This window comes from Mus caroli, unplaced genomic scaffold, assembly GCF_978045245.1.
Source record: "Mus caroli unplaced genomic scaffold, Mus_caroli_1 scaffold_16, whole genome shotgun sequence".
Classification (NCBI taxonomy): domain Eukaryota; kingdom Metazoa; phylum Chordata; class Mammalia; order Rodentia; family Muridae; genus Mus; species Mus caroli.
In genome coordinates, this window is record NW_028227271.1 from 40,219,136 (window position 1) to 40,291,224 (window position 72,089).

The following is a 72,089-nucleotide window of genomic DNA, read 5'->3' on the forward strand; positions in this document are numbered from 1 at the left end:
CATGGGATATCTGTGTCTCTGAGTTTAGTCTATTTCATTTGACTTGATGACCCTGAATTCCATCCATTTTCCTGTACTTGGTATAATTTCACAGTTTATGAATGAATAAAATGCAATCACGTATATATACCATACGTTCTTTCTCCATTCATCTTTTAACAAATCATTTATTTTTATGTGTATGGATGTCTTACCTGCAATTACGTCTGTATAGCACATATGTGCCTGGTGCCTGATGAGATCCCCTGGAAATGGAATTACAGAGGGTTGTGAGCCACCATGTAAGAGCTCGATCCTATGGAAGAACAGTCAGTACTGTTAACCTCTGAGACACCTCTCGGGCCCCTGCCCCCATTCATCTTCTGGTGGGCACTACTAGGTCCAGTCTGTCTTCTGGCTTTTTGGAATAGTCCTGGGCTAACTTGGATGTGTATATTTCTGCTGTGTGCTGACTTGGGAGTTCTCTCACACATCGGTGGCTTATGACAAAAACATCAGGAATCACTGAGAATCAGTTACACTCTCTCTTTTTTCAACTGAACTTTGTGCTTCCTTCTATCCTAGCAACATGTCCTACAGTTTTGACCAGGCTAGCAAGGATGTGGTTAAAAAGCTTCAAGGCAGAGATCTGAGGCCTGTGGAATGCCTGTCAGATGCAACCAAATTTCGTCTATTTCACATACTTCAGGAGACTCCTCGATCAGGTTGGGAAACTGAAGATATTCCAGTTGGATTTACCCTTCTGGATCTCTTGGAGCCCAATTTTCCTGTTCCAGGTATTGTCTGTCAAGGGGCAGAGAAATGTGAAAATCAGTATTTTCAATGGTGCGGCTTCCCAGGGTCCTTGAGGTGCTCAGACAGGTTGCTAGTGAACCATTCTGCCTAAAGGCAAAGGACAAGGAAGGCCCTTTGGGAATCTACTCATCCATGCATTTGGCCTTATAATACTTCCAAGAGCCTCTTTAAATAGAGCTATGATACCCATCTTCCTAAAACTTGTTCAAAGTTACATAGTTCAAACTGGTAAGTCTGGCTATGATCCAGACTGAGGTCAGTCTATCTTCAAGTCCCAGGTGTTTTTCTATTTGAACAACATACCCTGGACTGGATTCTCTGCTCAGAATGGTGTTCCCCAGGGACTGCTAGACACTGCACTAATGATGCTTTTCTTTCTTAGGATGAAGACCATGCTTGCATGGGTTCCAGAGTTTGCCCTCTGTGATAATTTACATTTCAGATATTATTAACTAGCTTCTTGATAAGATTTAAATAAGGAGAGGAACTAGCCTTATTTTTCCCATTCTCCAGAATAGCTGTTCCACAGTGAACTCTGAGCTGAACTTGTGTGCCTTTTCTTCTTCAGAGCCTGAAGTGTCTGCTCCCATGCCCTTCATACATGTCCAATCAATGCAACTGGAGGCTAACTTGGATGTCCAACGCATTGTAGGAGGAGGTGTAGGGTATGATGGGTACGGTGGATACTACATTGAGGTTCAGAGAACAAGCATCCCAAATCCAAAACTGGAAAGTCTTCAAAACAGGCAAGACCACTGGGGGTAAAAGGATGGCTCAGCCAAGTTTCAGGCTGTGTTCTCATAGGCAGTCAGGCAGCAAGCAGGTTCTGTTGCTGGGGTGGATGACAATTTAGTTTATCTACTTTAAAAAATCATTGAGCTGGGAGTGGTGGCACATGTCGTTAATCCCAGTACTTGAGAGGAAGAGGCAGGTGGATTTCTGAGTTCGAGGCCAGCCTGGTCTACAAAGTAAGTTCCAGGACAGCCAGGGCTATACAGAGAAACCCTGTCTTGAAAAACCAAAAAAAAAAAAAAAAAAAATCTCTGAAATAATGACATATCGTCCACTAATAATACTCATTAAGGTAGAATTACTCATTACTGTTCTAGTAATGTGATGGGAACAGAAAGACAAGAGAGACAGACAAAGGTTCTGATATACTAGAACTTTCTGTTCATTGTATGGAGAATGAGCATGCAATGAGAAACAAATCAGTAGAATTGAAGGTTAGAATATTGATTAAAATATGCTAAAGACTGTAACAATCACTTTAAGCAATCAATGTCCCAATGCTTAGGAATTTAGATTGACTTCTCGTCACATCTCCTGATAGATAATTTAGAGGGAGAAATGCATGTTTCATGTGCAGCATTTTGGTGTGATATATGCATATAAGTCAGTAACATATCATCACTGCTTCTGGTAACCATTGTTTAAAAAGTTTTATTATGCCAACCATTGGGCTGACCATAGGGTCTCCAATGAAGGACCTAGAGAAAGGACCTAAGGAGCTGAAGGGGTTTGCAGTCTCATAGGAGGAACAACAATATGAACTAGCCAGTTCCCCCAGAGCTCCTTGAGAATAAACCATCAACTAAAGAACATGCATGGTGGGACTCATGGCTCCAGCTGCATATGTAGCAGAGGATGGCCTAGTTGTACATCAATGGGAGGAGAGGCCCTTTGTCCTATGAAGGCTCAATGCCCCAGTGTAGGGTAATGCCAGGGCCAGGAAGTGGGAGTGGGTGGTTTGGTGACCAGGGGAGGGGATAGGGTATAGGAAAAAAGTTTTTTTCAGAGGGAAAACCAGGAAAGGGGACAAAGAAATGTAAATAAAGAAAATATCCAATAAAAATAAAGGAAAAAAAAAGAAACTGGAAAAAAGTTTTATTAAATTTATTATTTACTCTGTGTGTGTTTGTATGTATCTGTGTGTGTACATGCCATGGCTCACATGTGGAAGTCAGAGGACAACTTGGAGGAGTCAGATCTCTCCTTCTGCTGTGTGTGTCTGAGAATCAGACTCAGGTCCTCAGGGTCTGCAGCAACCACCCGTACCTGCTCAGCCATTTTGCCAGCTCAGTAACTGCTATTTTTATGACAAGAACATTTATAGCCTACAGTCTTAGCAGATTTCAAGCATGTGTACCATGTTATCAACTTCAACCATGTGTTTTTCTGGGAATATAAATTCATGTCCTCACACTCCCATGGCCAGCACTTTATTGACTGAGGAAAGTCCCCAGCCTGAAACTGACTCAATCTCTTTAGTTTTTAAAGGCTGGCTCACGCTCTTCCGGTCAGAAAAGCACCTGAGCAGCTGGGGCGCAGGGTCTGCTGACACTCGCCAACTGCCCACAACACCCGCCACAGGATCTTAAGACTTCTGGTGAGGGGAGCACAGCTTCTGCTCCAATCCAATTGCGCGGGACCTGAGACTGCATTAGTTAGGGAAGCAGAAACCGGCCTGAGTAGGACCACAGGCCTCATCCGGCTGGATCAGCGCCGGGGTAGCGGGAGCGCAGGGTTGCCTGACACCCGCCAGCTACCCACGACCCCCGCCGCAGGATTTTGGGACTGCTGGTGAGTGGAACACAGCTTCTGCTCCAATCCAATTGCGCGGGACCTGAGACTGCATTAGTTAGGGAAGCAGAAACCGGCCTGAGTAGGGCCACAGGCCTCACCCGGCCGGATCAGCGCCAGGGTAGCGGGAGCGCAGGGTTGCCTGACACCCGCCAGCTACCCACGACCCTTCGCCGCAGGATTTTGGGACTGCTGGTGAGTGGAACACAGCTTCTGCTCCAGTCCAATCACGCGGGACCTGAGACTGCTCTGGTTGGGGAGAGAGAAATCCGGCCCACACAGGGCCACAACCCTCTTCCGGTCAGAAAAGCACCTGAGCAGCTGGGGCGCAGGGTCTGCTGACACTCGCCAACTGCCCACAACACCCGCCACAGGATCTTAAGACTTCTGGTGAGGGGAGCACAGCTTCTGCTCCAATCCAATTGCGCGGGACCTGAGACTGCATTAGTTAGGGAAGCAGAAACCGGCCTGAGTAGGACCACAGGCCTCATCCGGCTGGATCAGCGCCGGGGTAGCGGGAGCGCAGGGTTGCCTGACACCCGCCAGCTACCCACGACCCCCGCCGCAGGATTTTGGGACTGCTGGTGAGTGGAACACAGCTTCTGCTCCAATCCAATTGCGCGGGACCTGAGACTGCATTAGTTAGGGAAGCAGAAACCGGCCTGAGTAGGGCCACAGGCCTCACCCGGCCGGATCAGCGCCAGGGTAGCGGGAGTGCAGGGTTGCCTGACACCCGCCAGCTACCCACGACCCCCGCCGCAGGATTTTGGGACTGCTGGTGAGTGGAACACAGCTTCTGCTCCAGTCCAATCACGCGGGACCTGAGACTGCTCTGGTTGGGGAGAGAGAAATCCGGCCCACACAGGGCCACAACCCTCTTCCGGTCAGAAAAGCACCTGAGCAGCTGGGGCGCAGGGTCTGCTGACACTCGCCAACTGCCCACAACACCCGCCACAGGATCTTAAGACTTCTGGTGAGGGGAGCACAGCTTCTGCTCCAATCCAATTGCGCGGGACCTGAGACTGCATTAGTTAGGGAAGCAGAAACCAGCCTGAGTAGGGCCACAGGCCTCACCCGGCCGGATCAGCGCCAGGGTAGCGGGAGCGCAGGGTTGCCTGACACCCGCCAGCTACCCACGACCCCCGCCGCAGGATTTTGGGACTGCTGGTGAGTGGAACACAGCTTCTGCTCCAATCTTTAAATAGTGACAACGATAACAACTAACCCCAGAGATTACCAGATGGCGAAAGGTAAACGTAATAATCTTACTAACAGAAACCAAGACCACTCACCATCATCAGAACCCAGCACCCCCACTTCACCCAGTCCAGGGCACCCCAACACACCGGAAAAGCTAGACACGGATTTAAAAGCATATCTCCTGATGATGATAGAGGACTTCAAGAAGGACGTTAATAACACACTTAAAGAAATGCAGGAGAACACTGCTAAAAAGGAAGAAGACAATAAAGAGGAAGCACAAAAATCCCTTAAAGAATTGCAGGAGAACACTGCTAAAGAGTTACAAATCCTTAAAGAAAAACAGGATAACATAATCAAACAGGTAGAAGTCCTTAATGAAAAACAGGAAAACACATCCAAACAGATGATGGAAATGAACAAAACCATACTAGACCTAAAAAGGGAAGTAGACACAATAAAGAAAACCCAAAATGAGGCAACACTGGAGATAGAAACCCTAGGAAAGAAATCTGGAACCATAGATGCAAGCATCAGCAACAGAATACAAGAGATGGAAGAGAGAATCTCAGGTGCAGAAGATTCCATAGAGAACATCGGCACAACAATCAAGGAAAATGGAAAATGCAAAAAGATCCTAACTCAAAACATCCAAGAAATACAGGACATAATGAGAAGACCAAACCTACGGATAATAGGAGTGGATGAGAATGAAGATTTTCAACTCAAAGGACCAGCAAACATCTTCAACAAAATTATAGAAGAAAACTTCCCAAATCTAAAGAAAGAGATGCCCATGAACATACAAGAAGCCTACAGAACTCCAAATAGACTGGATCAGAAAAGAAATACCTCCCGACACATAATAATCAGAGCAACAAATGCTCTAAATAAAGATAGACTACTAAAAGCAGTAAGAGAAAAAGGCCAAGTAACATATAAAGGCAAGCCTATCAGAATTACACCAGATTTTTCACCAGAGACTATGAAAGCCAGAAGATCCTGGACAGATGTTATACAGACACTAAAAGAACACAAATTCCAGCCCAGGCTACTATACCCAGCCAAACTCTCAATTAACATAGATGGAGAAACCAAAGTATTCCACGACAAAACCAAATTCACACATTATCTCTCTACGAATCCAGCCCTTCAAAGGATAATAACAGAAAAAAACCAATACAAGGACAGGAACCACGCCCTAGAAACAACAAGAAGGTAATCCCTCAACAAACCTAAAAGAAGACAGCCACAAGAACAAAATGCCAACTTTAACATCAAAAATAACAGGAAACACCAATTTCTTTTCCTTAATATCTCTTAATATCAATGGACTCAACTCCCCGATAAAAAGACATAGACTAACAAACTGGCTACACAAACAAGACCCAACATTTTGCTGCTTACAGGAAACTCATCTCAGAGAAAAGGATAGACACTACCTCAGAATGAAAGGCTGGAAAACAATTCTCCAAGCAAATGGCGTGAAGAAACAAGCTGGAGTAGCCATTCTAATATCTGATAAGATTGACTTCCAACCCAAAGTCATTAAAAAAGACAGGGAGGGACACTTCATACTCATCAAAGGTAAAATCCTCCAAGAGGAACTATCAATCCTGAATATCTATGCTCCAAATACAAAGGCAGCCACATTCATTAAAGAAACTTTAGTAAATCTCAAAGCACACATTGCACCTCATACAATAATAGTGGGAGACTTCAACACACCACTTTCACCAATGGACAGATCATGGAAACAGAAACTAAACAGGGACACAGTGAAACTAAGAGAAATTATGAATCAAATGGATCTGGCAGATATCTACAGAACATTCTATCCTAAAACAAAAGGATATACCTTCTTCTCAGCACCTCATGGTACCTTCTCCAAAATTGACCACATAATTGGTCACAAAACAGGCCTCAACAGATATAAAAATATTGAAATTGTCCCATGCATCCTATCAGATCACCATGGACTAAGGCTGATCTTCAATAACAAAATAAATAATAGAAAGCCAACCTTCACGTGGAAACTGAACAACACTCTTCTCAATGATACCTTGGTCAAGGAAGGAATAAAGAAAGAAATTAAGGACTTGTTAGAGTTCAATGAAAATGAAGCCACAACATACCCAAACTTATGGGACGCAATGAAAGCATTTTTAAGAGGAAAACTCATAGCTCTGAGTGCCTCCAAAAGGAAACTAGAGAGAGCACACATTAGCAGCTTGACAACACACCTAAAAGCACTAGAACAAAAGGAAGCAAATTCACCCAAGAGGAGTAGACGGCAGGAAATAATCAAACTCAGGGGTGAAATCAACCAAGTAGAAACAAGAAAAACTATTCAAAGAATCAACCAATCAAGGAGCTGGTTCTTTGAGAAAATCAACAAGATAGATAAACCCTTAGCCAGACTCACTAGAGGGCACAGGGAAAGCATCCTAATTAACAAAATCAGAAATGAAAAAGGAGACATAACAACAGATCCTGAAGACATCCAAAACACCATCAGATCCTTCTACCAAAGGCTATACTCAACAAAACTGGAGAACCTGGATGAAATGGAGAAGTTCCTAGACAGATACCAGGTACCAAAGTTGAATCAAGATCAGGTTAATGATCTAAACAGCCCTATATCCCCCAAAGAAATAGAAGCAGTCATTAATAGTCTCCCAACTAAAAAAAGCCCAGGACCAGATGGGTTTAGTGCAGAGTTCTATCAGACCTTCAAAGAAGATCTAATCCCAGTTCTTCACAAACTATTCCACAAAATAGAAACAGAAGGTACTCTACCCAACTCATTCTATGAAGCCACAATTACTCTGATACCTAAACCACAAAAAGACCCAACAAAGATAGAAAACTTCAGACCAATATCCCTTATGAATATTGATGCAAAAATCCTCAATAAAGTTCTTGCTAACCGAATCCAAGAACACATCAAAACAATCATCCATCCTGACCAAGTAGGTTTCATCCCAGGGATGCAGGGATGGTTCAATATACGGAAATCCATCAACGTAATCCAGTATATAAACAAACTCAAAGATAAAAACCACATGGTCATCTCCTTAGATGCGGAAAAAGCATTTGACAAGATCCAACACCCATTCATGATAAAAGTCTTGGAAAGATCAGGAATTCAAGGCCCATACCTAAACATGATAAAAGCAATCTACAGCAAACCAGTAGCCAACATCAAAGTAAATGGTGAGAAGCTTGAAGCAATCCCTCTAAAATCAGGGACTAGACAAGGCTGTCCACTTTCTCCATACCTATTCAACATTGTACTTGAAGTCCTAGCCAGAGCAATTCGACAACAAAAGGAGATCAAAGGGATACAAATTGGAAAAGATGAAGTCAAAATATCACTTTTTGCAGATGATATGATAGTATATATAAGTGACCCTAAAAATTCCACCAGAGAACTCCTAAGCCTGATAAACAGCTTCGGTGAAGTAGCTGGATATAAAATTAACTCAAACAAATCAATGGCCTTTCTCTACACAAAGAATAAACAGGCTGAGAAAGAAATTAGGGAAACAACACCCTTCTCAATAGTCACAAATAATATAAAATATCTTGGCGTGACTCTAACTAAGGAAGTGAAAGATCTGTATAATAAAAACTTCAAGTCTCTGAAGAAAGAAATTATAGAAGATCTCAGAAGATGGAAAGATCTCCCATGCTCATGGATTGGCAGGATCAACATTGTAAAAATGGCTATCTTGCCAAAAGCAATCTACAGATTCAATGCAATCCCCATCAAAATTCCAAATCAATTCTTCAACGAATTAGAAAGTGCAATCTGCAAATTCATCTGGAATAACAAAAAACCTAGGATAGCAAAAACTCTTCTCAAGGATAAAAGAACCTCTGGTGGAATCACCATGCCGGACCTAAAGCTCTACTACAGAGCAATTGTGATAAAAACTGCATGGTACTGGTATAGTGACAGACAAATAGACCAATGGAATAGAATTGAAGACCCAGAAATGAACCCACACACCTATGGTCACTTGATCTTCGACAAGGGAGCTAAAAACATCCAGTGGAAGAAAGACAGCATTTTCAACAAATGGTGCTGGCACAACTGGTTGTTAACATGTAGAAGAATGCGAATCGATCCATTCCTATCTCCTTGTACTAAGGTCAAGTCTAAGTGGATCAAGGAACTTCACATAAAACCAGAGACACTGAAACTTATAGAGGAGAAAGTGGGGAAAAGCCTTGAAGATATGGGCACAGGGGAAAAATTCCTGAATAGAACAGTAATGGCTTGTGCTGTAAGATCGAGAATTGACAAGTGGGACCTCATGAAACTACAAAGCTTCTGCAAGGCTAAAGACACCATCAATAAGACAAAAAAACCACCAACAGATTGGGAAAGGATCTTCACCTATCCTAAATCAGATAAGGGACTAATATCCAATATATATAAAGAACTCAAGAAGGTGGACTCCAGAAAGTCAAATAACCCCATTAAAAAATGGGGCTCAGAACTGAACAAAGAATTCTCACCTGAGGAATACCGAATGGCAGAGAAGCACCTGAAAAAATGTTCAACATCCTTAATCATCAGGGAAATGCAAATCAAAACAACCCTGAGATTCCAGCTCACACCAGTCAGAATGGCTAAGATCAAAAATTCAGGTGACAGCAGATGCTGGCGAGGATGTGGAGAAAGAGGAACACTCCTCCATTGTTGGTGGGATTGCAAGCTTGTACAACCACTCTGGAAATCAGTCTGGCGGTTCCTCAGAAAATTGGACATAGTACTACCGGAGGATCCAGCAATACCTCTCCTGGGCATATATCCAGAAGATGTCCCAACCGGTAAAAAGGACACATGCTCCACTATGTTCATAGCAGCCCTATTTATAATAGCCAGAAGCTGGAAAGAACCCAGATGTCCCTCAACAGAGGAATGGATACAGAAATTATGGTACATTTACACAATGGAGTACTACTCAGCTATTAAAAAGAATGAATTTATGAAATTCCTAGCCAAATGGATGGACCTGGAGGGCATCATCTTGAGTGAAGTAACACAATCACAAAAGAACTCACACAATATGTATTCATTGATAAGTGGATATTAGCCCAAAACTTAGGATACCCAAGATATAAGATACAATTTGCTAAACGCATGAAACTCAAGAAGAATGAAGACCAAAGTGTGGACACTGTGCACCTTCTTAGAATTGGGAACAAAACACCCAGGGAAGGAGCTACAGAGACAAAGTTCGTAGCTGTGATGAAAGGATGGTCCATTTAGAGACTGCTGTATCCAGGGATCCGTCCCATAATCAGCTTCTAAACGCTGACACCATTGCATACACTAGCAAGATCTTGCTGAAAGGACCCAAATATAGCTGTCTCTTGTGAGACGATGCCGGGGCCTAGCAAACACAGGAGTGGATGTTCACAGTCAGCTATTGGATGTATCACAGGGCTCCCAATGGAGAAGCTAGAGAAAGTACCCAAGGAGCTAAAGGGATCTGCAACCCTATTGTTGGAACAACATGATGTACTAACCGGAACCCTGGAGCTCTTGTCTCTAGCTGCATATGTATCGAAAGATGGCCTAGTCGGCCATCAATGGAAAGAGAGGCCCATTGGACTTGCAAACTTTATATGCCCCAATATAGGGGAATGCCAGGGCCAAAAGAATGGGAATGGGTGGGTAGGGAAGTGGGGGGCGCTATGGGGGACTTTTGGGATAGTATTGGAAATGTAATTGAGGAAATTATGTAATAAAAATATTAAATAAAAAAAAAAAAAAAAAGGCTGGCTCACAATTTTCTGTTTGTTCATGATTTGTTCTCTGTTTCTATGAAATTAGTCATTTGGATCTTTTCTGATTCTCCTTTACATCTTCAGGAAACTGTTGGATCAGTTGCCCACATTTATGAAGACTTGTCGGATGGAAAGGAAGAATCTGTATGTGGTGACAGAGGCCTATGAAGTGATCAAGGATACTATGCTGACAGGCTTAAGCAGTGTCAATCTTTCATTTAAAGGGTTCATCAAACAGCTTGTCAAGGTACAACAAGATGGGGAGAAGGAAGCTAGTCTAGCTAGTGTACTCTTGCTTCTTAGGGGATTCTGGGGATCACTTTCAAGGGGTGACAAGGATGGGGTCATTATTTTCCACTGCTCATTTGTAGTCTATGCTTAATGTTAGTCCTGGTCTTGCATTATATTCTCATGCCCTTGTTTATAATGCTTTAATACATAGGATCAGTAAATATTGATAAATTCTATACTAGATGTTATTATTTGGTACCATGTTTTGTTTTGAGTAAACAGTAAATACTGTAGAAACTGAAATATAAGGATTCTGCATTATTTACACACACCAGTTTCATTGCTAGAAAAACACAGGAACATCTTTACTAAACTGTGTCTGTTAATCTATGTTCTATGATCATCTGATAACACATATTTTTTGAGATGTGGTCTTATATAGCCTAGATTGCCTTCAACTGACTATGGAGCTAAGATTGGCTTTGAACTCCTAGTCCTCCTGCTTCCACTTTCCAAATGCTGGGATTGCAGATATATCTCACATGCCTTGCTGTGGTAATAAATGTTTGAAGGGGCAAGATTTAAATACCTTGATTTACATGATCTATGACAAAGTCCCATATAAAGGCAAGCTTGTCAAAATAATAGCCGTTTTCTCTATGGTGACTGTAAAACCAAGAAGAGCACAAATGAATATACTTCAAGCCCTAAAAGAAAACAAATGCCAGCCTGGACTATTATACCCAGCAGAACTGTCAGTCATAATCAAAGGGGAAAGTAAACCTTTCTATGGTAAAGCTTGTGAAAGAACTTATGACCACCAGGCTAGCCATACCAAGGAGTCTACAAAGAATAATTCTTCATGAAGAAAGGGGTAAAAATGTATAAGCAGTGATAGCAAAAACTAACATTAAGTCAGTGATTAAACAAAAGATCACAAACACCATAAAAGTAAACAAAATGACAGAAATCAGTACACTTTGAACATTAGTGATTTAAACTCCCTAATCAAAAGACACACATTAGCAGTCTAAATTAAAAAAAAAAAAAAGACCAATTTTCTCTCTCCAAGGAACATATCTCAACCACCAAAATTAGAAACCTTTCTTAGGGTATAAGTCAGTCAAAGATATTCAAAGCAAAAGAGAAGTAGACAGACATGAGTTGCCATAGTAAAACCTAATGAAATAGACTTTAATCCAAAAATAATCAAAAGAACGAATGTCAGCTCACATAGATCAAGAGAACAGGCCAACACAAAGACATTATAATCCTAAATATATGTGGTGGGTTGAATATGCTAGTCCCAGGGAGTGGTACTATTAGGAAGCATGACCTTGTTGTAGTAGGTGTCGCCTTGTTTTGAGGAAGTGGGTCACTATGTGGGTAGGCTTTGAGACTCTCCTCCTAGCTGCCTGGAAGATAAGTCTTCTCTTGGCTGCCTTTGGTGAAGATATAGTACTTTAGGCTCCTTCAACTCCATGTCTGCCTGGTTGCTGCCATCTGTCCTGCTATTATGTTAGTGGACTAAACCTTTGAGTCTGTAAGCCAGCACTAACTAAATATTTGCCTTTATAAGAGTTGCCTTGTGTATGGTGTCTCTTCACAGCAATGGGAACCCTAACCAAGACATCATATTTTAACCAAGGATGTGTACACTCAGCTTCATAAAACAAACATTTGTATATGTAAAGGAATATAGATGGTTGTCTTAATGAATGGAGAGTGACAATGTGGCAATAACACAATGGAATTTTATTCACCTGCAAAGATGTGTGAAACTATGAAACTATCAGGAAAATGTGTGTACTGGAAATATTAATCCTGAATGAGGCAACCCAGACTCAGAAAGACAGATGCTTCATGTCCTGTCTCAGACTCTGTGAGGCTGCTGAGTTCAGTAGATGGTACCTCTAGGGTCCCAAGGAGATGATGAGTATAACAAGACAGAAGATACAGAAGACATCACATGGACTGATAGAGACAAGCTCTGGAATGAGGAGAAGCAGCCTCCCCCAACAGCTAGCTGAGAATACAGGCCTATGTAGAAACCCAGATGTGAATATGGGTAAATCAGAGTGAAACCTCAACATTGGAGGAGGCAATAAATCATATTAGTTTGGAAAACTCAAGACATTGCAATAGAGCTGTGGCTATAGCTCAGTGGTAAATACTAGGCTGGTACCCATGGTGCTCTGAATTCAATGTCTAGGCCTCTCTAGGCACACCTCCCACATTTCAATGTAGGCAAATATTGTCATACAAGGGAGAGGAACAGTAACTGGACATGGGGCTCAGGAGGGGAGGTGAAGGAAGGGACTGCTAGTATTTTCTCTTGAGCTTTCTACATTTATTTGACTTTTAAATTACATGCATACATTTTTTTTTGATTTAGAGTAAACATTTTTAATGGTTTTATGAGTCAAAGAACTACAAGTCCCTAGGAATGTTTTGTCTCCCCAGGGTCGAGCCAAGGCAGGAAGGGTGGAAATGTATTCAATACCTATCTCAAAGGGTTCGGTGTTGGCCTATAAGAAGCAGCAACTTGTCATTGAGAATAACACTTGTGGTGAGCAGCAGTGGGGGCCTGGTGGGGATGGGGTGTCCAAAGATGTGGACCTCTTCTGACTACAGTCCAGGAGCACTCCTCACTGTCCCAGGCACATGCCCTACCTTCAGTCACCTCTAAGCATGGCCATCCTCATATACTTCTAGCTGTAGTTGCAGAGGTAGCTTCCTGCATAGGAAGGGATCTGACTTGGAGTGTTCAAATGGAGGTATTTTTAGCTGGGTGAAGTCCAGGCTAATCCCAGTCATCTCTGGGCATTCATCTCTAGACATTCAAGGTCTTGCTCTTCTCAGAAGCCCAATAGGGAGCTGCCAAGTTCACCAGGTGACCCATAACTCCACATTAAAGCTCCTTAAAATAACAGAAGTACGACAGAACCGAAGCTGTAGACTGAATACCTTAATGTAGTACAGAATTTTCTCCAAGAGATGTACCACTGCCCAATATACACACCACACACAACATACACACCTCACTCTCACCCATACCCATACATTCAGACTTTGCCATGGGGCATAAGTGTTTGTCTTAATCATGGATGGACATGTTTGTGAGCGAGTGCCAGAACATGAGTAGGTCTTAGAGCCCCAAGTTATTCCTCAGTGTGGCAGGCAGCTCCTCAGAGAGGAGGGAACACACACACACACACACACACACACACACACACACAAACTCATCCCCATCCCACTCCTGCAGTATCTACCTTGTAGCTTAATCCTCTGGTTATCAGCAACAGTCAAGGAAGTTGGGCTCTCTAATTTAGTAAGCACAGTTAGTGGCTGATAGCTTCTAGAGAATTTGTCCATATCCTTATAGCACCTATGACTGAATCATAGGATGGGAAATGGGAACAGGGTTGGAGATGCCTATTAAATGCCTTACTGTTGCAGATCATGGTAAGTGAAAAATGCTTTCTTTTACAGAGGGGAAAGAAAATGAACACTTTACTCAAAATATTAATAACAAAACAAAATAAACTGTGATTAGATCAGATGTTATACCCAGAAACGCAAGGCCATGCTTGTGGAGGCTGAATGTAGGGTGGGTTGGGGGAGGGAATTAGGGTGTGGGTAGGTGTATGGGTGCGAATTGGGGTTGGGGTGGAGTGTTTCCTGGAGGATAAAGTCTAAAGTTTGATGTGTGCATGGAAGAGAGGAAGTGAGAACACTCAGGAGAACTGCCTAGGTATGTGAGAGGAGGCAATAATGGGAGGGGGCTCTGGGATCTGACGGTGCAGAGCCCAGTTCTTGTCAGGTCAGGCAAAGTGTTGGTGAACCTAAGCTATGAAGACAGATTTGAGCTGGATGTATTACAGGTCACTTCCTCTACCTCCTTTCTTCATGTCAGCTTGGGAGAGAAAAGACACTGTGGTTTCCCCTTCCACAGGAGAAGGCCAGTTTTCTCAGAAGCTTCTGGGCAGCGATATGGCAACTATTAAGTCCTTTTTGGACTGTTATGAGGACTAACTTTGTGCTTGCCAGTCAACACATTGTCCCTGGTTGTTCCCTTCCATGTCTGATTGTATAAACAAAATGCCGTGCGCGCCCCCTAGCGCGCAGAATGTGACTTGTAGACACTTTGAAGGTTTTTTTTTTTTTTTTTTTTTTTTTGGTCTTAACTTCGTTTAGTTCACACTTTAAATGTTGTCATCTTTGTTTCCTCCACAGGCTCATTTCATGGGTCAAATGCTTGAATTTTGCTGTTAGGCACGTTTAGACCTCAGCACAGCTCCATGAACGTAAATGCAAAACAACTCAAGATCACCAGATTGAGCATAGATAAAAGAGGCCAGCTAGTAACTGAAGGCTAACAAGAGACCTGTATGACAGGGCAGGAGGAAAACAGTCTGCTTCACCTCATGGAATATTTATTTGCTTGTTTTTATTTTGTGTGTCCTGTTTTGCCTGCATGTAAGCGTCCCAAGCACATGCAGTGTCCAAAAGGCCAGAAGAGGGCGCTGCCGTGTGGGCTCTAGAACTGAATTCTGTTTTTTTTGCAAGAGCTGCAAGACTCTCTCCAGCTCTCATGGAGTAATTCTTGAATGTCAGAGGGTGTGATGGTCACCTAAAGTGCTCATTTAAGATGCCAGTTTCAGGCAAGTGAGATGCATTAGCTGGGGAAGGTGCTTGCTACCAGGCCTCATGACTTGAGCTCTGTTTCCATGCCCCTCATGTTGGAAGGAAATAACTGACTTCTGTTGTCCCCTCGCCTCCGTATGTGTCCAAGGCACACACGCATGTGCACATAATAAGTAAACAAACATAATAAAATGCAGGTTTCAGGGCACCTTTGAAAGGATCTGATTCACAGGACACACAGGCTGGTGCTCAGGTTGACAGTGGTCCCTGGTGTTTGGCTTGGGAGTCCCTAAGTGAGGTGTGGGAAGTACTCTAATAGGTGTAACCTCACCTCACCTCACTTGAGTTTCTTTTCCGTCCAGTCATTCTCCCTTCTGCTACTAAGAAGAAGACCTTTCCTGGCACACCTAAGTATGCTTCTGCTTCCGAACCCACTGAAATTTATAGAACAGAATTGCAAGGTGAAAAGCAAGGATGGATAGAGGGGGAAGGGATAGGAAAATGGGGGAGGACATAAGAGATATAAGGACAAACACTAATTTTTGGGTGGGCCAATATATTATCTCTTTCTAGACTTGTGGATAAAGGACATCGATCCAATTGGTGAGTGTGTCTGGTGGGGTTGGGGTTGGAGATCTGGGTGATGCTACTGGGCTCAGCCCTAGCCCTGGCTCTGATTCCTGGAGTATTGGAAAGTTCATGGAAGGCCAATGTGGTGAAGGCATAGACTGGGTGTGGGGCAGGAGGTAAGATAAGGTAGGAGAGACTCTCCAATGTGTTTCTCAAGAACAAAGTGAGGATAAAGAAAGGTAACAACTTGCATTTTTCTTTCTAGGAAGAATACAGGAGCCCGCCCATCTAGGTGAGTGTGTGTGTGTGTGTTTTGGTGTGTGTGTGTTTGTGTGTGTGTGTTTAAAAGAGGAAATCTGGGCTTCTACTGGGAAACTATATCGGATCTCAAATGATAAATTCCCATGGAATTCAGAAATCAGAGGTCTACTTCCACATTCTTTTCAGTTAGTTCAACTCACGCATGCACATTGTGTGCACTGATGTTCACTGAGGACAAATGGGAAGCAGACGTTGCTCCAGCGTGGGGAATGGGAAAGAGTCAGAGAGATGTGCTTTGGTGCTTCCACGGTGGTACCCTCCCACTGTCCCGGCTCACCCAGAGGACATGTGGCAGAGCCAGAACGCCCTCAAATGCAGTGCTTGGCTAATTCTTTATAGATTTCAGAGATACTGGCCGATAAGTGTGCCTATTATGTGCCAGGTGCCTGAGAATCACCAACACATTGACCCCTCACCACATCCCCATTTATCACACACGGAAGCTGATCCACGAACACCGAGGATCACTGTCACCAGAGCCCAACAGTACATTTCATTCCTGACATATCCCAGAAATGAATACTTGCTCCTTTCTCTCCCAACACTTGCAATAACCAGTGTTCAGATTTCCATCTCTACCCCCAGTGCTGTGTCCACTACTTTCAGAGTGCTAATGCGTCCTTGTTTCTAGCTTCATGATAGTTGCTTCGCCCCCCCGCCCCGAGGTTGGGAAGCTTAAGCAGGCTGTCAATGGAGACATTTTTAGCTGCTGGAAATGGTATCATCCCAGGGATATCTAATTGAAGAATGTCTCTCACTATCTGATTGGTGTTGCTCTCTGCGAGCAGATTTCAGGTGCCTACAATATGAAGTTTCTGAACAAACACGGCTACTGGCTGAACTCTCAAACGATGTTCAAGAAGTTGTGTTGTCCAATTTCCTGTCCATGCTCTATGAAGGTGACAGGAACGTTCTATATGGCCTGATGAACATGGTGAGAGTTCCATAGCTGCCTAGAGATGATCAAACCTGTAACGGTCAGTTTGGGAGACAGGGATGCTAAGACATGAGGGAGGAGCGATGTATATGATGCTGAGGACACTGAGAAAGATGTCAAAGGTGGGGAATTTCAGCTCCATGCACAATGTAGAGGGCTAGAGAGTGTGGCCTACTAGCTCTGTTCCCCATGGAGAGGTACTTAACTCCTCTGGAAATAGCCACACTACAGGAGAATAATTTTGAGCCAGATATGGGAAGCTGAAGTTACTTGAAGGAAGGTTGAAAGTTCGGGGTCTTCCTGGGCTACTTAGTGAGTTCAAAGCTGGTTTGGGCAACAGCCTGAGACCCTGTCACATGAATGAAGAAAAAGAAGGGTAAAAGGAGCCAGGGTGTAGCTTGGTGATAAAGAACTCGTTCAGCATGTAGAAAGCCATCCAGTCCCAGCACTGGAAATGATGTTATTAACAGAACCCCTGTCTCCTGTAGCTGGAGTTGAATCAGTTGGGGCATATGGATGGCCCAGGTGGCAAAATCCTGGATGAGCTGCAAAAGGATTCTAGCACCCCATGGGTTGACCTAAAGGACCTCATTCTTTATTTCCTTCAAGCCCTGATGGGTAAGAATGATTTCAGGGGGAGTTTGGGGAGAGTCCTCATGTTGGTCCTCATAGGGCTGTGTCAGAGGCCACCTCCCCAAAGCCTTTGGATTATGATCACCATTCTCACATCATCCTTCTCTCTAATGCCAGCAAGGCTCTGAATGATAACAGTGCATGGACCACAGATGGAGTCTGAGGTCTAGAAAGTGAGCAGTCATCAATCCCTTAACACATCTTTGGAGGAAGCTGATTCCTGCCTCAGCCCTTATAATTTTCAGCTCTGGGTCATGTCACTTATGAGCCTGGAGCCCATCTCAAGGGCTGGAGACCTTTCTTGAGCAGTGCATTTGACCTTCAAGTCTAATGGGGAGATATTCCTGTGTCTCAGAGTTTTCCTCTCATTGAGTTCATGGTAAGAAGAAAATACATTTTCCTTCCCCCAGTGCTGAGCAATAGCCAACTCAATCTGATGGCCCGGTCTGTAGAGATGCAGCTCCTCTCCCACCAAGTAGAGCTGGTAAGAAACTGCCAGGGGCTGGCCGTCCAGGGAGGGGTAAGAGGAAAGGAGGAACAGAAAGAACATTCTAGAAGATATCAATGAGGTTTCTACAAGGGGAGTCGGGAACCCTCTGGGGAGCAGGCAGGTTGGGTTCCACCATATCAGGAGCATCTCTGCAGTTATGGAAGACTTGGAAGTGAGGCTTACTTGGTCTAAGTTAGCCATCTAGGAAGGCATCTTTATAGGAAGAAAGAGGATACAAATCAGTCCCACCGTTTGTTTACGGTTACCATTTGCAAATCACCTTTTCTCTGCCTTATACGTTTCTCTCTAAATACAAAAGTGTGTATAGCCATATGCATACATGTGTGCATACACTGGCAGATGATACTCTTGTGCACTGTAGGCTCTATTATTGCCATGTTGTAGGTAAGGAGCCAATGCTTAGGGCTTCAGGTCTTGCTCATTAGGTCTTTATCCTGTGTTTTTCCCGGGTGTTGGGACAGATCTTACCCTGGGGTCAGAGCCTGGTTTGCCCAATCTGATCATTTTTGTTCTAGGTAAAGAGCATCCTACAGCCAAACTTCAAGTATCCCTGGAACATTCCCTTCACACTCCAGCCTCAGCTTCTTGCCCCACTCCAGGGTGAGGGCTTGGCCATTACTTATGAATTGCTGGAGGAGTGTGGTCTGAAGATGGAGCTGAATAATCCCAGGTCAACTTGGGATTTGGAAGCCAAGATGCCCCTGTCTGCTCTCTATGGAAGCCTGTCATTTTTACAGCAACTTTCTGAAGCCTAACTCTTCCTCCAGGCCCAGCCTCAGTCCTGGATACATTTGAGATATTGCACCATGGCATACACAAGACTCGTTATTCGAGTGCATGTTTTAGGCTGGTGGGAATAAAGATGCTAGAGCTCCTTTTTTTTTTTTTAAGTACTATTGATTCACAATTGTACAAATAATATACTTGGATCAGATTCTACCTTCCCCCATTGTTTCTTTTAATCCATCTCTTCCAAGTCCCTTTTTCCTCAACAACTTCTCATTCAACATTTGTCTGTTTATTTGATGCTATGCTACTTTTAATTAGGGTTGTTTGCATAAGTGTGGGATTACTCATTTGAGCAAGGGTAGCCTTCAAGGGTGGGTGGAAGGTTCTTCTCCATTCATGTGGAATGTTGGTTGGCTCTGGTTTGCTTGGTCTTGTGCAGATACCCATTGCTACTTTGAGTTTATAGGTTTAACAGCTATTCCATATCCTTACCACATCTAGGAAAGAGGATGACGTTATCTTTCAAAACTAGTCAAATGGTATGCTAAATAAAGATTTAGAAGTTTTCCTCCTATATAAAAAGATATATATTTTACTTTTACTTAATTGTGTGCATTTTGAGTTGTTCTGGGTGAAAGGTACTGGTGTCAGTAACTTTGAAATGCATCAGCAATAAATTGGGATGTTTTAGGTAAGTAGTCAATAGTATGATTACTTAATACTCTTTTAGGCACCCTTATGTATTTTATCCCCCTCCCTCCTTCTGTGTTTACTTCCCTTTCCCTTTTAATTAGAGCTCCGTCTTTTCCCCATTCCCCCCTTGGATCACTGGCATCCTTCCAATTCCCTCTGTGTTATTCTCCTACTGCTACCCCCCCCCCCCCAGTCCCATACCCCGTGGCCCCTTTTATTCCCCTGGTTTCTGTACTTGCTCCAGGACAGACATGTACTCTCATATGAAGACTTGGCACGGGGAGGCTCAAGTGAGAGAGAACATGCAGTGTTTGTTTGTCTGGGTCTGAGTTATCTCATTCAATGATTTTGTTTTCTAGTTCTATCCATTTGCCTTCAAATTTTCTGAGTTTATTTTTCTTTACAGTTGAATAGCATTTCATACTGTGTATATACCACATATCATTATCCATTCATCAGTTGAAGGACATTTAGGATGTTTCTCTTTCTTTTCTTCTGGATTTTTGAATCGATTATTTAGGAATCTCATAGCATGCACCCCCAGTGGTGCATACCTCCCAGCCTTCCCATGTCCACCCCTTCCTCCGTAACCTGTTCCTCAAAGAAAAAGAAAGAAAAGAGCCAAGCCATCCTGTGTTGTCTATATATTCACTGGAACATGTTCAAATTCTTAGTGGTCAGACCGCCCCACCCTCCCACCCCCAAAAGTCTTTCTCTGCTTGGGTCCACAGCAAAAACCTTCAACTGATAGAACCCTATGGCTACCAGCGAGGTGCAGGGCTAGATATTCCACACCTAAGCCACTGCTTGCCTCAGTGTGCTGTGGGCCAGTTGAGGTGGGGCCAGACCTTCTGAGTGGGGGCTGTGCGTGATATATGTATCACCATCACGGTGAGGGCCCAGAGGCATGAGGCCAACTCTCCTGTGCCCTGAATAGTATTGGCTAGCAAGGGGTGGAGCCAACTCTCCAGCAGGGTCAGGGCCAGCTCCAGGGGACACATACACACACAGCTCTGCAGTGAGGGGCAGTAGGGCTGGCTCGGGAGTGTCCATGGATATTAACATGACTTCAGGTGGCAGAACATCTGTATCCACTTTAGTGGCAACAAGGACTACAAATACCAACATAGCCCTTGGCTGTGGTATCAGGACCACCAAATCACTCACAGCTCTGAGCAGCTTCAGGGGCCATGAGCTTCCACATGGCCTCCTCAGGGAGCTACGTTTACCATTCACATCAGGATGGCACCTGAGGGAGTAAAGTCCCTGGATATCACCAGCAGCACAGATGTCATGGATCTCAGGCTTCAGAGTCCTGGGCCAGCAGCACAGGCCACAGTCACCGACACAGTCTCTTCAAGGTGTTTTTTTTTTTTTTTGAGAAGGTCCAATTTAGCAAGTGAACCTTTCTTCATCTCACCTGGCTCCATTCTCAGGGGTAAATGCCACCTGGCTCCTGCCATCATTTTATATATGCATTCCTTTTTGTTTTGTATGAGTGTCACTTGGCAGACGTGTTCCCCTCGCTTTTCTTGTTTTTCTTCCGTATTAAAAGTCTGGTGTTCTTTTAGACGAAATACATTCAGATCCAGCACACTCTCTCGTGTCTGTGTCTGTTTGTCAATTCTGGCCGACTCCATGCACATGTGCAGGAATCCTGATTCCCACGGACTGAGGGGGGCCAACTGAGCCCTGTCCATGACAGAATGGTGCCTGAACAGGGATCCCCCAGACAGGTAAGACTTTATCTCTTTTTCTTCTTTACTTCTCTCTCTCTTTTTTTTTTTTTTTTTTTTTGGTTTTTCGAGACAGGGTTTCTCTGTATAGCCCTGGCTGTCCTGGAACTCACTTTGTAGACCAGGCTGGCCTCGAACTCAGAAATCCGCCTGCCTCTGCCTCCCGAGTGCTGGGATTAAAGGCGTGCGCCACCACGCCCGGCTTTCTTCTGTACTTCTCAGGCACAAAGGCTGTCCTAGCTTTCTCTCCCAGGGCTGCTAGACTCCTCTGTTTCTGGGATCCCTGGTTCTGAGGCTCCAGCTCTCATCCTCTAGGCTGGAGAGACAAGCATCACTTCTGTATTCAGAGAGGGAACCAGGGCTTAGGACAGTTAGGAGTCTCCAATGGGGCATTTCTCTTGGCAGTTCTGGCTCACTCTACCTTTTCAGGTGGAGGCCTCCACAATGGCCTAGGGACACCACATAGCATTTGGAGACCACAGAACTATATCAGGGCAGTCACCAACCTTGGTTGTCACTCACCCACCCCTGCGTTCCTGCAGAGCTTTCTTTCAGGGAAGTAAAGGACAGCTTCACGTGACCAAGCAGGGACAGGACAAACAAACCCAAAGAGGAAGCAGGACACTTGGTCAGAGAGCCTGCATCTGCACTGCTGGCCTGTTGGACTGGGACTCTGCAGTGTTACCCTACAGGGCATCCTAAAGCAGCCCACAACCTGCAACAGGGAGTGCTACATGGGCTTGGCCAGGGCAATGGGTAACAATGGTTGGCTCCAGAACTCAGGCTTTACCCTCCCATGGGGACAAGGAAGGGTTGTGTCCCCTGTTCCAGGAACCCCAGGAGAGCTCAAGAACTGCTGGGCCCGATGCAATTATGCATAAGAGTCTTTTTATCATTATGAGCCAGACTCAGATTGCATACCTTCCCACCGTGCAGGACAGGGGTGCAACCCTGAGCCTAAAAGGCTTGGCACTTATAGAAAGCATAGTTTGAGATTCTTTGGAATTTAGGGTGAAGGGGAAGGTGACAAGGCAAGTCATTTTTCAAACAGGATGCCTGTTTGTTCCTGCAGCAGGGTGAATCACATGGCTGGGAGGGGACTCTTCTGACCTAAGGAGTATCGTGATGGTGCTTCTCAGGAACTAGTGTGTGTTTTATGGCTGGCTATCACTGTCTGCGACCTCTCATTACTGCCCTTTCATGATCTGAATGTGGGGCCTGAATCTTGGACACGAATCTTCCCAAGGATGTTTGGATTTTGGGTTTCTCTTCCAAGGACAGGTGCCAAGTGCACCTGGCAAGTGCTTAGCCATTTCTCAGTGACAATGAGGTGAGGGATGTGGGCATTTGTCTACTCAAGCTGGCTCCATTTGCCCCTTTTTCCCACTCCAAGGCCCAGCAGAGAGATCCAGTGGCCAGAGTGAGTGCTGGGAGCTGGAGCCATCCAGGCAGTTTCCAGATGTGTCTCTGGTTTGGGACATGGATAGGGGCAGCAAGGTCCACTGTGTCTCTCTGCTCATTGTCTGACTACAGATATGCAGAAAGTCTTTGTTCTAATGGGATAACAAGAGTCCTTTGGTAGAATTCATCCCTACTGCAGGGCAGGCAGGGGCAAGCTGGGTTTCAGCCTCCCCAGCATGACTCCAACAGCATTCTATAAAAATCAAGTCTTTTTGGGTGTCCTGAGCTGCATACTGCTCAGCCAGTGGGACAGGGGAGGTAGGACATTCTTTCTGCTCCTCACTCCTTGCTGGTATCTGTCTGCTGGTAGGGGGTGGGTAGGGTAGGGAGCAGGGATAAATAGGCTTACCCCAGCCGTCTTCTTCCACCACCAACTGCAGAACCCTGTAGGCAAGTAAGCTGCCCTGTGGAATGCTCACCATTTTCTCTGTGTCCACATGACTCTGCCCCTGTACCTGTAAGGGAGGCAGGGAGAAAAGGATAGCAGCTATCTATCCAGCCTCCAGAAGCTTCAGCTTTGGAGGCAGACATGAAAACTACCAGGTTCTTGATGACAAGATTCCTGGAGGGCTGGATTGATAGGTAGGTGAAGGTGAGGTCAGACAGACCCCTATGTGCAGCAGGGACACAAACTATGCTTGTGTAAATTGTTTCTAGGAATCCTAAGGCACTTAGAACTCAAACAATGGACCTGGTTTGGTCAAGTTCTAAGAAATCACACAATGGAGACACACACACAGAAGTGGATGCAGAATTGGATGGATCACAGGGCTCCCAATGGAGAAGCTAGAGAAAGTACTCAAGGAGCTAAAGGGATCTGCAACCCTATAGTTGGAACAACATGATGAACTAACCAGTACCCCAGAGCTCTTGTCTCTAGCTGCATATGTATCGAAAGATGGCCTAGTCGGCCATCACTGGAAAGAGAGGCCCATTGGACTTGCAAACTTTATATGCCCCAATACAGGGGAATGCCAGGGCCAAAAGAATGGGAATGGATGGGTAGGGAAGTGGGGGGGGGGTATGGGGGACTTTTGGGATAGCATTGGAAATGTAATTGAGGAAAATACGTAATAAAATAAATAAATAAATAAATAAATAAATAAATAAAAAAGAAATCACAAAATGGAGACACTAGTGAGCTCCATCCTATTAAATATGTTACACTCCTTTTTGGATACTCACTTGGAAAATGCTCAGGTGCAGGCACTGGTGTATGGCTGGTTTATCTATACTCCACACAGCCACGAAGCCCCTTTCACCCATTTTCCACTTGGCAACTAGGGCTTAAAGCAGTAAAGGCATGGAGGAAGTTGCCCTGAAAGGCAGACTTTTATGATGTTTGTCCATTGTCACAGCCTTCTGCCTTTTCTCTCAGGCAAGAACTATGTAAAGCACCGTAATAAAACTACATTTTCATCGGGCAACATGGTTATCCTGGATACAGGTCACCCCTGCAGCAAGATGTGGCCACAAAGCCAAGTTCTGGCTGACAGGACACACGAAGAATTTCTTCCCCATTCTGTTGTGTGGTGTGTGATGTATATGATAACTGGATACCATAACCATGTGACACATGAGGTGAGAGCCACACATTGGATGACAGAATGGAAAAAAAGAAAGAACAGATCATTTAAAACTGTGTGTAGTACTACTGGGGCTTTTTGGCTCCTGTCTAGATTTTTGTGAAAGGGCAAAATGCTTTTCTTCTTTTTGGTGATTACTATTTTTGAATTTCCCCTCACTTGCCAGCAAAGAATTGGAGGTCTTGGAATTCCTGGGATTCTGAGTTGTGGCACTAAGTGCTGTGTCCTGGGGAAACCCTACTTTTGGCAACCTGGGAAGGCTGATCACCTTATTCTAGAACCCAGTCTTAGGACATTCAGTATCTCCACGGATTACAATGTTGTAAGAAGGAACCAAAAGGAAGCCATTTTGAATAAAACTTCTATTTTGGATAGGAATCAAATAAAGTTTAAGTTCCCAAGACCTTCCTGGGTAACTGACATCTGCTTGGCAGGAAGAGACGTGTACCTGGATAAGTAGCATCCTGGTTAACAAGCTGAGGCATGAAAGGTAGGCAAGTTACCACACCACAGTGAAATAAACCAACCAATAACAACAGGATAAATGTACCACAAATAAATGTTTCCTCTAACCCTGATCCTGATTGTTGGAAAATGTAACTGTAACTTGGCACAGATATTTGTGATTTTGAAGCCTAAAAGCTCTATAACATTATGACTTCTGGTTGCAGTTTAGTTTACGAGTCTGTTCTTTGCCCCTGATCCATCACTATTGGCCTGATTACAATAAACCTTTCTTTTCTGCGTAGGCCTAGTGTTTGAGTTGTGTTGGATCTACCTTGGACCCCTTAACAATATCAGCAATAAATGTTTACTTCCTAGATATGGTCCTTGTCCCAACTGCCTGCCCCATTGCATGCGCTGGGTCTTAAGACCATCGCTCTCCTTGGGGAACATGTGCTTAGAAGGCATGTGATGAGCGTCAGCACTTGCAGGCTATGCTGCTGTCCTATGGCTTGACCAAATGTGTACTGAAAACACATATCAGACTTGAACTTGAACCCCACCTCTCACTGGCTGTGGTTCTCAGCAAAGAGCTTCTTTGTGTCCTGGTTTCCTCAGATTGGAAAACAGACTTAACAGACACAGCTCCTGGAATCATCGGAGGAATGGATGAGGTCTGTTGAGTGCTTACAGGCAGTACTCCATCATGGGAGGGAGGCTTTCTCTGAAAGTGGTACCTACCTGTAGGCACATGCATTCCTGGGCATGCTTAGGGGATCAGCAACCTGGGCCTGCAGCTAACAGGTGGGAGGCAGAGCATCCCAGAACCTAGAATGTTCATGTGATGTCAGCCTTCCCTTGTGAGGGGTGAAGTAAATGACCTAAAAATGGGTGCTTATAACCACCTGTGCAAATCTTCCTACTGTGAAGGTCACATGCAAGAATCATCCAGAAAAACTCAAACAAAACCAGTGATTGTGTGCGATATCAGACCTATGATATAGGCATAGGGGCTTACACTGTGGTGCATATGTAACACCAGGTACCTGGGAGGTAGACATAGGAGGTCATTTGGGTCCCGATTGGGCAATATATTAAGACCCTGATTCTAAACAGAGGGAAGGAGGGGACCCTGGTGTGTGAACAGGAGAAACCTCAGTAAAACCTGTACAGGCAGAGCTGAGACCATGTCATCTTCCAAGGCCTGGGTTCCCCTTCAGGGTAGGGAGACTTCTAGATAGAGCATCTTCATGAAGTTGATGGTATCCATTATTCCAATCTCACTGCCCACCATTGGCCCACTCTGGCACACTGCACACCTGACCATGGCCCAGCTGTAGGAGGGACAGCTGCCCAGCTCCTAGCATGTGGCTGTGGCTCTGAAGCATGGCATCTTGCAGGGTCTCCACAGCCTCCGTTACCACGTATAGACTCTCCCTCTCCTTCCGGCTTTGTAGCTCCTGGAGGAAGGAGGGCCTAGGTGACCTCAGTTTCCTGGAAGGCACAGAAAGCAGAGAAGATCTGAGCTGGGAGGGGCATCTGCACAGCTGGGGAGTCCCTCCTGACTTGGTGCTCTCTGCACTGATCTCAGTAGCTAAGGAGAAACAATGTGCTGGTCTGTGTGGGGGTGATAGGTCTGCTGTGAAAAGTGAGTGGCAGTCAACTGTAAAGGGGGAAACTCAGGGAAGCCAGGAACAGTCCTCTTCAAGGTTTCAGATATCCAAACATAGGCCCACATGAGATTTAAACATTTGGGAGATAATATTAAAATGGATGAAAGGGTCCCAAATTGCTAACCTGGGAAACCTGGCAGCAACAGAGTATCCACCAGCTTCTGGTAGGTGTCTCCAGTTTGCTGTAGTTGCCACCACTCCCTGTTGCCACACACTTCTATAGTTTAATTTCCCTTCCTGGCCTTGGATGCTTCTGGCTTGAAGCCTCTGAGTCTGCATGTGGGCCCAAGGGTCACTCCCGTGGGTCTACTATCTCATGTGCCTCCTGGGACGGTGGGCTGGTGGCATCCTTGGCTTTCTCCTCATACCTGGAGTAACTGTGGCCATTGTCCCCTATCTTGGAGTCCAGCTGCCCACAAACCTTCCTGGGCTCTCACCTCTTCTCTAGCAGCATCTACCAGGTGCAAGGAGGGAACCAGAGTTTCCGCACAGCCAAGGCAGAGAGGCAGGTGGTCTTGCTACTTCTGATTGCCTGGCCCTGCAGTCCAGTGCACAAGCACAGAGCCCCTGTCAATCCTCCTGGCTCCTTCTCCCAGGTGTAGATGGGTCTGTTGTGGTTCATCTCTGCAGAGAGAGAAGGGAAATCTACAGGTGCCTGGCAAGGTAAGGAGACAGGTTGCAGGGTGGCTCATGGTGCAGCTTTGGCCTCAGCCAGGTCTCAAAATGGCTGTCACCACCTATACATTATGTATCTCATGCAGAAGTCACTGACAGCTCAAAGCCTCAAATCTTCATCTACATGCAGGGAAGAAAGAGCATCAAGGCTTCCTCTGAGGGGGGATTTGAGGATCAAAAGCAGATTTAACAACGTGAGTGTGTGTGTGTGTGTGTGTGTGATGAAAGTAGAAAGAGGAAGAAATCTAAAGGGGGAAAGGAAGAACAGGGGTAAAGGCATCTTCGTGACATGAAAGCAGAAGGAGCACTGTCTGGGAGGAAGGAGACAAGAAAGAGGAGTGGGAGTACTGCGGGGAAGGTACAGAAACATCAACAAATTAATAGATGTGTGTGAAATGGCAGGAAGGGCCACTCTGCCGACTACAGTTTGATCCTTGGAACAAACATGGTGGAAGGAGAGAACTGACTCCTGAAAGATGTCCTCTGACTGCACATCAGTACTGCGGGCACACATATGCCCAACACACAACACCCACAAAGAGTAATAAATGTAAACCAACCAAACAAAAAATCTATTAAAAAGAAAAGGCCATAATGAAATCCACTGTTTTTTATTCTTAACTTAGACAATTAATAAAAACCAAATAATGATTTGCTTATATTACAAGGAGGAACACAGGGGGAAAAAGAGCGTCTCTCTGGTACATCCAGCCACGTGACAAGGCTATGGGGCCCCTGCTCTTGCTAGCCTCACCCAGAGGTTTCTGTTACCAGGGCAGCGCGCTGTTCAGTGTCTCTGCACAGTCATCTGCCTCCCTTGGGAGTCCCACTTCACTCCCCAGCAGCTTCTTGGGAGATACCTGGGTCAGGACAGCCAGGCTCCAGCACATCCAGGAGGGAGAAGTCTGTGGGGTTGAGGGGTGTGTCCCAAGGCCAGAGGTAGCTCTTGTGCTTCTTCCTCACCAGGCAGAAGGGGCGCAGGCACTGTGAGCTGCGGAGGCTGTCCACAGGCACCAGCTCACCCTTCCTGCCCAGCTCTCTCACCAGGCTCTTGGTGCTCCTCAAGAATAAGGACGACATGCTCCTTGAGAGTCAAGGGACAATATCATTCAGGGCTGGATGGGGAAGCCTCGGTGATAGCTGCAAGCTGGGCGGGAAACAGAGCCTCGTGAAGGCTGGGAGTCCAGGCTGACTGCCTGAGTCCCACTGATCACCCCAGAGCTAGGTTCCAAACTCTGGTCTTAGAGTGGAAGCCCTTGCTGGCCAAAACCACCGTTCAGGTTCCCCCACTTTAAAAAAGTGTACTCTGAGAAACTCATGGCCACTTCTCTCTGGGTACTTCTCTCCAGGTTGCCGAGCTGTTCCTTTGGGAACACCACTGAATCCCTCTGTGGCACTTAATGTGGTGGTTTAGTCACATTTAGAAAATGCCACCTCAATTCATCTCTGCAAGGACTCTGTTAATAACTAACTGTGAAGACCTTCAGCACTGGCCTAGATCCATACACTACAGCTCTGCATCCTGTTCCCTCTTTCTTTCCCAAAGTCATTGGGGATGTAGGTGTGGTATACAGGGGGAGGAGTTGGGTTGAGAAAAGAGCAGGAATTCTACTTGCCTTCCCTGTGATTGTACAAATTCATATGTGGAAGTGAAAGAAAGATGAAATTTCAAGACCTGTAAGTCATATAAAGTACTCAGAAATTGCTGGTTCTTTGTGAGCCTAGAGGCTGCCTGGGGCTGAGAAAAAAGAAAAACAAACCTGTGTTTGCCCAGTAGTTAAAACATTCCTGGGAACAGCTTGACCATAAGATAAAGAGGAATGTGAAGACATAACAGGGCTATCTAAACTGAGTCAACAACTCACAGACTTCTGACACCCTGCACATACATGTAATTTTTCTGCTGATGTTTGAATAAGCCAATAGTGTGTCGCTATGCTGAATTCCACACCCCTAAGCCCCTTACCCCATAAAAATCCCTAGCTTTCAAGCCTCGTGGCCAACATCCATTATCTCCTTTGTGGGTTGCATGTTGGTCCGGAGCTATGTTATTAAAAGACCTCATGTAATTACATCAAGATGGTCCTTTGTGATTTTTTGGGTGCATGCTGAATTGGGAATTGAGTGGGGGTTTCCCCACTAGGTTCTATCAGAAGGACTTAGGGTGAGACCCCAGATTCCTCTCATCTCCACTGGAGTTGTATCATGTCTTTCTTGCACTGGATGCCAGGACCTCCCTGAAGTGGGATCTGGGATTCTCCTGTCGCATTTGTGCCGGGCAGGGCGTTGATATTAGGATGATCCTGGGGCTTTGGAGGGGGTGGGAGAAAAGAAATTAGGGCAGGTGGGAGCTGGTCTAGGAGTGACTGGGAGGCTGGAGAAGAGAGACTGGCACACAGCCCTGGTGATGTCCGGAGTTGCTGGCTCCACCTCTCTCTAGAGTAATTCCTAGGTCCCACAGTCACTTTGAGGGATTCAGAAAAAAAAAATGTCTGACTTATTTTAAAACAGGGAAAAGGGAAATTAAACCTTTCAAGTATGTCACAATACAAAAAAGATGGTATATTATATTTTTTATGCCAACAGTACTAAATGACAATTTATAATATTTCTGTGGTAGCAGGGTTTCAATGAAGAGAAATCACTGGGGTCCTCCAGCATCATCCTTCTGGGACCTAGAAGAGAGAGGAGGAGAGGAACCTGGGCCCTAGTGCTGGACAATGGCGACACTTTTCTGGGTAGCAGAAGGCTCACACTAAGGGTTGTGGGTCAGCCCAAGTCAGGGAGAGGGAGGAGGCAGGCTGAACTGGTGTTCAGAGCACCCAGAACAGCAGCTCAAGGACTAACCTGAGGCCTTAGGACATGTCCCTCAGCTTCCTACCTCGGTGTAGTGGCTGGTGTGTGCCACCCGGCTGACCTATGAGATGCCAAGGCCACTGTGCCTTCGCAAGGCGGCTCTGGCCAGGTGGAATTCTTTACAAGTCTCCTCCTGAACCGCAGGATTCCAGCTCTGCCCCTGCTCTATCCACAAAGCCCTTTTTTCATCACCTGTAGACTTCAGCTCCTCCTGAGCAAGGCAAAGCTGCTTCAGCTTTCCTTCCTTGCCACATCTTCCTCCTCCAGTTCTCTCTTCTCCAGGATGGCAACAGCCAACTTCTCAATCTGTTGGTTTTCTTCCCATCTGATACACGTGGTGGCTCATGGGTGCTGCAAAATGCTCTAGTTCTCTCTTCTTCCCCCATCCTACTGGGAGTGGTGGGTGGGTGAGTGGACAAAGGCATTAACACCACCATCCTTAGCCATTACACTCTGTATGAGCACTCACCCCATTCCTGCCTCTAGATCTGCCAAGCCACAGTTATTCCTTCTATCCTGAATCCCACTCCCCATCACATCTTCCCACCAATGCCCCTTCCCCCCTTCCACCTATAGTTCTGTCTTGGGAGACTAGATCCATCAATGCAAATACCAACCTTTCTAAAATTCAAATCTGTCTGTACCCACTCCTGATCTTACAAACTTACAGACATTCCTTATAGGACCTTCATACCTGGCTCTTTCCAGGGTTGGAGTTTTTAAAGTGCTAATCTGTGTTCACAGAATTACAAACTGCTTCTGTAGTTTGTCAAAGACTACACCCCGTTTTCATTTTCCTTTGCATTCCGGGAGCCACACCTGAAATACAGTTTCACCCTGACCCCTCAGTTTCCTCCACCCAACTGCAAATCAGATTTAAGCCTAGTTATAAAAGATAAGATAGTGCTCCTTTCAGAAGGGGTGGGGGTGATAACCTTAGCAAACTTTCTTCCAGCTGCACATTGGCTTTACAGGAAAACTCTTATTTATCTAAGGTGGACACAGTCTGCAGGGAAGTGAGGGTCACTATTTTGCCTCTCTGGATGGTTAACTGTACTCATGTGATTTCAGTGTGTGATTATTTTGTATGTATATATACATCTGTTTGTTGTGTGTGCTCATGGGAGAATTTTTTTTTTCCTATCCAAAGTAGCTAGGCCACCAAAGCTCAGGATTCTATATCCACCCCCACCTTCTTAAACCATATGCAACAGAATTAAAATATTGTGATCTTCCTCATCTTGTAAAACATCTGAAAAAAAAAAAGAAAAGAAAAAGAAATGAGAAGGAAAGGCCATGACTGCTCCTAGACTGGGAGAGGAGTTGTTTTGGTAGATACATGAGAGAGCATAGCCAGGGGCATTAACATCTGGGAGAGTCTAGAGTGGACATGACACTGAACCATGTCAGGAGAGGGCAGGGAAGAGAGACAGGGGAAGCCAGGTGCAGCAGCCAAGAGAAAAAAAGGTAGAAAATGGGCAGGGAGACAAAATGGATGAATTATATAGAGAAGTTCCTCTGAGGAAGTGGGGATGGTAAGCCAGCCATACTCTAACAGGTAAAGAGTAAAGAATGTTGGGAAACTTGGTGGCCAAGTCTGCATTGATATGTTAAATAGGCATTTAAGACTTACAACTTCTATCCAAAATTTTAATGTCCCCCACCTGGTGAAAGTTTTCTTTATGTAGAAGTCCTGTGACATCCCCTGAACTTGACCCCTTTTCCCTTCCTTTTCTAGGATTCTTTCTTATTTCTCTGTGTAGCCCTGACCATTTTATTCTGTGGACCAGGCAATCTCGAACTCAAAAAAATCTGCTGCCTCTGTCTCCTGAGTAGTGGTATTAAAGGAGACACAGAAACTCATTTTCTTTAAAGTCAGACTGAGACAAGCCACATCCCACTTGAGATGGCTATGGCCAGTTGTTGACTTGACTATATCTGGAATGAACTACAATCCGGAAATGGAAGGCACACCTGGGCTCCATATCTTGAGGCTGGAAGACACAGGCTCTTCATCCAGATCGAGAGGCATAGTGACTATGACAAGCTTAGGCCCATGCCAAGGTTGTACATGCCTTCAATCCCAGGAAACTGAAGTAAGGACATTTTTGAGTTTAAGGCTAACCTGGCACAGAGCAAATTCCAAGTAAAGAAGAGGTTAGGTCCAGGGAGGTTATACACACCTTTAATCTGGGCCACACCTTCTACTGGAGGCCCAACTAAAGACAATGGGAGAAGGAAGGTTGCTTGTTTGCCTGCTTGCACTTACTTGTTGGCACTTCTGTTGAACCTGCTTCTTCTGGATTCTAGTTTATATAGAAGACCAGCTGAAACACCTAGAGGTATGGGACTGAGCAACTACTAGATTCTTGGACTTCCCACTCACAGGTGCCGATTGTTGGGTTAGTTGGACAGAAGACTGTAAGTGATTCCTATAATATCCCTTAAGTTCTGTGACTCTAGAGAACCCTGACTAACACACCACTGATGGAACCTTTAAAGCTGGATCTCTGGATCTTCTTAGTGAAAATGGGTAATATTTATTCTCTCAGTAGATGCTGTTAACTTGGACCTTGTATGTTAAACTGATGTCTCAATATTTTAAGATTTTTACTTTTTTTATTTTTGAGTTGTATATGTGCATATATGTCCCTGTAGGTATGCGTACATGAGGGCCTGATAGAGGCTGGAAGACAGAATCCAATTCCTTGGAGCTGGAGTTACAGGTGACTGACTGTAAACCACCCAATGTAAATGCTGGGATCTGAACACTGGTTCTCTGCAAAAGCATCAAATGCTCTTAACCACTGAACCGTCTCTTCAGCCTCCAGCTCTTTTAATTTTATCTATTCGCATTTGCATGTTAGCTGATCCTACCATAATTTAACTTCATCTGTTTTGGCATCCTAGTTAGTTCCAGCTGCCAACTTGACACAGTTAAGAGTTTCTGAGGGAATCTCAGCTGGGAGATTGCCAAGATCGGATTGGCCTGTGACCACCTCAGTGACCAATTCTGTTGATTGATGATTGATGTGGAAGGGCACACAGTGGGAGGCACCATCCCTACGTAGAGATTGAGAGAGTGAGAGAACCAATAAGCAGCATATTTCTCTATGGTTCTCACATCCAGGTTCTTCCATGAGGCCCTGACTGACTTCCCTCAAAGACAGTTATGTCCTGGGAGTGTAAGATGAACTAAATCCTTCCTTCGCCATGCTTGTGGTCATAGTGTTCATCCCAGCAACAGAAAGCAAACTAGGAAACCTCATTCACCTTCAATATCTGAAAGCCAGCATCAGTAGAGACCTCAAACTCTTCTTTTTTAAAATTTTATATTTAATTTTTCTTCTTTTTTTTATTAGGTATTTTCCTCAATTACATTTCCAATGCTATCCAAAAAGTCCCCAATACACTCCCCCCCCAGTCCCCCACCCACCCACCCCCACCCCTTGGCCCTGGCATTCCCCTGTACTGGGGCATATAAAGTTGGCAAGTCCAATGGGCCTCTCTTTCCAGTGATGGCCGACTAGGCCATCTTTTGATACAAATGCAGCTAGAGTCAAGAGCTCCCGGGTACTGGTTAGTTCATAATAATGTTCCACCTATGGGGTTGCAGTTCCCTTTAGCTCCTTGGGTACTTTCTCTAGTTCCTCCATTGGGGGCCCTGTGATCCATCCTATATTTAATTTTTTTGAGAATTTCACATCTGAGTGTTTTATTCACATTGTCTTCAACTTCCTCTCTTCCTTCTCCAGCTTTTCCTGTGTTCAGCACTCCCTGTAAGGTTCATGAACTATTCTTTAATTACTGTTGTACACGTGCCCACATATGTATACATCAATACAGTCTGCTGAGTTCCTTTTGTGTTGCCTCTATGTGTATATGCTTGGGGTTGACCACTTGGGATTGGATGAGCTATCAGCCGTTTGACCCTGTAGAAGACAGATTCTCCTCTCAGCAGTCACTAGTTGTTTATAGATCTCCATGTATGCTTAGGGCCTCGTGAGATTTTCTCCTTCATCTGCCCTGCAATGCCAGCTTGTGTTGTTACAGGGTAGGTCTTCTTTAGGTGACTCTAATAGTGAGATGTTATGACTATAGCTTCTTGGAGACAGCAATCTCACAGGAGACTTCCAGATTCTTTGGCTCTTACAGTCTCTCCATTCCTCTTCTTCCATGATGGTCCTTGAGCCTCTGGTATAGGTAGTCATCTTCTGGTTTGTCTGAAGACAGCAACAGTGTACTCACATACATAAAACAAATAAGTCTAGAAAGAAAAAAAAATAAAGAAACTCTAAAATATAAATAAAAAACAAACAAACAAACTCTTCTTAATGAAAATGTAAGTAGAATGTCCAAATGATTTCTTGTGATTTCTAGTGAGTTTCAAGTTTTTAAAATGTAAACCTAATTTTGTTTGCTCTAGTGAATTAATATTTTGGTGCTTAACTTGTTTGTAAAGTTAAGTTCTGTACTTAAACGGAGCTGAAATAAACCTTCCCTTCCTGGAGTTGCTTCCTGTCAGGCATTGGTTATGGCAAAGTGTTAGCCCAACCTTGAACCCTCCTATTGCAGACTGGTAGGCACACCCAGCACTTACAATCATTGATAATCACAAGTCAGACTTGTTCAGCTGGTTTTCTTAGTGAAGAGAGAGATGGCTAAGAATCCACCCTCCTCTAAGCCAGGAGAGCCCTCCAGGCACACTTGCCAATGCTCTTTGATTCATAGCCACAATCTTTTGAATGGTGGCTTTTGAACTCTGATTCTGAGCTCAGAGCTTAGTTCCTGGAGAACAGAGTTCACCCCCATGCTTACCTGGCCTTAATACTGCATTGAAAATAGACTTGGACCTGCTAAAAGGAAGGAGACATAGTAAAGAGAATCACGTTGATTTGGTTCTGGAGTTCGTACAAGTTATACTTGGATTAGAAGGTCCAAGGACTAAGGAGCCACATTCAATTGCACTTTCTCTAGAGAAGATAACTCAGCTTCTGCCTGGTAAGTGCTGATGGGGATGAGGGGGTGAATGAGGAGAGAAGGCTGTGTGCTCAGACAGAGTCCTTCAGGCTGGTTTGGGGAATGAGCTGATGGGTTTTCCTAAGTCATACATGTAACCTGCAGGGAAGGACACACTTCCTAAGATCTCCATAAGAGAATTAGTGGGGAACTCATGAGAGTGAGGAAGGGCAATGGCTGATCTCTGACACATCTCTGCTCAGGTTTGGTGCTGGGGACATAATTGAAATGGTCCCATGAGGACTCTTTTACAATTGTTGATAGTTCCATCTTACTAAATTCATATCATTCAAACTCTGTTATCATTGGAAATCTCATTCTTTTCTCTAAAGAGAATGATTTAAGCAGATTAATCTTACTTAGACTTTTCTGTAGAGTATTGTTAACATATCCAAGTTCATGAATATCTACAACCAAAGTTTTGATTTCTACCCATAACCTTTACCTCAAACATTTTATCTCCCTGACAGTTTCTACTGTCCTGTGCTGGTATGTATGATTAATCTTTCCCTTGCTTTCAAAATCTATGTGCTGAGATATGAATGCACTTTCTTTTTCTGCTTAAAGATGACAGTCAGGGAAATGGCACCAACTCCATCACGTTGCCCTAGGGACCCTGAGGTTCTCTGCACTCCTCCCCTTTGCCATGCTTTGCACAAAACACACCATTCAATTTTTAAATTTCTGTAGCAATCTTGAGTTTTCACCCTAGTGTATGCTGCATATAAGTATTATTTGAATATTGCTATGAATATCCTCAGAAATAATTATATACTTTGCTGCTCGAATATATATATATATATATATATATATATATATATACATACACACACACACACACACACACATATATATATATATATATATATATATATATATATATATATATACTCAAGACAGCATTTTTCTGTGTAACAGAACCCTGGCTGTCCTCATTTGTAAACCAAGGTGGCCTTGATTTACAGATATCTGCCTGTCTCTTCCTCCCAAGTCCTAGGGTTAAAGGTGTTTGCTACAAAGCCCTGCATGGAATATTTCTACCAAGAAATTTTGTGTGTGTCTGTGTGTCTGTGTGTGTATGTGTATTATACATATATAATTGGTAGTGCAATTGGACTTATGGATTCATGGATCCCACAACTTTGGAATAAACTGACCATTGACTAAACATATTCAGTAAAGGGCTTGGAGAGATGGTTCAGCAGGTATAGCACTTGCTGTGCATTATGAGGTTCAGACTCTTTTTTTTTTTCTTCCCAGAGACAGGGTTTCTCTGTATAGTTTTACCTGTCCTGGAACTCATTATGTAGACTAGGCTGGCATCAAATTTAGAGATCCACCTGCCCCTCCCTCCCAAGTACTGAGATCATGGGCAGTAGATTTTACTGCCTTGATAAGGATCCGACTTCTAATCCTAGGAACCCATATAAAACCCAGTGGGCAAGGTGCCAGCCTGTAATCTCAGCATGCAGGAGGTATAGATAGGAGACCTCTGGGGCAAGCTGATTAGCCAGACTAGCCATGGTGGGGAGCTCCAGGGTCAGCAAGAGACTTTGCCTCAATATAGAAGGTGGAGAGTGATTGACCAAGTCACTCAGTGCCAACCATAGGGCTTCATGTGCACACATGTGGGTGAGCATTCATAGAAATATGTGCCCTTGAACACTCAAATGTGCATACATACATGCATAAATGTCACACACATGACACATATATGTATGTTAAAAAAGGAAAATATTTAGGGGCTGGAGAGATGGTTCAGCAGCTAAGAGCACTTGATGCTCCTCCAAAGGACCCCAGTTCAGTTCTTGGCACAGATGATGCTCTGTCAGAATGCACATGGCTCAAACGATTGCCCTTCTGAAACCCTGTGTGAAAATTAGTCTCTATGCCATTAAGTCAGGTACTTTTTTCATAGCAACTTAAAAACAGTTCCTAATACAATAGCATTTTAAGTATTCTAGAGACAACTTAAATGTTATCAGGAGTGTGTGGTCACATACAGATATTGATATCTATTCAGAGCCTAGAACACCCAGCTATATAGGGTTATGACTATATGTGTGGAAATGTTATCTATAATATTTAATATATTGAGGTAAATACACAGCGTGAGCTCTGCCTTCAACAGAGTACAGATCCAAACCTTCCTGGCAGATCTGTAGTTCCCTCATCTGTGCACAGGAAACACTAAGGTGATTGATTAACAGTGCCCTTCTCTCTCCTCCTTTACAGAGCTTTCTCTGGGAGAGCACTGTATACTCTCTGGGTCATGGAGTGTTTGAGATAATTCATAAGTAGAATCATGTGTTTGTGTGTGTTCTTGACTGACATATGGTTCAGCATCCTCAAGATTTATCAAATTATTGCATTTTGTAGAATTTCTTTTCCTTTAAGGCTGGTAATAGTCCACAGTGAGATGTTACATTTTTTTTTTATTCTGTTAACAGATATTTAGATTGTTTCTACATTTTGGCCTTTGTGAATAGTCTGCCAAGAACATGAGTTGCTACTGTGTTACTGAGATATTATCTTCAATTCTTTTCTTTTTTTAAAATTTATTTTTATTTTATGTGTGGGAGTACATGGTCACTGTCGTCAGACACACCAGAAGAGGCCATCAGATCTCATTACAGATAGCTATGAGCCACCATGTATGTGGTTGCTGGGAATTGAACTCAGACCCTCTGGAAGAGCTGGGCGTGCTCTTAACCACTTAGCCATCTCTCCAGCCATCAATTCTATCCTTAAGATTTTTTTCTCAGAAACCTGGTTGATTTCTGTAGAAGATATAATATTTTAAATTCTCTCAGTGTACCTGGTTCCATTTTTAACATTAATACCAACAGTCATACCATTTATGTAGATGTGTAACAGCATTCTGGAAGATATAATACCTCATTGTGATGTTGCTGAACATTTTTTTTTTTTTATGATGAGTGGTGACATTTGTCCTTTTGTATACTTATTGGTTATTTGTATTCCTTTTTTGGTAGCACTGGGTCTTGAACCCAGGTCCTTATGTGTGCCAGGGAAGGTTTGAATCCACTAGAGAAGCAACTGATTGCATTTATTATTTAGAGAAATGTCTATCCAAGTCATCAGCCCTCTGATTTATCCTTTTTGTATTTACTATTTTAAATTAGCATAAAATAATGGGACTTATTATAGTATTCTCACAGAGCATAGTATATACTTCATCATGTTCACCCCATTACCATTTCTTGTTCTCTTGACCCACCCCAAAGCCTCTATCTTTCTGAAAAGTAGTCATTTCTTATTTCATAATTTGTATATACATATTTTATATATGTATATTTAATGCATGTATACATGTATATACATAAACTATAGTATATGTGTACAGGAGATGCATGGGATATCTGTGTCTCTGAGTTTAGTCTATTTCATTTGACTTGATGACCCTGAATTCCATCCATTTTCCTGTACTTGGTGTAATTTCACAGTTTATGAATGAATAAAATGCAATCACGTATATATACCACATTTTCTTTCTCCATTCATCTTTTAACAAATTATTTATTTTTATGTGTATGGATGTCTTACCTGCAAGTATGTCTGTATAGCTCATATGTGCCTGATGCCTGATGAAGTCCCCTGGAAATGGAATTACAGATGGTTGTGAGCCACCATGTAAGAGTTCGATCCTATGGAAGAGCTGTCCATACTGTTAAATTCTGAGCCACCTCTCCAGCCCCTGCCTCCATTCATCTTCTGGTGGCCACTACTAGGTCCAGTCTGTCTTCTGGCTTTTTGGAATAGTCCCAGGATAACTTGGATGTCTATATTTCTGCTGTGTGCTGATTTGGGAGTTCTCTCACACATCGGTGGCTTATGACAAAAACATCAGGAATCACTGAGAATCAGTTACACTCTCTTTTCCCAACTGAACTTTGTGCTTCCTTCTATCCTAGCAACATGCCCTACAGTTTTGACCAGGCTAGCAAGGATGTGGTTAAAAAGCTTCAAGGAAGAGATCTGAGGCCTGTGGAATGCCTGTCATATGCAACCAAATTTCGCCTGTTTAACATACTTCAGGAAACTTCTTCCCGGTTGGCTTTCAAAACTGAATATATTCCAGTTGGATTTACCCTTCTGCATATCTTGGAGCCCAATATTCCTGTTCCAGGTATTGTCAGTCAAGGGGCAGAGAAATGTGAAAATCAGTATTTTCAATGGTGCAGCTTCCCAGGGTTCTTGAGGTGCTCGGACAGATAGCTAGTGAACCATTCTGCTTAAAGGCAAAGGACAAGGAAGGCCCTTTGGGAATCCACCCATCCATGCATTTGGTCTTATAATACTTCCAAGAGCTTCCCTAAATAGAGCTATGATACCCATCTTCCTAAAACTTGTTCAAAGTTACATAGTTTAAACTGGTAAGTCTGGCTATGATCCAGACTGAGGTCAGTCTATCCTCAAGTCCCAGGTGTTTTTCTATTTGAACAACATACCCTGGGACTGGATTCTCTGCTCAGAAAGTTGTTCCCCAGAGACTGCTAGACACTGCACTAATGATGCTTTTCTTTCTTAGGATGATGACCATGCTTGCATGGGTGCCAGAGTTTGCCCTCTGTGGTAATTTACATTTCAAATATTGATTATTAGCTAGCTTCTTGATTAAGATTTAAATGAGGAGAGGAACTATCCTTATTTTCCCCATTCTCCAGAATAGCTGTTCCACAGTGAACTCTGAGCTGAACTTGTATGCCTTTTCTTCTTCAGAGCCTGAAGTGTCAGCTCCCATTGCCCTCAAACATGACCTATTTATGGAACTGGAGGCTAACTTGGATGTCCGAGACAGTGCAGGAGGAGGTGTAGGGTTTGATAAGTCCGGTGGATACGACATCGAGGTTCAGAGTAAGAGCATCCCAAATCCAAAACTGGAAAGTCTTCAAAACAGGCAAGACCACTGTGGGTAAAAGGATGGCTCAGCCAAGTTTCAGGCTGTGTTCTTATAGGCAGAGAGGCAGCAAATAGGTTCTGTTGCTGGGCTGGATGACAATTTAGTTTATTCGACTTTAAAAAAAAGCATTGAAATAAAGACATATAGTCCACTAATAATACTCATTAGGGTAGAATTACCCATTACTGTTCTATTAATGTGATGGGAGCAGAAAGACAAGACAGACAGACAAAGGTTCTGATATACTAGAACTTTCTGTTCAGTGTATGGGGGATGAGCATGCAATGAGAAACAAATCAGTAGAAATGAAGGTTAGAATATTGATTAAAATATGCCAAAGATTGTAACAATCACTTTAAGCAATCAATGTCCCAGTGCTTAGGAGTTTAGATTGACTTCTTGTCACATCTCCTGATAACTTAGAAGGAGAAACGCATGTTTCATGTGCAACATTTTGGTATAATATATGCATATAAGTCAGTCACATATCATCACTGACTGTGGTAACCATTTTTAAAAATTTTTATTACTCCTTCCATTGAACTGACCATAGAGTCCTTAATGAAGGAGCTAGAGAAAGGACCTAAGGAGCTGAAGGGGTTTACAGCCCCATAGGAGGAACAACAATATGAACCAGCCAGTACCCCCAGAGCTCCCAGGGACTAATACACCAACCAAAGAGCACACACGGAGAGACTCATGGCTCCAACTGCATATGTAGCTGAGGATGGCCTAGTTGATCATCAATGGGAGGAGAGGCCCTTTGTACTATGAAGGCTCTATGCCCCAGTATGGGGGAATGCCAGGGCCAGGAAGTCGGTGGGTTGGTGAGCAGGGGGAGGGAGGAAGGGATAGGAGGAGGGTGATTTTCAGAGGGGAAACCAGGAAAGGGGATAACAATTGAAATATAAATAAAGAAAATATCCAATAAAAATAAAGGAAAAAAAAAGAAACTGGAAAAAATAGTTTTGTTACATTTATTATTTACTTTGTGTGTGTTTGTATGTATGTGTGTGTGCAGCTGCCATGACTTACATGTGGAAGTCAGAGGACAACTTGCAGGAGTCAGATCTCTCCTTTTGCTGTGTGTGTCTGAGAATCAGACTCAGGTCCTCAGGGTCTGCAGCAACCACCCCACCTGCTCAGCCATTTTGCCAGCTCAGTATCTGCTATTTTTATGGCAAGAACACTTATAGCCAACAGTCTTAGCAGATTTCAAGCACCTGTACCATATTATCAACTACAACCACATGCTTCTAGGGATATAAATTCATGTCCTCACACTCCCATGGCCAGCACTTTATTTACTGAGCCACATCCCCAGCCTGAAGTTGACCCAATGTCTTTAGTTTTTAAAGGCTGGCTCACATTTTTCTGTTTGTTTGTTCATGATTTGGTCTCTGTTTCTATGAAATTAGCCATTTGGATCTTTTCTGATTCTCCTTTACATCTTCAGAAAACTGTTGGATCAGTTGCCCACATTCATGAAGACTTGCCGGACAGATGGAAAGAACCTGTATGTGGTGACAGAGGCCTATGAATTGACCAAAGATACTGTGCTGGAAGGCACAAGCAATGGCAAATTTTCAATCAAAGGGATCATCAACCAGCTGGTCAAGGTACAAGATGGGGAAAGAAAGCTGTCCAGCTAGTGTACTCTTGCTTCTCAAGGGATTCTGGAGATCACTTTCTAGTGGTCACAAGGATGGGGTCATTATTTTCCACTACTCATTTGTAGACTATGCTTAATGTTAGTCCTGACCTTACATTATATTCTAATGCCCTTGTTTATAATGTTTTAATCTATAGGATCAGCAAATATTGATAAATTCTATACTAGATGTTATTATTTGGTACCATGTTTTGTTTTGAGTGAACAGTAGATACTGTAGAAACAGAAATGTAAGCATCCTGCATTGTTTACCCATACCAGTTTCATTGCTAGAAAAACACAGGAACATCTTTACTAAACTGTACCTGTTAATCTATGTTTTATGATCATCTGATAACACATATTTTTTGAGATGAGGTCTTATATAGCCTAGATTGCCTTCAACTGACTATGGAACTAAGACTGGCTTTGAACTCCTGGTCCTGCTTCCACTTTCCAAATGCTGGGATTGCAGATATATCTCACGTGCCTTGCTGTGGTAATAAATGTTTGAAGGGGCAAGATTTAAATACCTTGATTTACATGATCTATGACCCAGTCCCATATAAAGGCAGGCATGTCAAAAGAATAGCTGATTTCTCTATGGTGACTGTAAAACCAAGAAGAGCTCAGATGAATACACTTCAAGCCCTAAAAGGATACAAATGCCAGCTTGGACTATTATACCCAGCAGAACTGTCAGTCATAATCAAAGGGGAAAGTAAACCTTTCTATGGTAAAGCTTGTGAAAGAACTTATGATCACCAGGCTAGCCATACCGAGGAGACTACAAAGAATAATTCTTTATGAAGAAATGGGTAAAAATGTACGAGCAGTGATAGCAAAACTAACATTAAGTCAGTGATTAAACAGAAGACCACAAATACCATAAAAGTAAACAAAATGACAAAAATCAATACAGTTTGAACATTAGTGTTTTAAACTCCCTAATCAAAAGACACACATTAGCAGTCTAGATTAAAAAAAAAAAAGACCAATTTTCTGATTCCAAGGAACATACCTCAACCACCAAAGATAGAAACTTTTTTTAGAGTACAAGACAGGTGAAAACATTTAAAGCAAAAGAGAAGTAGACAGACATGAGTTGCCATAGTAAAATTTCTTGAAATAACTTTAAACCAAAAACAATCAGAAGAAAGAATGTCGGTTCACACAGATCAAGAGAACAGGCCAACACAAATACATTATATTCCTAAACATATGTGGTGGTTTAAATGTGCTTGTATCAGTGAGTGGTACTATTAGGAGGCATGGCCTTGTTGGAGTAGGTGTGGCCTTGTTTTGAGGAAGTGGGTCACTATGTGGGTGGGCTTTGACTCTCCTCCTAGCTGCCTGGAAGATAGTCTTCTCTTGGCTGCCTTTGGTCAAGATATAGAACTTTAGGCTCCTTCAACTTCATGTCTGCCTGGTTGCTGCCATCTGTCCTGCTATTATGTTATTGGACTAAACCTTTGAGTCTGTAAGCCAGCACTAACTAAATATTTGCCTTTATAAGAGTTGCCTTGTGTATGGTGTCTCTTCACAGCAATGGGAACCCTAACCAAGACATCATATTTTAACCAAGGATGTGTACACTCAGCTTCATAAAACAAACATTTGTATATGTAAAGGAACATAGATGGTTGTCTTAATGAATGGAGAGTGACAATGTGGCAATAACACAATGGAATTTTATTCACCTGCAAAGATGTGTGAAACTATGAAACTATCAGGAACATGTGTGTACTGGAAATATTAATCCTGAATGAGGCAACCCAGACTCAGAAAGACAGATGCTTCATGTCCTGTCTCAGACTCTGTGAGGCTGCTGAGTTCAGTAGATGGTACCTCTAGGGTCCCAAGGAGATGATGAGTATAACAAGACAGAAGATACAGAAGACATCACATGGACTGATAGAGACAAGCTCTGGAATGAGGAGAAGGAGCCTCCCCCAACAGCTAGCTGAGAATACATGTCTATGTAGGATCCCAGATGTGAATATGGGTAAATCAGAATGAAACCTCCACATTAGGAGGAGGCAATAAATCATATACCTAGTTTGGAAAACTCAAGACATTGCAATAGGGTGTGGCTATGGCTCAGTGGTAAATACTAGCCTGGCACACGGGATGTTCTGATTCAATCTCTAGGCTTTTCTAGGCATACCTCCCACATTTCAATGTAGGCAAATATTGTCATTCAAGGGAGAGGAGCAGTAACTGGACATGGGGACCAGGAAGGGGGGGGGGAGAAGGAAGGGACTGCTAGTATTTTCTCTTGAGCTTTCTACATTTATTTGACTTTTAAATTACACACATACATTTTTTTTTGGATTAAAAGTAAACATTTTTATTGGTGTTATGAGACAAAGAACTACAAGTCCTTAGGAATGTTTTGTATTCCCAGGGTGAAGCCAAGGGGCGAAGGATGAGAAAGGATTCAATAAGTGTCCCAAAGGGTTCTGTGATGGCCTACAAGCTGCAGCAACTTGTCATTGAGAATAACACTTGTGGTGAGCAGCAGTGGGGGCCTGGTGGGGATCGGGTGTCCAAAGATGTGGATCTCCTCTGACTATAGGCCAAGAGCACTCCTCACTATCCCAGGCATATTACCCACCTTCAGTCACCTCTAAGCATGGCCATCCTCAAATACTGCTAGCCGTAGTTGGCAGATGTAGCTTTCTGCATAGGAAGGGATCTGACTTGGACTGTTCAAAAATCCTGGCTAATCCCAGTCATTTCTGGGCATTCATCTCTAGCCATTCAAGGTCCTGCTCCTACTTAGAAGCCCAATAGGGAGCTGCCAGGTTGACCAGGTGACCCATAACTCCACATTAAAGTTTCTTAAAAAACAGAAGCACAATAGAACTGAAGCTGTCGACAGAATGTCTGAATGAAGTACAGAATTTTCCCCAAGACTCTCACCTTGAGATGTATCACTGCCCAACACACATACCACACACAACATATACACATCACCCCCACCCTTCCATCCACCCATACCCACACATTCAGACTTTGCCATGGGTTGAAAGTGTCTGTGTTAGGCATGGACCTGTATGTGAGCTGACTGCCAGAACATGAGTAGGTCTCAGAGCCCGAAGTTATTCCTCAGTGTAAAAGGTAGCTCTTATGAGAGGAGGGGACACACACATACACATACACATGCACATGCACACGCATGCGCGCACACACACACACACACACACACACACACACACCACACCACACCCCACTCCTGAAGTATCTACCTTTTAGACACACTACACACCCCCACTCCTGAAGTATCTACCTTTTAGATTAATCCTCTAGTTATCAGCAACAGTGAAGGAAGCTGGGCTCTCTAATTTAGTATGTACAGTTAGTGGCTGATGGCTTCTAGAGAATTTGTCCGTATCCTTATAGCACCTATGATTGAATCATAGGGTGGGAAATGGGAACAGGGTTGGAGATGCCTATTAAATGCCTTACTGTTGCAGATCATGGTAAGTGAAAAGTGTTTTCATTTACAGAGGAGAAAGAAAATGAACCCTTTATTCAAAATATTAACAGCAAACAAAATAAACTGTGATTAGATCAGATGTTGTACCCAGAGACTCAAGGCCGTGCTTGTGGAGGCTGAATGCAGTGTGGGGTGAGGGAGGGGGTGAGGGTGGGGTAGTTATAGGGGTGGGAGTGGGGGTGGTGTTGGGGTGGAGTGTTTCCTGGAGGATAAACTCTAAAGTTTGATGTGAGCATGGAAGAGAGGAAGTGAGGACACTCAGGAGAACTGACTAGGTGGGTGAGAGGAAGTTATAATGGGAGGGGGCTCTGGGATCAAGGGTTCTGTCTATGCAGAGCTCAGTTATGTTAGGTCAGGCAAAGTGTTGGTGAACCTAAGCTATGAAGACAAACTGGAGCCAGATGTATTACAGGTCACTTCCTCTACCTCCTTTCTTCATGTCAGCTTGGGAGAGAAACGACACTGTGGTTTCCCCTTCCACAGGAGAAGGACAGTTTTCTCAGAAGCTTCTGGGCAGGGATATGGCAACTATTAAGTCCTTTTTGGACTGTTATGTGGATAACTTTGTACTTGCCAGTCAACACATTGAATGTGTGCTTGCCAGTCAACACATTGTCCCTGGTGGTTCCCTTCCATGTCTGATTGTATAAACAAAATGCCCTGTGCGCCCCTAGTGCTCAGAATGTTAGTTATAGACACTTTGAAGTTTGCTTTGTTTTTTGTTTTTTTGTTTTATCTTAACTTCCTTTAGTTCACACGTGAAATGTTGTCATCTTTGTTTCCTCCACAGGGTCATTTCATGGGTCAAATGTTTGAATTTTGTTGTCAGGCACGTTTAGACCTCAGCACAGCTCCATGAACGTGAATGCAAAACAGTTAGAGATCACCAGATTGAGCATAGATAAAGGAAGCCAGCTAGTAACTGAAGGCTAACAAGAGACCTGTATGACAGGGCAGGAGGAAAACAGTCGGCTTCACCTCATGGAGTATTTATTTGCTTGTTTTTATTTCGTGTGTATTTGTGTTTTCCTGCATGTAAGCATCCCAAGCACATGCAATGTCCAAAGAGGCCAGAAGGGGGCGCTGGCATATGGGCTCTAGACCTGAATTCTGGTTCTTTGCAAGAGCTGCAAGACTCTCTCCAGCTCTCATGGAGTAATTCTTGAATGTCAGAGGGTGTAATGTCACCTAAAGTGCTCATTTAAGATGCCAGTTTCAGGCAAGTGAGATAGGTTAGCTGGGGAAGGTGCTTGCTACCAGACCTCATGACTTGAGCTCTCTCTCCATGCCCCTCATGTTGGAAGGAAATAACTGACTTCTTCTGTTGTCCCCTCGCCTTTGTATGTGTCCAAGGCACACACGCATGTGCACACAATAAAGAAACAAACATAATACAATGCAGGTTTCAGGGCACCTGTGAAAGGATCTGATTCACAGGACACACAGGCTGGGGCTCAGGTTGACATCAGTCCCTGGTGTTTGGCTTGGGAGTCCCTAAGTGAGGTATGGGAAGTACTCTAGCAGGTGTAACCTCACCTCACCTCACTTGAGTTTCTTTTCCATTCAGTCATTCTCCATTCTCATCATGGTAAGAAGAGGATGACCTTTCCAGGCATACCCAAGTATGAATCTGCTCCCAACCCTACTGACAGATATCTGGAGATAAGCATTGCGACAGGTATGACATTCCTAAACCAAGGTCTATCTGGGGATGGGTTTATCATAGGAAGTTTCTCATAAGAACAGATTGCCAGGTGAAAAGCAAGGACGGACGGAGGAGTTGGTTTGGGGCAGGGATAGGAAAATGGGGGAGGATATAGGGGATGTAAGGACAAACACTAATTCTTGGGTGGGCCAATATATTATCTCTTTCTAGGCCCGTGGAAAAATGACATCGATCCAATTGGTGAGTGTGTCTGGTGGGGTTGGGCTTGGAGATCTGGGTGATGCTACTGGGCTCAGCTCTAGCCCTGGCTCTGTTTCCTGGAGGATAGGAAAGTTCATGGAAGGCCAATGTGGTGAATTTGTAGACTGGGTGTGGGGCAGGAGGTTCGATATGGTAGGAGAGACTCTCCAATGTGTCTCAAGAACAAAAAGAGGATGAAGAAAGGTAACAGCTTGTGTTTTTCTTTCTAGGAAGAATAAAGGAGCCGGCCCATCTAGGTGAGTGTATGTGTGTGCGTGTGCACGTGCGTGCATGTGTGTGTGTGTGTTTTAAAGAGGAAATCTGGGTTTCTACTGGAAAACCATAGGCTCGGAACTCAAATGATAAATTCCCATGGAATTCAGAAACCGGAGGTCTACTTCCAGATTCTTTTCAGTTAGTTCAACTCACTCATGCACACTGTGTGCACTGATGTTCACTGAGGACAAATGGGAAGCAGACGTTGCTCCAGCGTGGGGAATGGGAAAGAGTCAGAGAGATGTGCTTTGGTGCTTCCACGGTGGTACCTCCCACTGTCCCGGCTCACCCAGAGGACATGTGGCAGAGCCAAAACACCCTCAAATGCAGTGCTTGGCTAATTCTTTATAGATTTCAGAGATACTGGCCGATAAGTGTGCCTATTATGTGCCAGGTGCCTGAGAATCACAAACACATTGACCCCTCACCACATCCCCATTTATCACACATGGAAGCTGATCCACGAACACTGAGGATCGCTGTCATCAGAGCCCAACAGTACTTTTCATTCCTGACATATCCCAGAAATGAATACTTGGCCTTTTCCAACACTTGCAATAACCAGTGCTCAGATTTCCATCTCTACCCCCGTTGCTATATCCCATCTTCTCAGAAGGCTAATGCTTCCTGGTTTCTAGCTCCATGATAGTTCCCCTACACACACTCCCAGTGGAGGCTGGGGGTGCATGGGTGCTCAAGCAGGCTGTCACTGGAGACATTTTTAGCTGCTGGAAAATGATACCATCCCAGAGAGATTTAATTGAAGAATGTCTCTCACTTTCTGATTGGTGTTGCTGTCTGTGAGCAGATTTCAGGTGCCTGCAAAATGAAGTTTACAAACAAACAGAGCGACTGGCTGAACTCTCAAAGAATGTTCAAGAAGTTGTGTTCTCCAGTTTCCTGCACATGCTCTGTGAAGGTGACAGGAACGTCCTGTATGACCTGATGAACAAGGTGAGAGTTCCATAGCTGCCTAGAGATGATCAAACCTGTAATGGTCAGTTTCGGAAACAGGGATGCTAAGACATGAGGGAGGAGGGATGTATATGATGCTGAGGACACTGAGAAAGATGTCAAAGTTTGGGGATTCCAGCTCCATGCACAATGTGGAGGGCTAGAGAGTGTTGCCTACTAGTTCTGCTCTCCATGGAGAGGTACTTAACTCCTCTGGAAATAGGCACATTAAATGAGAATAATTTTTAGCCAGATATGGGAAGCTGAAGTTACTTGAAGGAAGGTTGAAAGTTCACTCTTCCTGGGCTACGTAGTAAGATCAAAGCTGGCTTGGCCTGAGACCCTGTAACCGGAATGAAGAAAAAGAAGGGTAAAAGGAGCCAGGGTGTAGCTTGGTGATAAAGAACTCGTTAAGCATGTAAAAGCCATCTAGTCCCCAGCACTGGAAATGATGTTATTAACAGAACATCTGTCTCCTTTAGCTGGAGTTGAATCAGTTGGGGCATATGGGTGGCCCAGGTGGCAAAATCCTGGATGAGCTGCGAAAGGACTCGAGCCCTCCATGGATTGACCTAAAGGACCTCATTCTTTATCTCCTTCAAGCCCTGATGGGTAAGAATGATTTCAGGGGGAGTTTGGGGAGAGTCCTCATGTTGGTCCTCATAGGTGTCAGAGGACACCTCCCCAAAACCTCTGGATAATCATGACCATTAGCACATCATCCTCTCTAATGCCAGCAAGGCTCAGAGTGATAACAGTGTCTGGACCACAGATAGAGTCTGAGGTCTAGAAAGTGAGCAGTCACCAATCCTCTAACACATCCTTGGTGGAAGCTGATTCCTGCCTCAGCCCTTAGAATTTCCAGCTCTGGGTCATATCACTTATGAGCCTGGAGCCCATCTCAAGGGCTGGAGTCCTTTCTTGAGCAGTGAATTTGACCTTCAAGTCTAATAGGAGATATTCCTGTGTCTCAGAGTTTTCCTCTCATTGGGTTTCGTAGTTCATGGTAAGAAGAAAATACGTTTTCCTTCCCCCAGTGCTGAGCGATACCCAACTCTGTCTGCTGGCCCAGTCTGTGGAGATGCGGCTCCTCCCGCACCAAGTGGACCTGGTAAGAAACTGCCAGGGGCTGGCCGTCCAGGGAGGGGGAAGAGGAAAACAGCAACAAAAAGAACATTCTAGAAGAAATCAATGAGGTTTCTACAAGGGGAGTCGGGAACCCTCTGGGGAGCAGGCAGGTTAGGTTCTACTGTATAAGGAGCATCTCTGCAGTTATGGAAGCCTTGGAAGTGAGGCCCACTAGGTCTAAGTTAGCTATCTAGGAAGGCATCTTTGTAGGAAGTAAAGGGATACAAGTCAGTCACACCGTTTGATTATGGTTTCCATTTGCACATTGCATTTTCTCTCCCTTATATATTTCTCTCTAAATACAAAAGTGTGTATAGCCTTATGCATACATGTGTGCACACACTGGCAGCTTAGGCTCTATTTTTGCCATGTTGTAGGTAAGGAGCCAGTGCTTAGTACTTCAGGTCTTGCTTATTAGGTCTTTATCCTGTGTTTCTCCTGGGTGTTGGGACAGATCTTACCCTGGGGTCAGAGCCTGGTTTGCCCAATCTGATCATTTTTGTTCTAGGTAAAGAGCATCCTACAGCCAAACTTCAAGTATCCCTGGAACATTCCCTTCACACTCCAGCCTCAGCTTCTTGCCCCACTCCAGGGTGAGGGCTTGGTCATTACTTATGGATTGCTGGAGGAGTGTGGTCTGAAGATGGAGCTGAATAATCCCAGGTCAACTTGGGATTTGGAAGCCAAGATGCCCCTATCTGCTCTCTATGGTAGTCTGTCATTTTTACAGCAACTTTCGGGAGCCTAACTCTTCCTCCAAGCCCAGCCTCAGTCCTGGATACATTTGAGATATTGCCCCATGGCATACACAAGAGTCGTGATTTGAGTGCATGCTTTAGGCTTGTGGGAATAAAGATGGTATGGGTTTTTTTTTTTATCTTAAAGAAGAAATAAGTTTATTTGATTCACAACTCCAGATAACAGTGCATTGTTGTGGGGAAGTCAAGCTTCAGTCATACTATATCCATACCAAAGAGTAGAGAACAATAAATACAAGCTAGTGCTCAGCTTATTTTCTCCACAATCCAGACTCTCCTGCCTATGGAATGGTGACACCCACAGTGGGCATATCTTCCCAACTCAATGTAATAAAAAGAATCTCCCATAATTCAACCCAACAAGACAATTGCTTATAGGGCTCCTTCCTCAGGCAATTCTAGATTGTATCTAGAAGATAAAACCTAACCATCACAACAGCCTTACTTTTATGTTAGTAGCAGATATCTTATTTATTTACAAAGGTAATGAGGAGGGAAAGTTAATACAAAGTTCATAGAAGCTGAGAAGTGATCGTCAAGTTTCTTACAACCTATTTTAAGTTGTTGATGTTTTCCTTAAAAATCTACCAATTTACCAGTTATAGCTGATGGATCGAGACTAAACTATCCTGAGAATTGTATATTGAAGTCACCCAGGGAAGGTGTGGAGCCATGAACAAATCTCTATTACAAAAATGCCATTGAAATCCCGTGCTAAAAGCAGTGGGGCTTGAATCCTTTGTCTCAAAATTCCAAAGTGTGGCAGCACCCGAGGAAGCTCAGTCCAGGTCTGAGGCCCCTGTATTATAGGGTCCTATGGCAGAAGTAAAGAAAACCCTCTCTCTCTCTCTCTCTCTCTCTCTCTCTCTCTCTCTCTCCCTGAGCATTTGGCTAAGTATCAGGAGGAGACTGCAAGGGATCAGGGGAATGGAGCCCATGAATTCAAACCTTCTGTGAAATGAGGCCCACAGAGCCTGAGAACCAGAGCTATGCTGCTTGAGGCTTTCCAGTCCCCACTTCTGGTTGGTGTGCTCAGCCTTACTATCTTTGCCTCACCACATAGTACAGTGGTTGGCTGTTACATTCTCACAGTTCTGGTAACATCTAAAAGCTCACTGGTTCTCATCCCAGCAGGGAAATGTAGGTCATTTCCCTCAGAAAAGAATCAGCCCTTTGGCTGTTTTTTCCCAAAATTGAGAGGGATGCTAAATACTTGCCCCAAAGAAATTATAATGTAGACAATGATATGGAGTCCTAGATAACAGTCTAGGACCCTGCAAACTGTTGAGAACAGCATAGGCTGGTTAGCCCATCCCTTTGTGTGAAATGAGACCAAGAACAAGATAGTTTCCTTGAAGGTAGAAACTTTGTGTCATGGTTTAGAGCAGGGTTCACATGGCAGTAAGGAATGTCTTTGGGGGCAACAAGAACATTGACAAGACCAGAGGGAAGGCCAGAGTGGAGGTTTACCTGCTTTGCCATCAAACAACTATTTCAGGGTTAAATTTCAGATCACAGTTGCCAAAATTTCAAGACAGAAGTGGGAAAGGCATTGGGGTCTAGGCAGGACAAGTATGGCCCACCAATAACCATGAATATTGCTGGCCTTGTTGGGAAAGGAAAGGGTCTACCCTAAGGAGTAATAAAAAAACTGATTACTTAGGGTTAGAAAGCTGACCTGGCTAGACATGCTAAAATGATTGACACTAGGAAGCCCCTGGAAGCTCTTGAGAAAGAAATAACACAAAAGAGGATTTAAAGATGCCTAGAATAGTGAATGTTTAATGGATTGAAGGGGAGGGAGACTGTGTGTGCACTGGGGTGCAAGGGGGATCCAGTTCTAAGGGTGGTTTTTTCCCCCAGTGTTTTTGATTGTGTGCTTGGACCTAAAGCATGGGTATAATGATTTCAGAGCAAACCACAGGACTAAGCATGTTATCCTGTTATAGTAGGCATTAACTTTTCAATTAAAAAAATGAGGCACTCTATTTAGCCTTTGACTTAGAAGGCTTGGTTTTTATCCAGCACATCAAGCATATGTTTATCAGGGCCACAGATTTACTAATGGTAACTTTGGTATCCTGAAGCTCTACTAAAGCAGGACATTTATCCAGAGGGGAGACAATGACTTCACAAAGATGGCAGTTGTGTTGACTATGTTCTATATTTGCTGAAGTTCAATGTATTTTGGTCATAGGTAATATTATTTTAGAATAGGCTCATGTAGTGAACTTATCAACTCAAGAAAGAAATGACTACATAGGACAACTTACTCCACGTATGCCGTCAGTTTATCATCTTTTTACTACACTGTACCAGAAGGCTTAGTGACACTCTTTAGGTCCCAACACCCTTAGCAAGCTAAAAATGTTCATGGCAGGGGATGCTTTAAAAACCATGGATATCAGATCCTTGCAAAAAAATTCTGAATCCCTAAATACAAAGTCTGCATTTGCCCATGTTTATGTCATCCTTTTACATCTCACTCAGTTCACTTTCAAATGACACTGGCACACAGTTAGAGTAGTGAGCCATTGGTTCTCATGGTTAAACTGAGATAATTGCACACAAAAATATACACACAGATACATGCATGCTTCTAGAATAGCCAGTCAAAGTTATCTATTGTTTTATTTTTCTTACAAATAGAAGTTACCACAGATATTCTGAGATTATTGGACTTTCAGAATCTCTGAATTTTTCAAGATGTAATAAGATTCATATTCACAGTCTTTTAAATTTTAGTATCCCTTCAATATGATACTTTTACCTTTTTTTTCTTTTTTGCCCATTTTAAAAAATTAAATTAAAAATTTTCAATTTTATTAGATACATTCTCCACTTACATTTCAAATGCTATCCTAAAATTCCCCTATACTCTTCCCCCAACCCTGTCCTGCTCCCCTACCTACCCACTCCCACTTCTTGGCACCTGTATTCCCCTGTACTGGGGCATATGAAGTTTGTAAGACCAAGGGGCCTCTCTTCCCAATGATGGCTGACTAGGCCATCTTCTGCTACATATGCAGCTAGAGACACGAGCTCTGAGGGTACTGGTTAGTTCATATTGTTCTACCTATAGGGTTGCAGACACCTTCAGCTCTTGGGTACATTGTCTAGCTCCTATACTGGGGGCCCTGTGTTCCATCCAATAGATGATTGTGAGCATCCACTTCTGTATTTGCCAGGCACTGGCATAGCCTCACAAGAGAGAGCTATATCAGGCTCCTGTCAGCAAAATCTTGCTGGCATATGCAATAGTGTCTGCATTTGGTGGCTGATTATGGGATGGATCCCCAGGTGTGGCAGTCTTTGGATGGTCCATCCTTCCATCTCAGCTCCAAACTTTGTCTCTGTAACTCCCTCCATGGGTATTTTGTTCTTTATTCTAAGGAGGAATGAAGTATCCACAGGTGGGTCTTCCTTCTTCTTGATTATCATGTGTTTTGCAAATTGTATTTTGGGTATTCTAAGTTTCTGTGCTAATAGCCACTTATCAGTGAGTGCATATCATGTGAGTTCTTTTGTGATTAGGTTACTTCACTCAGGATGATACCCTCCAGATCCATCCATTTGCCTAAGAATTTCATAAATTCATTGTTTTAAATAGCTGAGTAGTACTCCATTGGGTAAATGTACCACATTTTCTGTATCCATTCCTCTGTTGAGGGACATCTGGGTTCTTTCCAGCTTCTGGCTATTATAAATAGGGATGCTATGAACATAGTGGAGCATGTGTCTTTATTACCGGTTGGAACATCTTCTGGGTATATGCTCAGGAGAGGTATTGCTGGATCTAGCGAGAGTACTGCCCAGTTTTCTGAGGAACCACCAGGCTGATTTCAAGAGTGGTTGTACCAGCTTGTAATCCCACCAGCAATGGAGGACTGTTCCTCTTTCTCCACATCCTTGCCAGCATCTGCTGTCACCTGGATTTTTGATCCTACCCATTCTGACTGGTGTGAGGTGGAATCTCAGGGTTGTTTTGATTTGCATTACCCGATGATTAAGGATGTTAAACATTTTTTCAAGTGCTTTTCAGCCCTTTGGTATTCTTCAGTTGAGAATTCTTTGTTTAGCTCTGTACCCCATTTTTTAATGGGGTTATTTGAATTTCTGGAGCACAGCTTCTTGAACTCTTTGTATATATTGGATTCTTGTCCCCTATCAGATTTAGGATAGGTAAAAATTCTTTCTCAATCTGTTGGTGGCCTTTTTGTCTTAAAAGATACTGTCTTATTTGACAGTATCTTTTGCCTTACAGAAACTTTGCAATTTTATGAGGTCCCATTTGTGGATTCTTGATCTTACAGCACAGACCATTGCTGTTCTGTTTAGGAATTTTTCCCCTGTGCCCATAATTTTGAGGTTTTTCCCCACTTTTTCCTCTATAAATTTCAGTTTCTCTGGTTTTATGTGGAGTTCTTTGATCCACTTAGACTTGAGCTTTGTACAAGGAGATAGGAATGGATCAATTCTCATTCTTCTACATGATAACCGCCAGTTGTGCCAGCACCATTTGTTGAAAATGCTCTTTTTTCCACTGGATGGTTTTAGCTCCCTTGTCAAAGATCAAGTGACCATAGGTGTGTGGGTTAATTTCTGGGTCTTCAATTCTATTCCATTGATCTATCTGTCTGTCCCTGTACCAGTGCCATGCAGTTTTTATCACAATTGCTCTGTAGTACAGCTTGAGGTCAGGCATGATGATTCCCCCAGAGGTTCTTTTATTGTTGAGAATAGTTTTTGCTATCCTAGGTTTTTTGTTATTCCAGATTAATTTGCAAATTGCCCTTTCTAACTCAGTGAAGAATTGAGTTGGAATTTTGATGGGGATTGCATTGAATCTGTAGATTGCTTTTGGCAGGATAGCCATTTTTACTATATTAATCCTGCCAATCCATGAACATGGGAGATCTTTCCATCTTCTGAGATTGTCTCCAATTTCTTTCTTCAGAGACTTGAAGTTCTTGTCATATAGATCTTTCACTTGCTTAGTTAGAGTCACACCAAGGTATTTTATATTATTTGTGACTATTGTGAAGGGCGTTGTTTCCCTAATTTCTTTCTCAGCCTGTTTATCCTTTGTGTAGAGAAAGGCCACTGATTTGTTTGAGTTAATTTTATATGAAGCTACTGCAGTGAAGCTGTTTATTAGTTTTAGTAATTCTCTGATGGAATTTTTAGGGTCACTTATATATACTATAATATCATCTGCAAGTAGTGATATTTTGACTTCTTCCATTCCAATTTGTATCCCCTTGATCTCCTTTTGTTGTCTAATTGCTCTTGCTGGGACTTCAAGTACTATATTGAATAGGTAAGGAGAAACCAGGCAGCCTTCTCTAGACCCTGATAATAGTGGGATTGTTTCAATATTCTCTCCATTCAGTTTGATGTTGGCTACTGGTTTGTTGTATATAGCTTTCATTATGTTTAGGTATGTACCTTGAATTCCTGATCTTTCGAAGACTTTTATATTGAAGGGGTGTTGGATTTTGTCAAATGTTTCTCAGCATCTAAGGAAATGATCATATGGTTTTTGTCTTTGAGTTTGTTTATATAGTGGATTATGTTGATGGATTTCCGTATATTAAACCATCCCTGCATCCCTGGGATGAAGCCTACTTGGTCATGATGGATGATTGTTTTGATGTGTTCTTGGATTCTGTTTTCAAGGATTTTATTGAGTATTTTTGCATCGATATTCACAAGGGAAATTGGTCTGAAGTTCTCTTTCTTTGTTGGGTCTTCATGTGGATTAGGTATCAGAGTAATTGTGACTTCATTGAATGAATTGGGTCGAGTACCTTTTGTTTCTATATTGTGGAATAGTTTGATGAGAATTGGAATTAGGTCTTCTTTGAAGGTCTGATAGAACTCTGCACTAAACCCATCTGGTCATGTGCTTTTTTTTTTGGTTGAGAGACTATTAATGATTGCTTCTATTTCTTTAGGGGAAATGGGACTGTTTAGATCGTTAATCTGATGCCTGGTATCTGTCTAGGAAATTGTCCACTTCATCCAGGTTTTCTGGTTTTGTTGAGTATAGCTTTTTGTAGTAGGATCTGATGATGTTTTTGATTTCCTCAGGTTCTATTGTTATGTCTCTTTTTTCAATTCTGATTTTGTTAATTTGGGTACTGTCTTTGTGCCCTCTAGTTAGTCTGGTTAAGGGTTTATCTATCTTGTTGATTTTCTCAAAGAACCAGCTCCTAGTTTGTTTGATTCTTTGAATAGTTCTTTAGTTTCCACTAGGTTGATTTCAGCCCTAGGTTTGATTATTTCTTGCTGTCTACACCTCTTGGGAGAATTTGCTTCCTTTTGTTCTAGAGCTTTTAGGTGTGCTGTCAGGCTGTTAATGTATGCTCTCTCTATTTTCTTTTTGGAGGCACTCAGAGCTATGAGTTTTCCTCTTAGCACTGCTTTCATTGTGTCCCATATGTTTGGGTATGTTGTGGCTTCCTTTTTATAAAAGTCTAAAGAGTCTTTAATTTCTTTATTTCTTCCTTGACCAAGGTATCATTGAGTAGAATGTTGTTCAGCTTCCACGTGAATGTTGGCTTTCTATTATTTATGTTGTTATTGAAGATCAGCCTTAGTCCATGGTGATCTGATAGGATGCATGTGATAATTTCAGTATTTTTGTATCTGTTGAGGCCTGTTTTGTGACCAATTATATGGTCAGTTTTGGAGGAGGTACCATGAGGTGCTGAGAAGAAGGTATATCCTTTTGTTTTGGGAAAAAATCTTCTGTAGATATCTGTTAAATCCATTTGTTTCATAACTTCTATTAGTTTCCATGTGTCTCTGTTTAGTTTCTGTTTCCAGAATGTGTTCATTGATGAGAGTAGGGTGTTGAAGTCACCCACTATTATTGTGTGAGGTACAATGTGTACTTTGAGCTTTACTATAGTTTCTTTAATTAATGTGCCTGCCCTTGTATTTTCAGCATAAATATTCAGAATTCAGATTGAAGATTTTAACTTTGATGAGTATGAAGTGCCCCTCCTTGTCTTTTTTGATTACTTTGGGTTGGAAGTCAATTTTATTCGACTATTAGAATGGCTATTCCAGGTTGTTTCTTTGGACCATTTGCTTGGAAAATTGTTTTCCAGCTTTTCATTCTGAGGTAGTGTCTGTCTTTTTACCTGAGGTGGGTTTCCTATAAGCAGCAAAATATTGGGTCCTGTTTGTGTAGCCAGTCTGCTAGTCTATGTTTTTTTATTGGGGAATTGAGTCCATTGACATTAAAAGATATTTTTAAAAAGTAATTGTTGCTTCCTGTTGTTTTTGTTGTTAGAGTTGGGATTCTGTTCTTGCAGCTGTATTCTTTTAGGTATATTGAATGATTGCTTTCTTGCTTTTTCTAGGGTGTAGTTTCTGTCCCAGGTGTCAGTACTGGCCTTTTCAATGACTCAGCACATTTCATCTGCCTCCCTTGGGAGTCCCACTTCACTCCCCAGCAGCCTCTGGGGAGATACCTGGGTCAGGACAGCCAGGCTCCAGCACATCCAGGAGGGAGAAGTCTGTGGGGATGAGGGGTGTGTCCCAAGGCCAGAGGTAGCTCTTGTGCTTCTTCCTCACCAGGCAGAAGGGGCGCAGGCGCTGTGAGCTGCTGAGGCTTTCCACAGGCACCAGCTCACCCTTCCTGCCCAGCTCTCTCACCAGGCTCTTGGTGCTCCTCAAAGAATAAGGACGACATGCTCCTCGAGAGGCAAGGGACAATATCATTCAGGGCTGGACGGGGACGCCTCAGTGATAGCTGCAAGCTGGGTGGGAAACAGAGCCTTGTGAAGGCTGGGAGCCCAGGCTGCCTGCCTGAGTCTCACTGATCACCCCAGAACTAGGTTGCAAGCTCTTGTCTTAGAGTGGAAGCCACGGCTGGCCAAAACCATCTTTTAGGTTCCCCTGCTATACAATGGAGGATTCTGAGAAGCTCAGGACAACAGCCATACTTCTCTGGGTTGCAGAGCTGTTCCTTTGGGAACACCACTGAATCCCTCTGTGCCACCCAATGAGGTGGTTTAGTCACATTTAGAAAATGCCCCCTCAATGTATCGCTTCAAGGACTCAGTTAATAACTGTGAACACCTTCAGCATGGCCTAGATCCATATACTACAGCTTTGCATCCTGGCCCCTATTTCTTTCCCAAAGGCATTGGGGACGCAGGTGTGGTCTACAGAGGGAGGGGTTGGGTTGAGAAAGGATCAGGAATTCTACTTGCCTTTCCTGTGAGTGTACAAATTCCTATGTGGAAGGATTTAGGGTGAGACCCCAGATTCCTCTCATCTCCAGCTGCATTATATCATGTCTTTCTTGCCATTGAAACCAGGACCTCCCTGAAGTGGGCTCTGGGATTCACCTGTTGTAATTGTGCCGGGCAGGGCGTTGATATTAGGATGATCTTGGGGTTGTGGAGGGGGTGGGAGAAAAGAAACTTGGGCAGGTGGGAGCTGGTCTAGGAGTGCCTGGGAGGCTGGAGAAGAGAGACTGGCACACAGCCCTGGTGATGTCTGGAGGTGCTGGCTCTGCCTCTCTCTAGGGTAATTTCTAGGTCCCACAGTCACTTTGAGTGATTTAGAAAAAAAGTCTGACTTATTTTAAAACAGGAAGAAGGGAAATTAAGCCTTTTAAGTATGCCACAATACACAAAAAATATGATATATTATATTGTTTATTCCAACAGTATTAAATGATAATTTTTATTATTTCTGTGGTAGCAGGGTTTTAATAAAGAGAAAGCACCTGGGTCCTCCAACATCACCCTCCTGGGACCTAGAAGATAGAGGAGGAGAGGATTCTGGGCCCTAGTGCTGGACAATGGCGACATTCCTCTGGGCAGCAGAAGGCTCACACTAAGGGTTGCGGGTCATCCCAAGTCAGTGAGGCCACAGAGGGAGGAGGCAGGATGAAGAGGTGTTCAGAGCACCCAGAACAGCAGCTCAAGGACTAACCTGAGGCCTTAGGACATGTGCCTCAGCTTCGCACCTCAGTGTAGCGGCTGGTGGGTGCCACCCGGCTGACCTACCGGATGCCAAGGCCACTGCGCCTGTGCAAGGTGGCTCCAGCCATGTGGGACTCCTTACCAGCCTCCTTCTGAACCGCAGGATTCCGGCTCTGCCCCTGCTCTATCCACAAAGCCCCTTTTTCATCACCTGTAGACTTCAGCTCCTCTTGAGCGAAGCAAAGCTGCTTCAGCTTTCCATCCTAGCCACACCTCCCTCCCCCAGTTCTCTCTCTTCTCCAGGATGGCAACAGCCAATTTATCAATCTGTGGGTTTTTTTCCCTTCTGATACACCTGGTGGCTGTATGGTGTTGCAAAACTCTCCACTTCTTTCTGGTTCCCCCATCATACTGGGAGTGGGGATGGATGGGTGGGCGAAGGCATTAACACCACCATCCTTAGCCATTACACTCCGTATTTGCACCCACCCCATTCTAGGCTCTAAATCTGCCAAGACAAAGGTATTGCTTCTATCCTGAAGCCCGCTCCCCAGCACCCCTCCTCCCTAACGCCCCCCCTTCCACCAATAGTTGTTTCTTGGCAGAGTAGATCCAACAATGCAAATACCAAACGCTCAGCCTGTCTAAAACATCAAGTCTGTCTGCACCCACTCCTGCTCTTAAAGACTTACAGTCATTCCTTATAGGACCCTCATACCTTGCTCATTCCAGAGTTGCAGTTTTGAAAATGCTAATCTATGTTTACAGAATTACAAACTGCTTCTCTATTCTGTCAAAGGCTACACCCCTTTTTCATTTTCCTTTAGCATTCGGGGAGCCACATCTGAAATACGAAGTTTTACCCTGATCCCTCACTTTCCTCCACCCAAGTGCAAAGCAGATTTAAGCCTAGCTATAAAAGATAAGATAGTACTCCTTTCAGAAGGGGTGGGGGCGATAACCTGAGCAAACTTTCTTCCAGCTGCACATTCCCTTTACAGGAAAACTTTTATTTACCAAAGGCACATGCTGTCTGCAGAAAAATGAGTGTCACTATTTACCTATCTCGATGGTTAAATGTACTCATGTGATTTCAGTGTGCAATTATTTTGTATGTATATATGCAGCTGTTTGTTGTGTGTGCTCATGGGAGATTTTTTTTTTCCTATCCAAAGTAGCTAGGCCACCAAAGCTCAGGACTCTATATCCACCCCCACCTTCTTAAACCATAAGCAACAGAATTAAAATATTGTAATCTTCCTCATCTTGTAGAACATATAGAAAAAATAGAAATGAAAAGGAAAGGCCATGACTGCTCTTAGGTATGGAAGAGGTGTTTATTCTAGATATGAGGGAGAGCATAGCCAGAGGCATTAACAATTGGGAGAGTCTAGAGTGGACATGACCCTGAACCATGTGAGGAGAGGGCAGGGAAGAGAGAGAGAGGAAGCCTGGTGCTGCAGTCAAGAGGAAAAAAGGTAGAAAAGGGGCAGGGAGACAAAATGGATGAATTGTATAGGGAAGTTCCTCTGGAAAAGTGGGGGTGGTAAGCCAGCCATACTCTAACAGGTAAGGACTAAAGCATGCTGGGAAAACCTGGCAGCCAAGTCTATGTTGATATGTTAAATAGCCATTTAAGACTTACAACTTCTATCCTAATTTTTGATGTCCCCCACCTGGTGAAACTTTTCTTTATGTAAAAGTCCTGTGACCTCCTCTGAACTTGACCCCTTCTGCCTTCCTTTTCTAGGATTATTTTTATTTCTCTGTGTAGCCCCAGCCATTTTATTGTGTAGACTAGGCCAATCTTGAGCTCAAAGGAATCTGCTGCCTCTGTCTCCTGAGTACTGGTATTAGAGGAGACACAGGAACTCATTTTATTTACAGTCAGACTGTGTCAAGCTCAAAACTACATCCTACTTGTGATGGCTATGGCCAGTTTTCGACTTGACTATATCTGGAATGAACTACAATCTGGAAATGGAAGGCACACCTGGGCTCCAGATTTTGAGGCTGGAAGACACAGGCTTTTCATCCAGATGGAGAGGCATAGTGACTATGACAAGCTTAGGCCCATGCCGAGGTGGTACATGCCTTTAATCCCAGGAAACTGAAGCAAGGAGATTTTTGAGTTTAAGGCCAGCCTGGCACAGAGCAAATTCCAGGTAAAGAACAGGTTAGGTCCGGGGAGGTTATACACACCTTTAATCTGGGCCACACCTTCTACTGGAGGCCCAACTAAGGACAATGGGAGAAGGAAGATTGCTTGTTTGCCTGCTTGCACTTACTTGTTGGCACTTCTGTTGAACCTGCTTCTTCTGGATTCTAGTTTATATAGAAGACCAGCTGAAACACCTAGAGGTATGGGACTGAGGCACTACTAGATTCTTGGACTTCCCGCTCACAGATGCCTGCCTACGTTGGGTTAGTTGGACAGAAGACTGTAAGTCATTCCTATAATTTCCCTTAAATTCTGTGACTCTAGAGAACCCTGACTAACACACCACTGATGGAACCTTTAAAGCTGGATCTCTGGATCTTCTTAGTGAAAATGGGTAATATTTATTCTCTCAATAGATGCTGTTAACTTGGACCTTGTGTGTTAAACTGATATCTCAATACTTTAAGATTTTTACTTTTCTTATTTTTAAGTCGTATATCTGTGCGTATATGTTCCTGTAGGTATGCATACATGAGGGCCTGAGGAGGCTGGAAGATAGCATTCAATTCCTTGGAGCTAGAGTTACAGGTGACTGACTGTAAACCACCCAGTGAAAATACTGGGATCTGAACACCTGTTTTCTACAAAAGCGTCAAATGCTCTTAATCACTGAACCATCTCTTCAGCCCCCAGCTGTCTTAATTTTATCCATTCGCATTTGCTGGTTAGCTGATCCTGCCATAGTTAGTTCCAGCTGTTAACTTGACACAGTTTTCCCTGAGTTTTCCTCTTAGGACTGCTTTCATTGTGTCCCATAAGTTTGGGTATGTTGTGGCTTCATTTTTATTAAACTCTAAAAAGTCTTTAATTTCTTTCTTTATTTCTTCCTTGACTAAGGTATCATTGAGTACAGTATTGTTCAGTTTCCATGTGAATGATGGCTTTCTATTATTTATGCTGTTTTTGAATGTCAGCCTTAGTCCGTGGTGATCCGATAGGATGCATGTGATAATTTCAATATTTTTGTATCTGTTGAGGCCTGTTGGGTTAGAAGTCTATTTTATTCGATATTAGAATGGCTACTGTAGCTTGTTTCTTCGGACCATTTGCTTGGAAAATTGTTTTCCAGCCTTTTACTCTGAGGTAGTGTCTGTCTTTTTACCTGAGGTGGGTTTCCCGTAAGCATCAAAATGTTGCATCCTGTTTGTGTAGCCGTCTATTAGTCTATGTCTTTTTTGGGGGGAAATGAGTCCATTGATGTTAAGAGAAATCAAAGAAAAGTAATTGGTGTTCCCTGTCATTTTTGTTGTTAAAGTTGGAAATCTGTTCTTGTGGCTCTCTTCTTTTTGTTTTGTTAAAGGATTACTTTCTTGCTTTTTCTAGGGTGTAATTTCCATCTTTGTGTTGGTATTTTCCCTTTATTATCCTTTGAAGGGCTGGATTCGTGGATATTGTGTGATTTGGTTTTGTCATGGAATACTTTGGTTTCTCCATCTATGGTAATTGAGACTTTTGCTGGGTGTAGTAGCCTGGGCTGGCATTTGTGTTCTCTTAGTGTCTGTATAACATCTGTCCAGGATCTTCTGACTTTCATAGTCTCTGGTGAGATGTCTGGAGTAATTCTAATAGGCCTGACTTTTTATGTTACTTGATCTTTTTCCCTTACTGTCCGTATGGGATCCAAGTCACACACGCTTGTGCACACAATAAATAAACAAACATAAAATGCAGGTTTCAGGGCACCTGTGAATGGATCTTATTTAGAGGACACACAGGCTGGTGCTCAGGTTGGGCGAGGCCGAGGTGGCGCTCACCTCAAAGCACAGTTTTAACATCCTATTAAACTACTGTGGTGCTAATAAAGAATTGTAAGATATATTCGTGTATTTTGGAAAACCTATAACAAATATTGTGTCTTAAGAACCCGACAAAGTGTTTGTTCCTTGTTCAAAACAGCAATTAAATTGGTTATTACATTTTTGGGTGGGTAGGGAAGTGGGGGGGAGGGTATGGGGGACTTTTGGGATAGCATTGGAAATGTAATTGAGGAAATTACGTAGTAAAAAATAGAAAAATAAATTGGTTATTACAGAATATTAATAATTGATCTATTGCATACCATCATTTTAAATAAAATTGACAATCAATATCCCAAAGATGAGTTAAAATTGTTTTTATGCATGCTTTTGTATCTTCTATAAATTCATGCATGCATGAATCCCAGTTACTGTGTTGAAAAACAACCCCTCTATGGGAAATAAGTAGATGTGAATTGGATCACACGCTTATTCTTTTGAGCTTCCCCCTGTTTCGGCACAGATAATTAAGTTGTGTGCTGTGGATGGTGTTTTAAAATGCTGAACAATCAAACCTTAATTTGTATATTAATAGTCAATATTGTATCTCAGAGCTTACAATTGCTTAAGATTGTTCGTCCCTCGGATGCTATTAATTCTCAAATTTGCAATTGCTTATGCATATACAACTCATAAGTAAAAATGCTGGATTTATATCTCAGGCAGTTATAGGTCCTACATATAAAATGGATTGGATATATAATCTCGTACTTTATATATTCAAAACAGTTAAGGTTTAAGATCATATTTTGGTATTCTTGGAAAATGTGCATGTCAAATTGTAAAAAACTTTTTGCTCTCAGTGTCCTCAGTTACTACTTGTTTCCACATAATGGTGTTAATTCTTGAGGACTTATACTCAATAAATTGCTGCAAATAAATGCTCTTATTTCTGACTTAATAAATAAATAAATAAATAAATAATGCACATGTGAATATTAATAACTTTTCAAGCTTTCTAGTTACAACCGCTCTTTAAGAGAAACAATTGAAAGTGCAATTAGTTAGCTCGTGTAACATTAATACTGACTATAACAGTCAAGTATTTGAGATGTTTTGTCAACAAATTATTAATTCTCAAGGACAAGGTATTGTGGAACTTTAAAACTCTAGATTCTTAAAAGACAGAGAAGCGGGAAATTATATCCCTGTGCATATTATTTAGTGCATTCCCGTGCACATTATTTAAATCATACTTTTATTTTAGAATTTGAAATTTGGATGTCAAAGAACTTAGTAAATGCCTTATAATAGCTTAAAAGGGTCTACTTCTTAGCATATAGTTTGATCCTGAACAGCTACCTTATTAGGAAAGGGAAAAGCATAGGTTCTCTCCACAGAATGCTGCAGAAGCATGATGGCTAATTCGTGTGACAAGCTGACAGGTGAGTTCGCTCAGTGCCCTGACTGTAGTGACAAGGAAGCTGAATTGGGTACATGTTTTCAACTCATCCTTGGTTGCCGTTTTTCTAGTTTGGCCAAGCGAATCTGCCTTGCTTCAAGGTTTTTATCTTTATGGTAAAAAGAGCAGCAGAGACTGTGTAATCTGACTTAGAAAGATTAGTCATATAAAAGAGTTATAGTGATTCTTCTCTTTCCCTCATGTGACCAGTTATTCTAACTCAATCTTGGACTGGTCTAGTAATAATTCCAGTGTTAGAGATTCATATTGAAGATAGCTAAATATTCTTATTTACCTAGCAAAGTTAATTTGGAGCACAGCCTCCACTTCCAGAGAATCTGTGGCCTTTCTGCTAATTCTTAAAGCCAGCTCCCCCACACCGGGAGGCCAGAGCTTGATCGTTGCTAATTTGCAACTGAATAAAGTACCTGGGCTTCCACAAAGAAGTTTTTATACTGTTGCTTTTCACTGCCTCACCTTTGTTTCTCAAGCAGGTCAGCCAGACCATTCAGCCTGACTGCAGCAGATCTAAAGCCTCGCCTCCAACAGCACAGGTGGCAGTTATTAATCTTCATCAAGAAGCATTTTAAGTACATATTGTGGCCTTTGTCTGATTTGGGAATAAGGTGTGTGCTTTGAGGGCCAGTTAGTCAATGGCCGGCAACCAGATTTGGGAGCCATACCAATCTAAGAGAGAGGTACATGCCAAAAGGCCGTGGCTGTTGATAATACACCACAGAGCCATGTTCTGTGTGAAATAAACATAAACTAGCTGCACGTAGCCTCCAAGACGGAATTGGATGGTTTGGGAAAATCTGAGATCCTAAGACAGGCACGGCTGCCAGCCACCATAACTCCCAGGCAGGACTATAGAGCATAAATACAGACTGTATGCCACTGAGGTGGGGCCAACTGCTGTGCTGCTTCTCATCACTCTCCTTTGATGTGACACTGTCTGCCACCTGCTGTGAGGTCAAACAGGTTCTCCAAGACTTTCAGGAGTTAACTACAACCTGTGAATCTGGTGAATTGCTGATAAAAGGCTGTGCTGAAGATATCAAGAAACTTGACATGACTGGGGATGGGTTTCCCTCTTTATTAGTGCAAATTTTTTTTTTTTTTATTAAACATTAGAACCTTGAGCAGACTAGCTTGTCTTGGTTCCATTATTTCTCGACCTGCCTAGGTTCCCTCTTCTCTTTCAGCTTCAGGTTGCCTCCCAGGCTTGAGCCCGGACATGAGAGCTGCAGGCCAGCCCCAGCATCTGCTGTCACCTGAATTTTTGATCTTAGCCATTCTGACTGGTGTGAGGTGGAATCTCAAGGTTGTTTTGATTTTCATTTCCCTGATGATTAAGGATGTTGAATATTTTTTCAGGTGCTTCTCAGTCATTTGATATTCCTCAGTTGAGAATTCTTTGTTTAGCTCTGTATCCCATTTTTTAATGGGGTTATTTGAATTTCTGGAGTCCATCTTCTTGAGTTCTTTGTATATATTGGATATTAGTCCCCTATCAGATTTAGGATAGGTAAAAATCCTTTCTCAATCTGTTGGTGGCCTTTTTGTGTTATTGACAGTGTCTTTTGTCTTACAGAAGCTTTGCAATTTTAAGAGGTCCCATTTTTCGATTCTTGATCTTACAGCACAAGCCATTGCTGTTCTTTTCAGGAACTTTTCCTCTGTGCCCATATCTTCGAGGCTCTTCCCCACTTTCTCCTGTATAAGTTTCAGTGTCTCTGGTTTTTTGTGTAGTTCCTTGATCCACTTAGACTTGAGGTTTGTATAAGGAGATAAGAATGGACCAATATGCATTCTTCTACATGATAAGTGCCAGTTGTGCCAGCACCATTTGTTGAAAACACTGTCTTTTTTCCACTGGATGGTTTTAGCTCCCTTGTCAAAGATCAAGTGACCATAGGTGTGTGGGTTCATTTCTGGGTCTTCAATTTTATTCCATTGGTCTACCTGTCTGTTGCTGTTCCAGTACCATGCAGTTTTTATCACAACTGCTCTGTAGTACAGCTTGAGGTCAGGTATAGTGATTCCCCCAGAGGTTCTTTTATTGTTTAGAATAGTTTTTGCTATCCTAGGTTTTTTGTTATTCCAAATGAATTTGAAAATTGCCCTTTTTAACTCAGTGAAGAATTGAGCTGGGATTTTGATTGGGATTGCAATGAATCTGTAGATTGCTTTCGGCAAGATAGCCATTTTGACTATATTAATCTTGCCAATCCATGAGCATGGAAGATCTTTCCATTTTCTGAGATCTTCTATAATTTCTTTCTTCAGAGACTTGAAGTTCTTAAACAGATCTTACACTTCCTTCGTTAGAGTCACACCAAGGTTTTTTATATTATTTGTGAGTATTTTGAAGGGTGTTGTTTCCCTAATTTCTTTCTCAGCCTGTTAATTCTTTGTGTAGAGAAAGGCCACTGATTTGTTTGAGTTAATTTTATATCTAGGTACTGCACTGAAGCTGTTTATTTGTTTTAGGAGTTCTTTGGTGGAATTTTAAGGGTCACATATATACTATCATATAATCTGTTAGTAATGATATTTTGACTTCTTCCTTTCCAATTTGTATCCCCTTGATATTCTTTTGTTGTCTAATTACTCTGGCTAGGACTTCCAGTACTATATTGAATCAGTAGGGAGAAAGTGGGCAGCTTTGTCTAGTCCCTGATTTATAGTGGGATTGCTTCGAGTTTCTATCCATTTAGTTTGATGTTTGCTACTGGTTTGCTGTATATTGCTTTTATTATGTTTAGGCCTCAAAGTTATGGGTACAGGGGAAAAATTCCTGAATAGAACAGCAATTGCTTGTGCTGCAAGATCAAGAATTGACAAAATGGGACCTCATAAAATTGCAAAGCTTCTGTAAGGCAAAAGACACTATCAATAACAGAAAAAGGCCACCAACAGATTGGGAAAGAGTTTTTACCAATCTTAAATATGATAGGAGACTAGTATACAATATATACAAAGAGCTCAAGAAGCTGATCTCCAGAAATTTAAATAACCCCATCAAAAAATGGGATACAGAGCTAAACAAAGAATTCTCACCTGAGGAATAATGAATGACTGAGAAGCACCGGAAAAAATGTTCAACATTCTTAATCACCAGGGAAATGAAAATCAAAACAACCTTGAGATTCCACCTCACACCAGTCAGAATGGCTAAGATCAAAAATTCAGGTGACAGCAGATGCTGGGAGAATGTGGAGAAAGAGGAACACTCCTCCATTGCTGGTAGGATTGCAAGCTGGTACAACCAATCTGGAAGTCAGTCTGGCAGTTCCTCAGAAAATTGGACATAGTACTACCAGGAGATCATGTAATACCTCTCCTGAGCATATACCCAGAAGATGTTCCAACTGGTAATAAGCATACATGCTCCACTATGTTCATAGCAGCCTTATTTATAATAATAGCCAGAAGCTGGAAAGAACCCAGATGTCCCTCAACAGAGGAATGGATACAGAAAATATGGTATATTTACACAATGGAGTACAACTCAGCTATTAAAAACAATGTATTTATGAAATTCTTGGGCAAATGGATGTATCTTTAGGATATCATCCTTAGTGAGGTAACCCAATCACAAAAGAAGTCACTAGATATGCACTCTCTGATAAGTGGATATTAGCCCAGAAACTTAGAATACCCAAGATACAATTTGCAAAACAAGAAAATCAAGAAAAAGGAAGACCAACGTGTGGATACTTCATTCCTCCTAGAATAGGGAACAAAATACCCATGGAAGGAGTTACAGAGACAAAGTTTGGAGCTGAGACAGAAGGATTGACCATCCAGAGAAAGTCTCACCCCGGGATCCATCTAATTATCAGCCACCAAACCCAGACACTATTGCATATGCTTGCAAGATTTTGCTGACAGGAGCCTGATATAGCTCTCTCTTATGAGGATATGCCAGTGCCTGTCAAATACAGAAGTGGATGCTCACAGTCATCTATTTGATGGAACAAAGGGCCCCTAATGGAGGAGCTAGAGAAAGTACCCAAGGAGCGGAAGGGGTCTGCAATCCTATAGGTGGAACAACAATGTGAACTAACCAGTACCCTCAGAGCTCATGTCTCTAGCTGCCATCACTGGGAAAAGAGGCCCCTAGATCTTGCAAAGTTCATATGCCCCAGGACAGGGGAATGCCAGGGCCAAGAAGTGGGAGTGGGTGGGTAGGGGAGAAGGGCAGGGGGAGGGTATAGGGTAATTTCAGGATAGCATTTGAAATATAAATGAAGAAAATATCTAATAAAATAAAATTTTAAAAAAAGTAAAACCAGAAAAAAAAACCCCAAACTTTTCTTAATGAAAATTTACCTAGATTGTCCATGTGATTTCTTGTGATTTCTAGTGAGTTTCAAGTTTTTAAAATGTCAACCTCATTTTATTTTCTCTATTGAAATAGTATTTTGTTGCTTAACTTGTTTGTGAAGTTAAGTTTTGTACTTAAACGGAGCTGAAATAAACCTTCCTTTCCTGGAGTTGCCTCCTGACAGGCATTGTTTATGGCAAGGAATGTTGTAACCACTGCAGTGTCAGCACAAGCTTGAATCTTCCCATTGTAGCCTGACAGTCACACCCAGCACTTCCAATCACTGATAATCACAAGTCAGACTTGCTCAGCTGGTTTTCTTTGTGAAGAGAGAGAGAAAGAGAGAGCGCGCTAAGAATCCTCCCTCCTCTAAGACAGGAGAGCCCTCCAGGCACACCTGCCAATGCTCTGCGATGCTGAGTCTTTTGGATGGTGGCTTTGAACACTGATTCTGAGCTCAGAGCTTAGCTCCTGGAAAACAGAGTTCACCCCCGTGTTTACCTGGCCATAATACTGCATTGAAAATTGACTCGGACCTGCTAAAAGGAAGGAGACATAGTAAAGAGAATCACGTTGATTTGGTTCTGGAGTTCTTACAAGTTATACTTGGATTAGAAGGTCCAAGGACTAAGGAGCCACATTCAATTGCACTTTCTCTAGAGGAGATAACACAGCTTCTGCCTGGTAAGTGCTGATGGGGATGAGGGGGTGAATGAGGAGAGAAGGCTGTGTGCTCAGACAGAGTCCTGCAGGCTGGTTTGGGGAATGAGTTGATGGGTTTTCCTAAGTCATGCATGTAACCTGCAGGGAAGGACACACTTCCTAAGATCTCCATAAGAGAATTAGTGGGGAACTCATGAGAGTGAGGAAGGGCAATGTCTGGTCTCTGACACATCTCTGCTCAGGTTTGGTGCTGGGGACATAATTGAAATGGTCCCATGAGGACTCTTTTACAATTGTTGACAGTTCCATCTTACTAAATTCCTATCATTCAAACTCTGTTATCATTGGAAATCTCATTCTTTTCTCTAAAGAGAATGATTTAAGCAGATTGATCTTAATTAGATATTGCTGTAGAGTATTGTTAACATATCCAAGTTCATGAATATCTACAACCAAAGTTTTGATTTCTACCCATAACCTTTACCTCAAACATTTTATCTCCCTGACAGTTTCTACTGTCCTGTGCTGGTATGTATGATTAATCTTTCCCTGGCTTTCAAAATCAATGTGCTGAGATATGAATGCACTTTTTTTTTTTTGCTTGGAAATGACAGTCAGGGAAATGGCACCAACTCCATCACGTTACCCTAGGGACCCTGAGGTTCTCTGCACTCCTCCCCTTTGCCATGCTTTGCACAAAACCCATCATTAATTTTTAAAAAGTCTGTAGCAATCTTGAGTCTTCACCCTAGTGTAAGCTGCATATATGTGTTATTTGAATATTGCTATGAATAGCCTCAGAAATAATTATATTCTTTGCTCAAGACAGGGTTTTTCTGTGTATCAGAGCCCTGGCTGTCCTCTATTTGTAGACCATGGTGGCCTTGAATTCACAGAAATCTGCCTGCCTCTTTCCTCCAAGCGCTGGGGTTAAAGGTGTTTGCCACCAAGCCCAGCGTGGAATTTTTATACCAAGAAATTGTGTGTGTGTGTGTGTGTGTGTGTGTGTGTGTGTTATACATATATAATTGGTAGTGCAATTGGCCTTATGGATTCATGGATCCCACAGCTTTGGAATAAACTGACCATTAACTAAACATATTCAATAAAGGGCTTGGAGAGGGGGTTCAGCAGGGATAGAACTTTCTGTGCATTATGTGGTAAAGAATTTTCCCTCTTCTCCCCGGAGACAGGGTTTCTCTGTGTAGTTTTACCTGTCCTGGAAGTCACTCTGTAGACCAGGCTGGCATCAAATTTAGAGATCCACCTCTCCCTGCCTCCCAATACTGGGATCAAGGGCAGTAGATTTTACTGCCTCAATAAGGATCAGACTTCTAATCCTAGGAACCCATACAAAACCCAGTGGGAAAGGTGCCAGCCTGTAATCTCAGCATGCAGGAGGTATAGATAGGAGACCTCTCGGGCAAGATGATTAGCCAGACTAGCCAAGGTGGGGAGCTCCAGGGTCAGCAAGAGACTTTGCTTCAATATAGAAGGCAGAGTGATTGATCAAGTCACTCAGTGCCAACCACAGGCTTCACATGCACACATGTGGGTGAGCATTCATAGAAATATATGCCCTTGAACACCCAAATGTGTGGACATACATGCATACATGCACACACGTCACACACATCACACAGATATGTATGTAAAAAAAAAAAAGGAAAATAGGGACTGGAGAGATGGTTCAGCAGGTAAGAGCACTTGATGCTCCACCAAAGGACCCCAGTTCAGTTCCCAGTGCAGATGATGCTCTGTCTGAATGCACAGGGCTCAAGCAACTGCCCTTCTGAAACCCTGTGTCAAAATTAGTCTCTCCTCCATTAAGTCATTTATGTCAGGTACTTTTTTCATAGCAACTTAAAAAAAGTTACTAATACAATAGCACTTTAAGTATTTTAGAGACAACTTAAATGTTACTGGGAGTTTGTGGTCACATACAGATATTGATATCTATTCAGAGCCTGGAACACCCAGCTATATTGAGTTATGACTATATGTGTGGAAAATGTTATCTACAATATTTAATATATTGAGGTAAAATATATAGCATGAGCTCTGCCTTCAACAGAGAATAGATCCAAACCTTCTTCTCAGATCTGTAGTTTCCTCTTCTGTGCAAAGGAAACACTAAGGTGATTGGCTAAGAATGCCCTTCTCTCTCCCCCTCTACAGAGCTTTCTCTGGGAGAGCACTGTTTTCTCTCTGGGTCGTGGAGAGTTCCAGATAAATCATAAGTAGAATCATGTGTGTGTGTGTGTTCTTGACTGACATATAGCTCGGCATCCTCAAGATTTATCAAATTATTGCATTTTGTAGAATTTCTTTTCCTTTAAGGCTGGTAATAGTCCACAGTAAGATGTCACATTTTTTTCATTCTGTTAACAGCTGTTTAGATTGTTTCTACATTTTGGCCTTTGTGAATGTCTGCAATGAACATGAGTGTGCTACTGTATTGCTGAGATACTATCTTCAATTCTTTTTTTTTTAATTTATTTTTATTTTATGTGTGCGAGTAC

General features: G+C 43.0%; 2 protein-coding genes and 1 pseudogene across 2 annotated transcripts; 2 read left to right on the top strand and 1 right to left on the bottom strand.

The window, feature by feature from the left end:
- Positions 1 to 568: 568 nt before the first annotated feature.
- Positions 569 to 19,028, top strand: LOC147000765 (gasdermin-C3-like). Its single transcript, XM_085831540.1, is given in 12 exon segments — positions 569 to 776; positions 1,364 to 1,541; positions 10,468 to 10,630; positions 13,078 to 13,183; positions 15,624 to 15,722; positions 15,835 to 15,864; positions 16,097 to 16,123; positions 16,941 to 17,086; positions 17,578 to 17,707; positions 18,133 to 18,206; positions 18,749 to 18,985; positions 18,987 to 19,028. Coding segments are annotated over 12 exon segments (1,440 nt in total).
- A 2,877-nt stretch (positions 19,029 to 21,905) lies between these two features.
- On the bottom strand, positions 21,906 to 28,310 carry LOC147000766 (gasdermin-D-like; annotated as a pseudogene).
- A 10,734-nt stretch (positions 28,311 to 39,044) lies between these two features.
- Positions 39,045 to 50,234, top strand: LOC110289075 (gasdermin-C-like). The gene is given in 12 exon segments (XM_021155278.2): positions 39,045 to 39,255; positions 39,849 to 40,026; positions 41,486 to 41,648; positions 44,088 to 44,193; positions 46,750 to 46,860; positions 47,059 to 47,088; positions 47,319 to 47,345; positions 48,173 to 48,318; positions 48,801 to 48,930; positions 49,356 to 49,429; positions 49,955 to 50,182; positions 50,184 to 50,234. Coding segments are annotated over 12 exon segments (1,455 nt in total).
- The last annotated feature ends 21,855 nt before the right edge of the window (positions 50,235 to 72,089 follow it).